Here is a 70,906-nt window from a genome sequence, read left to right as displayed (position 1 = left end):
CACACACCTTGGCCCTCAGCACACAGTAGGGACTCAGTGAATCTGGTTGAATTCATATCTCCCTGCAAATGATGTAGAAAGAGAAAAAACGTTATCCTTCCCATATTAGTGAAGGAAAACATAAGCACAGATAGAGTGATGGACATGTCAGAAAAGGCACTAAAAGGTGGAGGTAGGCCTGCAGAAGGATGGGAGAGGATTCTAAATCTTACTGTCCCTGCCTCCAGCACTAAGAATAAGGTTGGTGGGGAGGAGGAGTTGCCTCTGTGCAGATTAAGAACGGTATAGTTAGTGTATCAGCTGCTTAGTATATCAGCCTTGTTCCAATGACTGACCCTGATGTTCATAATTAACCTTCTTGACTAGCTTGTAATTTATTTGTTCGAGTGTGGTGGTTAGAGCACATGCCTCAGAGCCACACCGCCCGGACTCAGATTCTTAGCTGTGCAATCTTAAGCAAGTTATTAAACCTCTCTGTGCTTCTCCTTCTCCTCCCCCTCCTCCTTTAATATCTTTATAATATGAGGCTAACAGTAGCTCTTACTTCATAGAGTTGTTGCATTAAATGAATTTACAGGTACTTAGATTAGTGCCTGGCACATACTTGTCAGCACATGTTAACTATTATTACTTATAATTTATATTTTGCTTCCTTCCAGGAAGAATTTGAGACAGCTTCAAATATTGAACCACATATAAAAGAGGATAATTATGTATATATTTTTATTATGTTAAGGATCAGAAACTAATTGGTAGCATGAGGGAGAGAGATAACGTTAAGTATTTGCTAATGTTTTTGAATTAGTTCCTTTATTGACCCCTTAATTGTCTTTGAGATGCCAGGAAGCCAAGGCAAAAAAAAGGAATACATGCATTATATAGTTTTCATTGTGAAATGTAAGAAAGTATTCAAGTTAGCCTGTTAAAATAACATCCCCCCAACACACACACACACACACACACGCACGCATGCATACACGCAAGCACACTGAACTCAAGGAGAAATTTATGGTGTGAATCCCTATCCTGGAATATTGGAGCCAAGGGATCTGAAGTTATTCTCAGCTGGCATTTAGTACCATCCTCAACTTGGCTTTAATGAGAGCCCATGATGACAGTGGGAGTAATCAGTCAGGGATAAATGGCTGGGAAAATAGCATCAACATCCTCTACATGTTTCCTTCTATGCTCAGCTCACGGTCTCCTTCTCTCCCTCCCTCTTGGCTCAAGAAACTCCCTTGGGGTCAGGGGTTGAGTCCTCTGAGTCACACAAACGGCTTCAGGTGTTTTTCACTGCCTCCCTCCAGCACTGGAGTTGTGTGGAAGGGAGAAGGGTCCCCTGATACAAGAGAGCTCCTGAGGTGAGTGGAGAGAGGAATGCTATGAAATAGGGCTAAGAGGGTTTTGAGAAGCCAAATTTGAGCAGGATGATCTCAGTGGGAATGGGTAAGCTCCTAACAAGATAACAACTCCCTGCCCCACATGTTCTAAATTCAGAGAAGAATCTATGGTAAGTAAGCACCCTTATATAAAAATACATAGAAGTCCAGGACGGCCACCAGCCCTGTCCAGCCTGGCCTAGCTAAGGAAGAAGGACTCTGCTTAAGAACCAAAACACACAAAGGCTTTGAACCTATTTCAGTGAATTCATAAGGAGGCTCAGAAGTGTGGGGGGAGGGGGTAGAAAAGGCTGAATTACTCTGCAAAAGAAACAAGAGGAATCTCATGGAAAAGGGCTGAAATCTGTGGCTCAAAATAGCGAGAACACCCAAGGATCAGCAAGAAGACTCCTAATCCGAACCAGCTGGAGGAAACAAGGAGCTCAAAGCCAGAGGCCATGATGAGAAGGAAAGTCTTCCCTGCTCTCCATCCCCACTCCTGGAGGAATCTGGAAAATTTGGAGAAAGAGCACTGGATCTACCATACATCTTGGAATGCATCTTTTTTTTTTTAATGTTTTGTTTATTTCTGAGAGAGAGAGAGAGACAGTGCGAGCAGGGGAGGGTCAGAGAGAGAAGGGGACACAGAATCCGAAGCAGGCTCCAGGCTCTGAGCTAGCTGTCAGCATAGAGCCCGACGCGGGGCTCGAACCCACGAACCGTGAGATCATGACCTGAGCTGAAGTCAGACACTCAACCGACTGAGCCACCCAGGTGCCCCTTGGAATGTGTCTTTGAACAACTCTCAGCCAGGACCTGAAGAACCATTGATCTCGGCTGGCACAGTTCACCCACTGGGACCACAGCTGTGGGTGTTGCCCCTCCCGTGCCTTGACTTTAATGAGGACAGCCACCTCCAAAAGAGGGCTCCTCCATACGCACCGTGCAATCTACTTCTCAGCAGCCCAACCGGGTCCTCCTTGGCAGCGAGGGTATTCCATGGGGATCGCTGAAGTGAGGGGCTGGGGAGGAAGAGTGGGAGAGTAAGCACTATAGAGGTTCATTCTCCCTGTCTGGTTCTCACCATGACTCACTGCCATTTACATATGGGTCATAAATCAACCACTTGAGCCAGGATCGGAATACCTTTTGTCCTTTTTGTCTTAGAGCCAGTGATCAAAGGAAGGAGACTTGGTGCCCACTCTCAGGGTGGGAGAGTGGGAGCTCTTCTGTCTGGCTTGAGGAGAAATGGTCCCTGCCCTCAGGGAACTTCAGATTGCCAAGGAGGAGGAAGTGTACACACGGAGGGCACTGCACACCAAGCAGCCAGTGGGCAGGGAAATGTGGGCAGATGAGCATTGCGCAAACACAGTCTGAAATTAACAGAAGGGGCTGGAGTGGAATCGCTAGCAGTTGACTGGTGTCCAGCAGGCAACAGCTTGTTGGGGCTGGGAATTCTGCGCCTGAGCTGGATCTGGTCAGACAGGCCAGTCCTATACACGGTCCAGTACAGCGCCAGGCATTCATTCACACAACGACAGCTGGCCTCTGGCTTTTGGCAATTCTGGTTTCTCTCCCCGGTTTAACTGCAAGGGTCACCTCCAGCGTGCTCACCACTCGCTTACTAACCAGAGACCCAAAACAGCCATTCACAGCCTTGGGAGGCAGGAGGCAAACACCAGATGACTATTTACAAAGCTGAAGCTTTTCAGCAAGGTCAAAGGGCATTCCCAGAGCGGCTGGGTGAGGCCCCAGAGAAGCGGCTTCTGGAGGCTGAGTCAGCAGTGGGCCTCCCTCTGCTCCTGCCTTCTTCAGAAGGGGCACCTGACCAGGTTCTCCAGGACACAAGATGACCTCCCGTCATTTTGCACAAGGCTTCAGTTTCCGAAGCTGTTTTGCACCACCAAGTGGAAGGCTCATCTGATACGTAACGAAAGTATCCTTTATATTTTATGAACAAGGAAACTGAGGCCTGAAGGCATTAGAAGGCCAGCCAGCAGAGGCTAGGAGGTCCTTCTCACTACCGCACATTGGCCTCCACATCTCAGCCTTGGACTTCAGGGACGCGGGGAATTAAGGGACTGAGTGAATCCATTAAAGGCCAATCCCTCGTCTGTATTTCAGTCTCCGCTGTGCACCTTTCCTCTGGAGAAGCCCAAAGAGAGAGGGTGCAGGGAGATAAGGTCCGGGGGGCAAAGCTGCCCCCCTGGGCGCTCGGGCTCCGGCTCTGGCTCTAGTGCTCCAAGGAAATGGAAATGTCGCGTCCTCTCTCCAAACTGGCTCACCTTTGCCCCAGCCTGGAAGCTGCTTGGAGGCCGAGCGCCCGACTGGGGACCCAGACAGCTGGCGCCCCGCCCCTCCGGAGTCTGCACCCGTATAAGGGCAGAGCTTCCGGTCGGCCGGGGCCGTGACGCGCCGGCGGCCACGTCAGCTGGCGGCTGGGAGGAGCGGGCGGCTCTGCACGAAAACAAGTGACGCTGCGCGGGACACGCGCGGGGCGGGGAGGGGACGGGGAAGGGGGAGAGTTGGGGGGGCGGGGCAGGTTAACCCCTGCGGGGCGGCCAACCCCGAGGGTCGTTCTTGGGTCATCCATGTAAATGTGGGTGCTACCCTGCTGTCGCGGGAGTGGGTACTTTCTGTCCGCGGGTGGCGCAGGTCCTGGGCCCCGGTTTGGGTCTGCCAAGTGCTTCCGCTGTCCTTTTAGTCTCCAGGTGCCAGGGATGTGTATTTCACTTGCGAAGATGGGGCCTATTCTTAACTCTGGAGACAGACGAGGAGCTTTGCCGTGGAAAGTCGGGAGACCGTCACATCTCTTCTTTCTCATCAACAAACAAAATGACTCACGCCCCCTGTGCCCCCGGGGACCCCCAGAATGCCTCGCTAGGGGCGCCGCTGTAAGGGACTGGTTTCCCTTTTACCAAGCCGCCTCCCATCCACCCCTGCCCGAGCCAAGTCAAATAAAAAGAGGTCTGGCCTGCGGGGCCGACAGAGCCTTAAAAAAGGAAGTTTTCCGGATACCTAGTGCCAGGCAGAGGCCTGGAGGCCACAAGGAGAGAAACCCAGGGCTCACATTTCCACCAGGTCTCTTGGGAAGGGGAGGGGGCAGAGGGGCTCCTGTCTGAGTCCAGCTGTGCTCAGGTAAAGCCTGCTGAAGTGTGGCTCTTACAGACCTGCCCCTGTCACCCGAAGTTGTGAGGGAGAATGGGGGGCAGTGAGGAGTAAGGGTTCCAAGTAGGAGGGACGGGGCGGGAGGCGGACAGGGTGTAAGAGAAGTAGGACTCGGGAGAGCCAGAAGCTCAGGCGGAGGCTGCGCTGCGGTTGGGTAACCTGGCTGGCCCTTCTGGGAGGAGGAGCTCGGGCCCAGGGGAAAGTCCCCAGGGCCTTCCAAACTGTCCCTTCCCACCCACAGTGCTCACCCCCCCTCCGTCCCACCCCTGTCTAAGGCCCACTTCCTCTCTTTACTTCCCCTGTGGAGGATTGCGGCGGAGGCTCCCGGCAGCCCACGCTCCAGGCACAGAGAGAGACCAGGGGCCAGGGGCAGTCAGCGGCCCTCCTTTGCGGCGAATCTGCCCAGGATTCGGCCTTGACTATGGACACCATCCTTGACGCCCAGGCTCAGGGTGATTAGTCAAATACGGCGTTAAGGCTGGGAATTGAAGAGACTGCAGATCAGAGAAGAGACCTTGAAGCCTTCAAGGGCCGCCAGCCTCCTGGGGCCGGATGGGACCAAAGCGTCCTGCCCAGGGGTGATGAGGGTAGACTTTCACATCTTAGCCTGCCACTAGCTGTGAGGTCTTAGGCGACTTTCTAACCTCTCTGAACCTCAATCTCCTTGTCTGAATAATAAGAGTAGGTGTACCTACCTTACTGGTTCTTTTGAGGATGCAGAGTGATCGTGCCTATAAAGCAGGCCACACGTATTTGTCTCTTGCACAATATGTGTGCCTCTGACACGTAGAAGCAGTAAGTAGTCGCTGTCATTACCATGAGTTTCAGTAGCGATAACTGAACAAGGCCTCTCTTGGATGCCACTGGGAAAGTTGGCCAGAATTGCCAGGGGCTCAGGGATCCCCTGTCCCTCAGCTCTTTTCTTCCTCTAGTACCTCATCACCTTGGCCACCCCTGCCTCCACTGGGGCCCAGCCTGGCCTTGAAGAGAGAGCAGTGAGCGTGGAAACACCATAGTTGTTCATGTGCCAGCTGTGCCTCAGTTTCCTTATCCCTGAAATAAGGAGTATGCTTTCTGGCTGGCTTCTCTTCTTGGGACAGTCAGGGGAATAAAAGTGTGTGAAACTGGGGCGCCTGGGTGGCTCAGTTGGTTAAGCATCCAACTTCGGCTCAGGTCATGATCTCACGGTTCATGGGTTCGAGCCCCACATCGGGCTCTGTGCTGGCAGCTCAGAATCTGGAGCCTGTCTTCAGATTCTGTGTCTCCCTCTTTCTCTGACCGCCCCCCCCCCACTCTGTCTCTCCCTCTCTCTCAAAAATAAATAAAACATTAAAAAAAATTTTTTTTAAGTGGTGAAAGGGTGCCCGGGTGGCTCAGTCAGTTAAGCATCCGACTTCGGCCCAAGGTGTGACTTCACGGTGTGAGTTCAAGCCCCACATTGGGCTCTGCACTGATAGTGCAGAGCCTGCTTGGGATTCTCTCTCTCCCTCTCTCTCTCTCTCTCTCTCTCCCTCTGCCTCTCCCCCATTCATGTGCTACACTCACTCTCTCTGAAAATAAATAAATAAACTCAAAGCCCCCAGCTACCAATTCTCTGGTTGGTGACTTCTCCCTCCTGTTCCTCCTCCCACCACCCCCCCCCCCCCCCCCCCCCCCCCCCCCCCCCCCCCCCCCCCCCGCCGACCTTAGTCTCTCTCTTTTCACAGCTGTGGACACTTTGTGTACGGCTTGATCGATGGCTTTCCCTTCATCCCTCAGGATTCACAGCTGTTTAATTCAGGCTTCTGTGATAGACAACTGTGTAGGGCAGGAAATCTGTCTGCTTCCTTTCTCGACACAGTGTCCGGGGCAGGGTGCCTAGTAGGGGCTCAGTAAAAGCTAGTTTCCTTTTGTCTGTCAGCAAATCCTAGGGATGGAGCCCAAGGCAGGTGGCCCCAGTGGAATTTGGGGAGGTGGACTTCTGTCCCTTGGCAGGGAGGGAGTGGGGAAGAGAGGAGGGCAAAGGAGGAAAGGCACCATTTGGCCTCAGGGACAAAGCGCAGCATCACCACCAGCGGTGGTGCTGAGTGGTTTCACTCTAGGTTCCCAAGGCTGGGAGAAACCTCTGAAAGCCTCGAGCCCCTGCGCTCCCCTCCTCTCGGAGGTGGGGGCGGGGAGAGCAAATGTCAGGCTAAAAGGGAAGTGCTGGGGCCACAAGTTCTGCTTCCTCACAGCTGCAGCGCTAACCCAAGCCCCTCGGCCCTCCCAGACCCACACCAGGCCCAGGTTCAAGAGGAACGAGAGGTGCTGGCTCGGGGAAACTGAGAACAGCTGTCCTCCCGCTGATTGGCTTCAAATGAGGTTGGCTTGATCGCACCCTCCCCTCTGGTGACCAAAGCCCTGCGCACAGCCGGGCTTCCGTCTGGCCAGCCCCTGCCCCTGGGCCAGCTGGGGCCCCACCCATGTCCCTGGGGTGTTCTGCCGCCACTGAGGCAGACCCGCCCTCATTGTCGCTGGGCGACCGGCTCCCAGCTCAGCCCCTGGGTGCTCGGGGCTGCTCCTCTGCTGTCTGGACGCCAGCCCCCCCCCCCCCCCAGTGCGGCTCTCTGCGCGCTCACTTCCTACCACCCGGGCTTCTGCAGCGGGCCTTGCCCACGGTGGGAGGAAGCAGCTTCTATAAGAAGCTGGGCGGTCATGCTCCGGGAGGGCTGGCTTTCCACGTAGGGGAAAGGATGTGAGTCAGAAGCCCTGCGTTCACTGCCACTCAGCAACCTCTCTGAGCCTCAGTTTCCTCCTCTGAGGGCAGTGAAGCCCGCTTACAGAGTGGCCGTGGGGATCGAGAAGAGATGTGGCTGTGAAGGCTCATGATAAACAGTGCCAGCACAAGCGTTATTTCCGCCTGTCACCCCCACCAAGCCCAGGGCACCACGACCTGCCGACTCTGCGAGGGGCCGTCCTTTCCCCAAACCCAAATAGTCTCCCCTCCTTGGGCAGCCGAGTGCCTCTCACGGTGTCTCCTCAGGTGCCCATGTACTCACGCTGTGGCGCAGACCGGTACACCTGTTGCTTGTGGGGCACGGCAAATATCCTCGAGTTTTTTCCATGGTCTGTGTGCCTGTCTTATCTGCTCCTGCCCGTTCCTGGCATCATGAGACTAAAAGCTTGCTCCTTGTTGATCCACGGCTCGCAGGTACCTCTCTGTTCCCCCACAGCACAGGGCGAAGTAAGTGTAGGGAATCAAAGTGTGTAGTTTGGAGAGGGCACACAGCCAGACGGCTCCCTGGGGCAAGGCTTTATTTCTACCACTTGGGACTTGATAGACAAATCAGTCTCTGGCTATAGAAGGGTTTTGTGTATTTTCCTCATGAATTGAGCTAATTTGGGATTCACTGGGCATTCAGGAAGGCAGCTGCCTGCCCAGGGAGCCCAGGCAGAACTGGGCCCTCAGAAGAGAGACTGGGGAAATCTCTCCTTTTAGAGAAGGACAAAAGTCTTAGGTTTTCCGCTCTCCGTGGCTGTTCTCCCCAGCTGGTCTAGCCTCAGAGGTGGGGCAGAGGGCAAGCGCCTCGGCCCCCAGTGGCTCCCTGTCTGAAAGCTGTCATGCCTGTGTTGCTGGAGCAGATGAGCCTTTGAGGTGGGAAGCCCCGTTCCAATAAATACCCTACTGCCCCAGGGAGCAGAAGGTTCTAGAAGACACAGCATATCTCTGTGCCCAGCTTATCAAGCCAACCTAGAACTGGGTGGGACAGAGAGGTGTTTTGAATCTCCCTCCAAAGGTCCAGAGAAATTTCCTTGGGGCTGATCATTGTAACAAGAGCCTTCCCCCCTCCCGCCCCACCATGCAGCAGTCTGCGCAGAGTGGTCAGATGGAGTCAGAATTATGTAATGAGGAGTCAAGGGTTTGGGCTGCTGTGTCAGACTGCCTGAGTTCAAATCTTAGCTTGAACAAGTTCCCTACTAGCTCCCGTGCCTCAGTTTCCTCATCTGTAAGGTGGGAGTTACAAGAGCATCACATACGATTGTTTGCAACTATTGAGGCAACGGGGCTCACTAACACTTAGGGCTCAATAAATACTGTCAATATAGGACCTTACTCGACAGGCCTTCTAATCCATTTCTCTGCTATTATAAAATGAAGCTCTCTCCCTGATTCTGATGCCACTGAGTCAGACCAGCATATATACAGATATTTCTCCTGGCCTCTGAACTCCATGTTTAGCAAGAGGAGAAGGCTCAGCCCCCGTGGACTGTGAAAACCTCAGGAGGGTCCACCACCAATGGGGTGATATCAGCTACTCTGGGGGCCTGGAAGGTGGAAGGTCTGAGAGTTTTTTCAGTGCAAGAAACCTTCCTGGACAAGTGTCTCTGACCTGATTCATTCAGTCCCTTACCAGCCAACTGTGTTTTATACTGATAGTGTTTATCTCCCAGAACTTTCACGTTTATTGCGCTATTTAATCCTCACGATGATCCCACAGGGTAGGCTGAACTTCTCAGAGGGGCCGGCTGGGACCGGTTCTCCACTCCCAACCCCTGTTCTAGCAGGCCACTGGGGGCTGAGGAGGGGCCCACCGGGCATGACCCCTGGGCCGCCCCACTGCTGCGAGGTGGCTCCAAGGGGGTAGAGTTCAGGGCCCCACAGTGACAGGGCGACTTAATAACAGATTGGTTCAGTGGGTGATTTGGGGCAATGTGTAGGGAAAGGGCTCATCCTCTACCCTCTCTTCAAAGACTCCCTCCCGGGGCGCCTGGGTGGCTCAGTCAGTTAAGCAGCTGACTTTAGCTCAGGTCATGATCTCGCAGTTTGTGAGTTCAAGCCCTGCATTGGGCTCTATGCCCACAGCTCAGAGCCTGGAGACTCCTTCGGATTCTGTGTGTGTGTGTCTCTCTCTCTGCTGCATCCCGACTTGCATGCTCCCTCTCTCTCTCAAAAATAAATAAACATTAAAAGAAAAAAATTAACAAAGACTCCCTCCTAATGCCTGACCTCCCAGAGTATAGAAGTACTGGGTGCAATTGTTAGAACCAAGATTGAAGAAGAGGTGAGTACTTTTTATCCTTCAAACAAGAAACTCTGGGTGCCCTGGGGGGGTGGGGGGGGCGTGGGGGGCACAGTGCTGGCCTGGACATCCAGAGAGCTCCCTGACCCCAGGTTCATCCTGAGCTGACTCTAACTGTGGGACTCTGGGAGGTCAGTCCTAGGCACCTGGGCAGGGAACAGAGTCCTGCCTTCTTCGCAGGCCAGGAGGGCCGAGCTCCTGGTCCCAGACCCAGCTCTCCAGCAAGGAGTGAGGAGCCAGGAGCCCATGACATGTTGGGCTCTGTCACCAACTCGCTGGGCCTCCGTCCCTCCATTATAAAGTGAGGGTGTCAGACCAGCCGTGTGCTTAGGCAGCCTGTGATGGCCTTCTCTGTGCAATAGGCCCCCGGTTCCTTCCATCTTCTGTCACTTTGTCAACAAACCTTCAGTTTGTTGGCCTCCTTTGAGTCCTTTTAAAGGCTTTTTTTTCCAATTTCATTCAATTTAACATTCTTTGAGCAACTAGTTATAGGCCAGACATTGAGCTGGCGACTGGGAAATCAACAGTGGTCAAGCTGGCCATTGTCAAGGTTCTTGCTGTTCAGGGGGAGACAGCCAAGCACACCCGTAATGAGACCAGAGCCTCTGGAAGCTCCCACCCACTCAGAGAGTGTCTCCCTGAAGACACTTCCGCCTGGGGAGAAAGTCACCCCCTTCCAGGAGGAAGAAGAGAGGGGGTTAATCATCTCTGTCAGCCAAACACTGTGCTATGTCTATGCGACTGCTTTCCATCCTTATAAACACTTCTAGATAAGGATTAAGCCCATTTCACAGATGAACAAACTAAGATTCAGGGTGCTGAAAACCATGCTATGGGGTCGAGCTAAGACTCAAACAAGGATGCCTGATGCTGGAGCCAAAGCTCTTTCCACCCAGCTAACAGAACGGGAAGGGCAGGAACAGCGAGTCTTGGACAACGGCTGAGGATCTGGGGCCCTGTTGGCCTCTCTGGATCCTCCTGGTCCTTCCTTCTCTGGCCAGCTGGAGACCTGCCACTTTAAGAGACCCAGACCCTTTGAAAGGGGCTGGTTTCCATCCATTTTTAATGGCCCAGCTGCTGTGGCCTCTCTGCCTCCCTGTGGGCTGACCCGAGAGTCTCTCTGCAACCGAGCACCACGCTCCGGCCTGTCAATGTTTAATTGCTGCAAGACGCTTATCTCGGTTACCCAAGTCGTGTAGATTACCCCGGCAGGGACCTGGGCATCGGGGGAGGCGGCAGATGGCAGATTGTACCCTGAGGAGGGAGGAGGAGGGGTTCTGGAGCGAGAAGGGCAAGGAGGCAAGAGATGGGGAGGATGGTGGGGGAGATACTGTAATGGGGACAGAAACCCAGCTGCACTTGTATGTGGCTCTGGCCATGTCCTCCTCCACCCGCCTCTTCTCAGCCACCCCCAGCAGCGAGCACTCAGGGTCTGCCCCCTGAACACTGTCAGAGCCTTCCTGGGAGACCCAGAGCACAGGGGGCAGGAATGGGTGCATATCTGTAGAGCTTACACGGGGACTTCCGTTGAGCCCACTCTAATGGTCTCTGAGCACCTGAATCTGCTTATTTTCAGGGGGAAGACACACCAGTATTTGTCACTCTTAGGAACTGTTCAAAATAGGACTTTGAGTGCTCCAGGGACATGGAATCTTGCAGAGGTCACTCTTGCCATACCATCGGCAGAACCCCGCCATAAACCCATGAGTGGAGGGTCCCCATGCCCTGGGGCCAGGCTCTAGGGTACCCTGAAGGGGAAGGAACAGGTCCCAGTGCCTCCCCCCAGGGTCCACGGAATGCCTAGAGCACATAGTCAAGGTCTATTTGGGGAGCAGAACATCATGGTTCAGACATCGGACCACAGGCCACTCAGATGTTATTTACAGACCCTGTCTAATGACCCAGCCTCCAAGCTGGGAGGGAGGGCATGGCCTTGCTGCTGTCTCCAATTTCTCCTGCGCTCTGATTTTCTCACACCCTGTCACAGTCCCTCACCTTCCTCCCGTCTTTTCTAGCCAGGAGCACCTGGTGCCCCTGTATCTGATATGTCGCTCTCAGCCGGGAGCCCGGAGAGAGTGCTCTCAGGACAGAAGCAGAGGCCTGGGAGCAGGACAGAGGCCCAACCCCCAAGAGAGGAGAGGTCTCCCAGAATGAAATTGACCTGGCCCTGCCCTCCAGGGGAGACCTCTGTGGGAGGCTGTGGGGAACAGGGACAGGGAAAGGAGATTTCATAATTATTTTGCTTCTAATTCAAGCAAGAAGTTAAGTGGCTGAATGGATTGAGATTGGCCCACTGTATCATGTGAATATCCAGACGCCGAGATCCTTGCTTCCCGGGTTAAGTTTCTGAAGGTTGAGCTTGTAGAGACTGGGAAATCTCAAAGGACACTCCAAAGACCCTGTGGTATCAGGATCGAAGGCATGACAGAGATGGAGCTAGGTCTCTCTGTGCTCTGAAAAACTCATGGGACTTCATGTGCTCTGGGGGTTTCCATGCTGGCAGAATGCCCTCCGTGCCATCTCTTCCTTTGCCCCCTCACCATACATGCTGGGCCTGCCACCAACCCCACCTACCACTTCACACCCTTTACCCCACCACGGCCCAAGCCATGTGATGTATATAATAATAATCCCTGCCTCAAAATGGTGTGAGAATTAAATGAGATAATCCTTATGGAATGCTTAGAGCAGCACTGAGCACACAGTCAACACTCAATACATGTTAGCTGTTATTACGAGAGGTCGTGGTCAGAGGAAATAGGTGGATGCCTTAGCTCCAAGATCAAGGCTGTGTACTCCCTTGCTCCACAGTGAATCCCCATATGATAGAGCTTCTGTCAATGGAGGGAACCTCTCTGTTGAGCGCTCGTTGGGCCCTAGCAGACACTAAGCCCCAAACATAACTGTGTTCCATGTGCTTTTCTTCCCCAAAGCCACAGACTCATGAATTACTGAGAACCTTCTGTGTTCTAGGTTCTGGCCGACGAAGGTGAGTAAGACAGGGTCTTTGCCGTCAGCAAACTCGAAGTCTATTCAGGGAGGCAAGAATGATCCTGGAGGGGGCCCAGTGAAGATGCTTCAGCCCCCGTGGCCGTCGAGTGCTCACATCACAGGCCTGGCCGCTGGTGCTCCTTAGAGCCAAGGGAAGGGGGAGAGGGGGCCAGGAGTGGCCCAGGGAGCTCTGCTGGCTAGAAAAGGGCCTACAGGAGGGGTGGAAGTGATAGAGGCAAAAGGGAGGGAGTATTGGGAGGGGAAAGTGTGCAGCATGTCCTGGGCCCCATGATCCCTGCTCTGTGCAAAGAGGCTCAATATTCAGGTAGCAGGTGGAAAACGACTCAACCCTCAACCCGAGCTCACGAGCTCACATGGGATTGTGGGATTGTCAGGGCTTGCTCTGCCTGGGGCCTCTGAGAGTCCCCGGAGGGCAGGGGACAATCTTCCTGATCTCCGGAGGATTGCTGTTCTCCCTCCCTGCACTCCCCTCCCTGACCACGAGATCTTATCACGGAGGGCTTTGGCCACTCAACAACTATTTGCTGAAGCACTTACTATGCATTAGGCATTGTTGTCGGTGCTGGTGATACAACAGTGACTAAATCAGACACCATATCCATTCCTAGTGGAAGGGGTGGGGGTGGGGTGGGGGAAGGTCAGATACTAACAGGATAAGTGAGTGGCTTATACACATAATGTATCAGATTGCATTGTGAGAAGGGCTGAGGAGGAAAGTGAAGAAGGGGAGGAGGTGAGATTCCAGATAGGGTGGCTGGAATGGGAGAAGGTCATGGTCTCTGCCCCAGGGGGTCACCTTCGTGGCTTGTTTGAACCTCCAGGGGGAGCTATAGAAGGCAGATGTGGGGTGGGGGTGGGGGGTGGGGAGGCTCACCTCCAGGACTCTGATTTAGCAGGCCTGGGGTTGGGCCCAGACATGGGAAGCCATGAAAGCGTTGCTTTCTTAGGAAACCAAGTCTAACTAAGAAGGATGACATTGGCTTTTCCCCCTAGGAAAGCCCTGCGGGAATCCCAGGAAAACTGGACAGGGGTGGCTACCGCAGTGCCGCCCAGGTTTTAAGCTGTGGGGGGATCCTCACACGCCACTCCTTCTTCCTGGGGCCCAGGCCAATGCCCAGCCTCTCCAGAAAAAAGGATGAGTTTGGAGTTCCCGGCCAAACCCTCGACCGAGATGCAGCTGGGTTGGGCTGGAAGAAGGGGAAAATCCAGTTTGAGGACAGAAGCCTGTTTTGGGGTTTTGTCTCCTGAGTCAGTTCTGCCGCCCAGGGGCAATGAGGAGCAGCCCAGCCTGGCCCGAATGCCGCTGCCCCAGTATTTTACAGCAATACCAGCCCACTCCTGGGCAGTCTGAGGGGCCCCAAGCTCTAGTAACAGAGGGGAGACCTTCCCCTCTAGCAAAACTTCCCAGGATGATCTATTCCACAAGGTACTTTGTGAATACTGACTTTGTGCCAGATCCCATTCTGGGGGCTGAGGATACAGCAGAGAGAAAAATAGGCAGACCCTCTGCTCTCTTAGAGCTTATAGTCCAGTGGGGGAGACAGACACTGAACATGATGATAAATAAAATCTAGATTTCTAGTCATGATAAAGGCTGATAAAGAGAGAAAGGAGTTAGAAAGTGTTGGTAGCAAGTATATTATTGAAAGTTTTGAGGGAATGGGGTGACAATGCCCCCCAAAAAGGGCTCCATAGAAAAGGTGATTTGAGTGAAGACTTCAAGTAAGCAAAGGAGTCATAAGTTTCTGCAAGAGTAGAATTCCAGGCTGAAGAAATGGCAAGTTCAAAGGCACTGGAGCAGAGACGTGTGTGGCAGGGTTGAGGTACAGCACGTTAGTCGTATGACTGGAGCGAGGAGGAAAAGGAGGAAAGCAAAGAGATGGAATCAGACGTGGCGTCGACTAAACACAGAGGGCCCTACAGGCCCTAACAAGGACTTGGGCTTTTACTCCCAGTGAGGTAGGAAAACCAAAGGAGAATTTTGGCAGAGGAGTGACCGGATTTGACTCACATTTTTAAGGGATCACCTCTGGCGGTTGTGTTGAAAGCAGATGATGTGGAACAAGAGTGGCAGCAAGACCAAGTAGGAGGCCATCAAAACATGTCCGTGAGAAATGACGGTAGTCTGGAGTGGACCGTTAGCAGTTGGAAGAGAAGTAGTTGGATATTTTAAAGGAAGACCCTACTGGATTTGCTGATGGACAAAACAAATGTTGTAAGAAAAATTCTCTGCACGTATATGCCAGGCGCAACATGAAATTCTTTATGTGCAAATCATTCCAATTTTGCAATAATCATATAAGTGAGGGTCCATTTTACATGCATTTTACAGGTCAGGAAACTGACAGAGAGGCTCAGTAACTTGAAAACCCTCTCAGCTAGCAAGTGCCAGAGCAGGTATGTAAACCCAGTCTTCCATAGAAAGCAAACCCTGAGCACTCAGCAGCTCACTGTGACAGTCCCATCCATCTGTCCATGTGCAACTCTCTGCTGCACCTCTACCCTGCATCAGGCAGTGGACTCGATGTTGGGGATGCAAAGATGAGTAAGAGACAGTTCTTGACCTTGGAGAATGCATGGTTTGAAGAAGGAGATGGATAGGAGTGGAAATAAGGACAGTTATAAGGATACGTGTGCAGAGTTCTGAGCCCTCAGAGGACTGGGTAACTGTGCAGGGAATAAGGCACTTCAGACGAGAAGGTGTGGGGCTGGCGCTGGAGTAGGGGAAGAAAAGGGGTTGGAAAAGCATTTCTGGCTCAGGGCTCTGTGCGTGCCAAGGCACAGAGGTGGAAAGGAGTCTGGCGCACCCAGAGAACTGCACGGGCAGTGGGGAGGCTGGGCACGTAATAGGGCCTCAGGCCTGCCCGGGAAAGAGCTCCTTTGAAAGCCAGCAGAAATCATGGCAGGGTCCCCAGGGGCAGAGATTCAATCAGATCTGCTTTCCAAAGATGGTGCTTTGTGCGGCGGGCGGGTGCCTGGGAGACGAGGACGTAGTTCTCCCTGCCTCAGGATGACGCTGCTCGCCATATCTGGTAAGGCCATGAGAGCCAGTGCGCGTTTCCAGGAAACCTTTCCATGCGTGTGTGTGTGTGTGTGTGTGTGTCTGTGTGTGGTTTCTATAAATACACTCTTACACGGCACTTGGCTAGAGTGTCACGCAGGGCCGTGGCAGCATCTTGCCACACTCCCCGAGCTGCCTATACCCACCCCCCTGGCGAGGCTCAGCCCCATTAAGCACCACCTTTCATCACCCAGAGGGCAGGGTTAGGATCTGACCCGTCTCCCCATGTTTCCCCTAGGCGGCCAAGGCCAATGTCTGAACTGCAGAATGAAGGATGTGAGTTTGGCCAAAGAGGGAAACGTGGAGGCTGTTTGACTCCCCGGTGACAAGGGTGGAAAGGGGAAGTGGGTTTGAAAACCTAACCCCCCTCTAGTGGTTCAGGGACCATCCTGGTCGGAGGTAGTGAGTGGATGAGATGACCTTCGTCCCATCCATGAGAAGCTCCATGACCTTTAAGTTAGATTAATGAGACACAAAACAGAGAAAGACAATCTATATGTATATGTACGTGCGTGTGTATATCTAGAGATACAAACGTGTACATGTAGATACAGTATACACAAGTATATGTGTATAAATACACACATGTATACCCACATATGTGTACATATGGAGAGAAAGGCAAAGAAGGCACAGGAAACAGGGACAGAGACAGACAGACAGAGACAAAGAGATGGGGCAACCAAACGTGGGTTTTAAGCATGGCGATCTTCAAAGTCCTGGCTAGGGCGGACCTGCTAAAATAGGGTAGAATGGACACTGACGTGCCCGGAGTCCAACCTGGTTCCCCTTCCATATCCCCAGCTCAGAAAGGTGTATCAGCTTTTCCCTCTCTTGTCAGCTCTGGAAAAAAAGCCAAATGGAAGGGGACAGCCAGACAGAGAAAACCCAGACTCAGGGATTCCCAGAATGAAGCTCCCTCCCCAAGGGTTTACTCACCCTTCTGTGCCAGGCTGGGGGGGGGGGGGGCGGGAATCTCACGTTCCTGATAGCTCGTTTTGAGGCTGAGCCCCGTCCCAGCGGTCAGGGCCTGGATCTGGGAGGGCACCGGGCACCCGCCTCTCCTCCACAGCACCAGGACCTAGCATGTCTCACCAGGCAGCCAGGGGGAGCCCGGTGTCAGCCAGGAGCCACAGGGACCTTGGGAGACTCGCATACCTTGGGAGACTGCGGAGTCCTGTTTGCGTGACTTCAGAGTGAGGGATATGGTCCTCTCCCTCTTGGGTCCCAGTCTCCTCATCTGGAAAATGGGAATAAAACATCTGCTACCGTGTGATCTCCCTTATACATGGAACAAGAGCAACCAAACACCAAGTTCCTAAATACAGAAAACAGACTGGTGGTCACTAGAGGGGCAGGGGGCTGGGCAGCGGGCAAGGCGGGTGAAGGGAGTTGAAAGGTACTTCCAGTTACGAAAGAGAGAAGTTATGGGGATGTGATGTACAGCAGGGGGCTGCAGCTAATGCTACTGCATCGTTTGAAAGCTGCTAAGGAGAGCGGATCTTAAGAGCCCTCATTCTGAGAAAAATAGGTTTTTTGCAACTGCGTATGGTGACAATGTTAACTGTCCCTATTTGGGATATAGACAAATATCAATATCGCTATGTTGTACACCTGAAACTAATACTTTATATGTCAATTACACCTCAATAAAATTAATTTTTATCTATTTTTGAGAGAGAGGTCGAGCAGGAGAGGGGCAGAGAGGGAGACAGAGGATCAGAAGTGAGCTTCGTACTGACAGTGGTAAGCCAGATGCGGAGCTCGGACTCACAAACCATGGGATCATGACCTGAGCCGAAGTTGGATGCTCAACCGACTGAGCCACCATGGCGTCCCGATAAAACATTTTTAATTAAAAAAAAATCTGCTCTCCCATTTTACAGATGATGGAGCTGAGACACAAAGAGGTTGGGTAACGGGCCCACGGCACTGTCTTCCCCGGGATTTGGGCCAGGCAGTCTGGCTCTGGATCCTGTGCCTTTCATCACAATTTCTCTTGCCTGTCTGGGTCGCCAGCCTCACAGAAGGCCCCCTACAGTGCAGCGAAAGATTTTTGTTCAAGAGTGTAAGGCTACAATATCTGCATAAGATCATCCACTTGGACTCTAAGCTTGAATCCCAATTCATTCATCTTCACTGACTTTGGGTTGAAAGACAGTGGCCTCTGTGTCGAGGCTGAGGTGGGGCAAATCTTGAGGTTGCCCAAAACTTCACGTGCAGGGTCTATACCACGGTATGAATTCCCCTTCCCTGCACCTGAGAAAACAAAGGCAGTAAAAACTCACAGCCTTAGCAAATTGAGATGGTTGAAGACAATCTAGAACTTGGCAGAATTTTAATTAAATGCTCAAGATCTAAATCATTACGCATTGAGCACTTTTTAAAAAGCCCGTCTGATTCTTGCGGTTTAGGGACTCTTAATAAAAGTTTCTGAAATGCACAAACAAGACAAAACAAGGCAAAACCCCCAAACCGAACATCTGCTCCGCTTACCTCTCAGGCCTGCTATGAGCAGGGATCAAGGTGACAGCACCGAGGGGATTCTGTAAACTGCGCGTGACTGGCCCGTGTGCCCCAAACTGGCGCTTGCTCTCATGGCCCCCCTGGGATCCTAACCGCGGCAGGACGGAGAGCGGGCCTGAGTGTGCTTTCTTAGAGGTGTGCCTGAGTCATGTGTCCCCAGTGCCCAATTGGGGACTGCCTGTCTCCCTCAGGGGTTTGTGTACAGAATGTGGGGTTGGGATAACCATTGGGAGGGGCCATCAGAGGACAAGAAGGGGTCTTCAGGAAGCCCTGCATCTCCCGGCCCAACCCAACTACCCACATCCCCAGACTCCTCCGGGGCCCTCGGGTCTCCAGGCAGAAGCACTCTGGGGAGCGTTGGGGAGCAGGCCACTCGGCGTTCCCCAGCTCCCATACCCGGAGTGCCCAGAGTGGAACCTTGGCAGAGGGGACCGGCAGGATGTGAGGGGGGCCGCAGAGGGCAGACCTGGTCCCGACGCCTGCAGGAAGCCTCCCGCATGGGCCTGTTTGCGAAGTTGGCCTTCCCCGCCATGGGCTATAAAACCCACAACACTATGATAACGAAACAGTTACTGCGCACTGAGTCCCATCTACATGCCAGGCACGGTATCAGACACCGAACACAGCTCAAGTCTAAGCCTCCCAACAGTCCTGTGAGTGGCTGCGCCCTAGCTTAGAGGTCAGAAAGCTAGGGTCCCACAAGGGGAAGTCCCATGGCCAAGGTCACACACAGTAGTGTCATCCAGGTGCCAGCCTCGGAAGCCTGTGTTCTTGGATAATGACCTCTCCAGGGAGGGTCTATGGTCAATGGAAGTGAAGTACAGCGTCTTCAGATCTCCCCGAAAACAGAGATTGCCTCCATCATGTTGAGTGGAGAGCACCCTCAGGTGCAGAGCATCACCAAGTTGTGGCCAAGTTGTGGCCCAAGGAATTATCCAGGCCCCTGACTGTCTGGAGAGACACCATGGAAGAGAAGGGGGGGGTAGCAAGAATTTGGGGGAGGGGGTCCAGTAGCGGTGACAGTCATACATACATGTTCCGTAGGGCCAGGGAAGTCGCCCAGGCACCTGAAACAGAAGAGTGACTGTTTATCATGCATTGTTGTACATGCATCACCTCTTTCGCTCCTCCTAGCGATTCCAGATTGTTCTGTGATTATCTCCACCTAGCAGATGAAGCTGGGGCTTAAGTGACCCGCCAGGGACACATGGCGAGGCACTGATAGAGCTAAGATTCCAACCCAGGGCAGCTCCAGAGCCACCTTTCCCGGACGTTTGTTGGCATCTCCCACCGCCCACCTCTCCGCCCAGTCTGACAGACAGAGAAGTCCTTCAAGCTGGGCTCTAGCTCTCTTTGTCCTGGTGCTGCATTCGTGGGCACCACTAGGAGGGGAGGGGTGACTCCGGCAAGTTCCCAACACCAGCCTTAATGACAGCCTCGTGCTGAACATATTGGCGTTCTTTCGGCCCCTCCACTGCCAGTGTGTTTGGGGGTGTGAGTCGGGACCCCAGAAGTTAACCGACTCTGGTACCTGAAAAATCAAACAAAAAACAAGTTCGAGACCTGTCAAGCTAAGTCAGGCCCTGTTGTTTTCACCAAGGTTCTGCCTCGGGCAGTGGGGTAGTGGCAGGGGCAGAAGCATCTAAAGAACCTGTTAAGGCTTGGGACGTACAGTCAGAGCTCTTTGCTGTGTGTCCCGAGGTAAGTTGCTTAACTTATCTGAGCTTCATTTTCTGATCTACCTCACAGAATAAAGGTAGGTTTGCCCTAGTCATCACTGCCACTAGATGTGCCCGCCTGGCCCACTGGTCCCAAGTCCCTCCAGGACAGGAATCGCAGTGGGGCCTTGTTCCTGTCACTTGCCTAGACTCTTTCTCTGCCTCCTTCAGGTGTCCACGTAGCTGGCCCTCCCTGCTCCCTTTCCCATCCAGAGACTGCTGCAGGGCTTGTCACTCTGTGGTGATTGTCCAGTGCCAGCCCTGTTCTGTAAGCTCTTTGTGTCCCCAACCTGTGAAGGACTGTCATATAGCTTAACAGTAAGCATTTAACAGGGGACATTCTGAGGAGTCAGGAAGCAAGAAGAGAGCCAGCCGCTGACTGGGCGGTGGAAAGGCCCTTACACTTTGTCTACTTGGCAGAGTGAATTCCCCTTCTCTGTCCCCATGGGGGCCTAAGACCTTTCTCAAAACAGTCTGGCTTGCCTTTGGTAGAATTTCATTCTGCAAGCTGTTCTCTCCTGCATTTCCTCAGGGGCGGACAGCACTGCGCCCCGGGGCAGAGGCCATGCTTCGAACTTGTCCCGTCAGACCGGCCCACCCAGGCAGGGTCCACTCCCCGGGCTCAGCGCTGGCGGAGCCCAGGCCCAGGCGGGCTGATCTGACTTGAGCAATTTCTTGCCTCCGGGCAAGACCGGGATCTCGCTGAGCTTTTTGTTCTGTGTTTTGCGTTGTTTTGGTTTGCCTTCTTGTCCAAGAGCCTAGGAGCTGTTTTACTACCATTAACCCCTTTCCTCTGGCCGGAGAAGCAAGGGACACTTCTTCCATCCTGGGCCCAGTTAACTGACTGGAGAGTAGAAGCAAGGGTGAGGGGAGGGGGGATGCCGCAGGGGTCACTGGCTGGCCTGCCCCTAGGGGCTTTCTCCGGAAACCTCCCGAGTGGGTCCTTCCCATCCTAGGACCTAGAGAGTGACTCCTTTCCAAGCTGAACCCAGAGGCAAGTGGTTCCAGATCCTTGCCCAGCACTGGGGAACCCCCTCTCCAAGCGCAGGAAGCATGCTGCCTGGCCACTGCCTGGAACCCAGGACATGGACTGACAGGAGAAGCCCCACCCCTCCACTCGGGACAGACCCAGGGGCACACAGAGCCGTCGCCCCCACATCCAGCCTGTGGTAGGCTCTGTGCGCTCAAGTCCTTCCATCCACACACACACCCAGGGGGAGTCAGCCGGTGAGAAATGGTGACTGGCTTTAAATAAACACAATCAGCTATTTTAGGCCTCTGGAACCCGGTGCCTTTTCCTGGGCTGCCAGACACACCTTGCTGGGAGCGACACCTGTTGCGACTTGCCAGGCTCCCAGTCTCGCAGCTCAAACCAAAACAGAGGCCGGGCTCCCCCTGCTGGTGGATCTGCGCACCCACACCAGGTGGCGGGAATGCAAATGCGCCAGGGAAAACACCTCTGTACTGCGCTCTGCGGAGATAACAGAGACAAAAATGAACAGTTCCCGTCTCCTCTCTCCTGGTCTTCCAGGGAACCAGACTGACTTGCTTCCATTCATTCTCCCAAAGGCAGGATTCACCTCCCTGCGGTGTGGAAGGAAAGATGAGGCTCAGAGAGTTCCAACGACTCTCCCAGGATCACACAGCAAGTTGGGGCCTCCCGCGTCAGAACCAGCGAGGAGGCAGATGTGCCCACGGAGTCCTCACAGCATCTTCTAATCTCCGTTGGCCAAGGCCTCCTCCTTACTATGGTCTCCCTGGCGGTACAGTGGCCAGCGCCACACCACTGACACCATCAGGGCTCCATGTGACATGTCTGAAGAGCAGCCCCTCACACTCAGTGGCATGAGCAACCCTGAGGTGGCTGTGCAACACAGAAAGCCTCTTTGAAGGAGCATGAGGAGCCATTTCTACATCCGAGGTCCAGTCGGTGAGCATCTAGGCCAAAGTTAGGGGGTCCTGTGGGAGGAACCAGGGGTCTGGGAGAAGGGGCCTGCCATGGCCCTCCTGAGGGGAGCTCTCAATCATGGGAAAGACGGGCCAGCCGGACCTACGAAGAAATCACATCCTCAGGCAGGGAGCCACACTGAATTTACACATGAAGGTGAAGTGGCCCCAAGGCTAAAGGTTGGGGAACTCCTGAGGCCAAGGCCAAGATGGCGTCTTTGGCAGAGAGCCAGGCCTGGATCATTCCCGCCATGTCCAGAGTCTCCTATATCATCTTTCCCTCCACACCCGGCCTCTCCGGGATTACAGGGGGCACTTGCTTGTCGCTTTAGCAAGGGCCCCCTCTTCTAGAGAACATGCATGTTGAGACGGTGTCCATGTCCTGCTTTTCTTGGGCCTGGCCTGGTCTCACTTCTCCTGGACATCCCTGGGTTCCAGGCGGAAATAAGTCCTAATGGCTGACGGCAGCTCACAAAGGAGCTTTCTCTTTTCAGAGCTGCTGCCTAGGGATCCAGGGGTCTCCCTTCCTACCTGGTCCTGGCCCTCTGCCCCTGAGGCCAGGGCGATATGAGGCATGTGCGGGTGAGCCCCAAGCTGACCCTGTGTTATTAGTCATCACACCCCTCCAGCCTCTGGACCTCTTGCTACGTTGATTTGGTGGTAACCACTGGGGTCACTGACGCCACAGTCCCCCAAGCTCAGTCTCCTCCCCTGGGAGAGGACTTCCTTCATGGCACGCCCTCCTCAACCATTCTACTGTGTGGACAAGATCCCTGAGCAACAAGTTCCATTACGGACCGTGGGTAAATCCTGTTTACTGCAGCATGATAATTACAGGACAAGGATTCAGAACCAGATAGACTGGGATCTGAATCCCAGTCTAACCTGTTACTCTGTGTTACCTTGGGCAATCTGCATCACCTCTCAGAACCTCAGTTTACAAATCTGTCAGCAAGGGTAATACGGTTGACCCTTGAACAGCTTCGGGGGGGAGGGGTTAGGGGCCAACCCCCCACACAGTCAAAATTTTGAGTATAATGTTTGGCTCCCTAAAACTTAACTATTAAGAGCCTACTGTTGGCCAGAAGTCTTACAGATAACACAAACAGTCGATTAACCATTATTCTGTATGTTCTATGTGTTCTTACAATAAAGCAAGCTAGAGAAAAGAGAGTGTTATTACACAAGTCACAAGGAAGAGAAACTACATTTACAGTACTGGAGTGTATTTATGAAAAGAAATCTGTATATAGGCAGACTGGTGCGATTCAAAACCTATGTTGTTCAAAGACCAACATCCCATGGTTGTACAGCACAGGGCAGTGCAGCAACGGAAGGGGGTAATGCAGTGACTCCAAGGAGTATGTCTCCTGGGTCACGGACAGATGAATCTGAAGGACAAACATGGTATATCTTGCTGGAGAGTTAATTTAACTAGAAAATCCTAGGGAAGCATATTGTGAAGGAAACCAGCAAAGTGTAAACTTTGAGTGCATTTCAAAGAAGAGGAGACTGGAAGAAATCCTTTTACTTTATGGTTACTTGCTTTGGGTTACACTCTAAACTTGGGAGTCGGGGGTCATCTGGTTATGGGTTGCTCTCTCAGCCTTTGGGAGTCTTTTGATAGAAGAGTCTGATGCATATGAGGAACTGGTCGCTGCTTGTGCCCAACGAGACCTCGTCCATGGAGCCACCCCAGGCTTTGCACAGGCTTTTGCATATCTGAGATCTTTCCTTGAATAATCCCATCTCTCCCATGCTTCAGCCACCAGCACCAGGACACAAATCTGAGGCTTCTGGGAAGGGGCAATAGCAGGTGTTCTCTTGTGCAAAATTACTCGCTGATTAAGACAGGTGGGTGGTGAGAATCTCTTTTCACTGGCTCCAGGGTGGTGGGCATGAGGATAAGGCAAGTCACTATGGCCCAACACAGAAGCCCTGGGAAATTTTCAGGCTGACGCTGGGAATTAGGTTGGGGATAGCACTCAGAAACTGGCCACAGGATCTCTGGCCACATTTGAGAGGATGGGAGCTATCACCGCACATTCCAGAATGCTGGAATCAGAGAGGAGGAGAAAGGGAGGTTGTGCATAGTCGGCTCCAGGCTCTGGGCTGGATGATTTGCACGTGAGGTTTTGGTTAATAACAACAATTTGTAGATGGTATGATAGCATTATCTCCACACCCAGAAAGGTCATGAGACTTATCCAAGGTCACACACCTATTAGTAGTTCCCCAATAATTGTTTACTACTTTAGCTCAGTTATAGAAACAGAGCTGTCTAGAAAGAAGACTACATTTCCCAGCCTCCTGTGTGGCTAGGTGTGGTCATGTGACTGAGTTCTGACCAATGAGAAGTAAATGGAGTGTCTGGAGGCAGTTTCTAGGAACCTTCTTTAAGGCACAGCTTGTGTTTATGCTCTCTGCCCCTTCCTTTGTTCCTACTTCTATTTTGCTGTTTGGTAGATAGGTGCCACCTTGAACCATGAGGACAAGGGCCACACACTAGGAACAGCAGAGCAGTGAGCTGGAAAAAGATTACCTCCAAGTTGGTGCAGGCTTTCTGTTACCTTCATTTGTACCCCATCCTAACTGAGATACCTAGTAAGAGATGGAGTGGGAGTTTGAACCCGAGTCAGTGAGATCTTAAACCCACATTCTCCTATGACAATGTGATGTTTCTGGAGCCTCCATAGGTGTTCCATAGGTTGTCATAAGGTCTTGGGTGTGAAGCATGACTTGGAACTATGATGGTGTGGGAGTAGGAGGAGGGGGAAGCTTATCTAATGAACTTCATACTCATTTATTCAAGGACAGATCAGGGACCTTTGATGGATCCAGAGGCACCTTGGGGCCAAAGCCCAGGCCCCTGAGAAGGTGGTGGAGGTAACATTTCCCCTAAGATCCAGGAAACTCCATCTTTCTGTCATTGGGCTTGCTACATGACCACCTCTTGTGGTAGATGCATTCAGGAAGCTGCCCACCCCCACCCCCGTCTCCTCTGACAGACTCTGGTCACTTGGGACACCTCTAAGGAAATTTTTCTCAGGAAGCCTGCTAAAACAGGTGAGCAATGTCCCAGGAAAATCCTCTTTCCACTGGGGAATTTCCTAGGAGCTTTGTCAGCCCAGAACAATTTCACGTAGGCAAGGCCTGGCCCCCTTTTGGTAAGGAAATACATATTCTCTTAGCCAGTCTCAAAAAGGGTGGTTGGCAGCTTCAAGGTATTAGGACTTAGTCTGAGTTAAAAGGGCTTTAAGTGGGGCGCCTGGGTGGCTTAGTCGGTTAAGCGTCCGACTTTCGCTTAGGTCATGATCTCGTGGTTCGTGGGTTCGAGCCCCGCCCCGCGTCGGGCTCTGTGCTGACTGCCAGCTCAGAGCCTGGAGCCTGTTTCAGTCTGTGACTCCCTCTCTCTCTGACCCTCCCCTGCTCACGCTGTCTCTCTCTCTCTCCTAGAAATAAATTAAAATATTAAAAAATAATAATAATAAAACAAAATAAAAGGGCTTTAAGATCCTACTGTAAACCACTGGAACCTCTCCACATGGCCGAGGAGAGTCTGAAGTAGGAGCCACACCAGCTGGCTATATATCTGAGAAGATGCTATTCACAAATAGAGAAGACATTTGTCTGGCTGGGTGATCCGGAGGAACTCTCCTACCTTGTCACTTTCCTGGTTCCTATAATGGGTATTGTAATCACTGCTTCTCAAGGTTACTGCAACATTGAATGGTATACTGATGAAAATGCTCCAAACTCTGCAAAGCATTTACAGATGTGGACGATTATGATTCCACATTTGTACAGTGGAAATAAAAAACTGTTTTGATGTTTTGTGCCCAACCAGATCCTCTTTCCTGGGCTGATAGGCTCACCCTCCAGCTGCGTGAGGACTGGTGCTAACAGTTTACAGCTCTTCCTTCCTAGAGAGTTCCCTTGGCTGAATGGAAGCTGCCTTGCTTGGGAGCCTGCAGCCACTGACCGGCTGACACAGGGGTAGGAAAGGCCAGCCCCCTTACCTTAAGATAGGATTATCTCTGGTACAATCCATGCTCTAGAGCTTCCCTGTGGGATCAGGCTGATGCTGGTCCACGGTAAGACCACAGCCTCACTTAGCTCCATCGCCCGCCCTATCCTGCTTCCTTTTCTTTCTCCTGAAAGTTCTTCCTCTGTAGATCACGTGTGCTGAAATCTGCTTTAGGGAACCTGACCCAAGTGTCTACCTCATAAAATTGCTGTGAAGATAAAATGATATAATATAGATAAAGAAGTTAGTCCTATGCCTGATATACAGCAAGTGTTCAAAAAATGGTAGACATTGTTATCCAGGAGACCTGCGCGTCGGAAACCTCCTGGTGTGATAGTATGGAATGGAAATCTGGTGGGCTGGTTAGTGGATTCAATTTCACCTGCTAAGGCAATGGGATGAGCAGAGACGGGCTGCTGAGTTTTTCTTGACTATTGCTGGTTCTCTCTGCTGTGGGGCAGTCAGAAAAAATTCTGCAGCTGATGAAAACAATTTCAGTCACTATATACATTAACCAACAGAGGGCGCCATTTCCACACAAATAAGTGCGTTTCCTGGGCTAATCCGAACCAGGTTTCATCAAGGCAGCTGAGGTTGGTAGGGATGTTCAGTGACATGGCAGAGCAGATTTAGGAAAATGTCTGAAGACTGGCATAGATAATTGGAGAGGACAGAACAGGGAGAAACACTGGGTGACGCTGGTGCGGAAGCTTCCCAGGAAGTGAAGCTTAAACTAGCCCTTCAGGAACGAATGGGGTGATGGGAGATACCATCCCCAGGGGAAGCCATCAGCCTAGGCGAGCTGATCAGGGCCTGGGCAGGGCAAGGCAGCAAGGATGGCTACAGGCGGGTGTGAAGGACCTCAAAGAGGGAAACAGGACTATGATTCCAACCAATGGGTTATAGAACAATAGGCCCACTGACCCAGGAGCAGAAGTCAAGAAGGACAGTTTTTATGGAACACTGACAGCACCTTTCTCCAGCTGGTTTGACTGCCTTGTTATGGTGTCCACAGTGACCTCACCCTACATAGCATCTTTCTAGCAAGCCATAATTCTGCAAGATTCCTGCTCTGTGAAGATTCTAGAAACCAGTGCAATATTCAGAGATGTTAATAGCACTTAAGATTCCATTGGTTCTTTCTATTCAGAGTAGAGAAAGCAAAAAAAAAAAAATGACCCACAGTTTTCCCTAGCCTCTGCTCTAGGAGAGAGGAATCACACAGTAATTTGAATAGGGGAGATTTGCTAGAAGAAATATCAACTATTTTCAGGGAATTAACTACACAGTGGGAATAGAAGGCAGATTAAAGAATCTCTTAGGTCTGATAGAGACTATACAAAGAAGAAACACATTTGGGAGGGGAGAGAGCACCCAAGGCTGGGGTTCAGCCCTTGTTGGAAAAAGCATGGCTGCAGCTCCCTGGGTTGTTTCTGGACAAAGCTGGTCCATTCTCAGAGAGCCAGGGCTGACGGGCAGAGGATGCCAGGCTGAGGCTGCTGGCTGGAGGCCTCCTGGTGGGTGCCCACATAATTCCCCAGGAAGTTGCTCTTGGGGGATGAACTCATGGCAAAGCCACCTAGCGCTCACTCAGAAGCCTTTGGGAAGCTGCTCCTGGGAGAGCACTGTGTGCTGCACTTTACCGGGAACTGGCCGAGTCACCTCTGCTCTTCTTTGGGAATCACCCGTGAAGGTGCAGCAGAATCTGGGAAAACAGGTGGGACACCCCCAGAACTAGCCACGAAGATGCCAGCAGGAGTGATGCCGAAACTTGCCGGGTGTGGACTCCCCCCACGGTCCCCCAGGGAACCCCAAACAGAAGTTTCCTCTCCCCAACACCCTGTTCCTCTAGCGCCCTCTACCGACAAAGTTTAACATGTACCAGCTGGCAAGGGAGAGCTGTCCCAGGCATCCATGAAGGGTGGATTTAGAGTTGAATTGATCATTGCTACAGACGTTAGTGGGTTCATTGGAGGCGAGGGCGTAGTGGGAGGGCTCTTCCGTGAAACATTTTTGAAAAATATTACTTTAGGAAATATCCCTGCCAGCTAAGAAACGAATCAAAATGAAGAACTCAAAAAATGAAGTTCTAAAAAAGGCAAAGAACGATTAAATCAGTAGAACCAAATAAAACTACACAAACTGAATAGTTGTGATTCACATGATTCAAAGTTCTAGAAGAAATGAGATAAAGATAATTCTTATATACTGTATAATAAAGACTTCATCATTACGAACTAGGGTTTTATGTAACAATTTACTTTGACAAAAACTGGGAAGTAGCAAAGTTAAATTTTTCATCTGGCAAAGGAGACATCAATAGGTATGGGAGCATGTGAATTTAAAGGCAGGTCAAAAGAAATCATCTAGTGGAACAGAACAGAATTCTGAAATAGACTCACACACATTTGGTCAAATGATGTCCTACACGGGATTTAAAAAGAAAACCCACTAACCATAAAAGAAACACTTCTTTTATGAAGTCTTAGAATATGATTTACTCAAAATTAAAGACCACTGTTCATCAAAACACTCAACTAAGAAAAGAAATAGACAAAACCACAGAATGGAAGAAAACAGTCACAATACATGTATCTGAACATGGACTTCTATCCAGAATATATTTTTAAAAACTACCATAACTCAGTAACAAAACCAAACAACTCAAGAAAAATATGGATGACAGACCCAATCAGATACTTTACATAAGAATACGTACAAATGGACAGTAAACACAGGAAAGAGTGCTCAACATAATTAGTCAGCAGGAAAAAGTAAAAACCACAGTGAGCTATCACTACACGCCCACCAGAATATTTAAGATTTTTAAAACTGGCAACAACACATGTTGGCAAGTACTTGGCATAACTGGAACTCTGACACATTGCTCTTGGATGTATAAAATGTACAACTACTTTGAAAAGCTGCTTGAAGGTTCTTATAAAGTTAAACACACATCTACTCAATGATCCTGTAATTCCACACCTATGTGTTTATCCAGATGTTATGGACTGAATGTGTGTGTTCCCTCTCCCCCAATTCATGAAAACCTAAACTCCAATATGATGGAGTCTCTGGGGAGTAATTAATGAAGCCTTTGGAAAGGAGGGTGGAACTCTCATGAATAGGATTAGTACCTTTATAAAAGGAGAGAAGAAAGAGATCACTCTCTCTGCCATGTTCAGGTACCATGAGAAGATGGTCAGATGTAAACCAGAAAGAGGGCCTTCACCAAAAATCCAACCATGCTGGCATCCTGAGCATGGACTTCCAGACTCCAGAACTATGAGAAGTAAATGCTAATTGTCTTAGCCAGCCAGTCTATAGTATTCTGTTATAGCAGCCCAAACTGATGAAGGCACCAAGGAAAATAAAAACATATTTCCACAAAGAGACTTTTACATGAATATTCATAGAAGATTTACATTCATAACAGCCCCCAAATAGAAGCAATCCAATGTCAATTAACAGGAGAATGTATAAACAAACTGTAGTATAATTATACAATGAAATACTTCTCAGCAATTGAAAGAAACAAATGTTGATAAACACAATACTATGGATGAGTCTCAAAACATTATGCTGACTGAAATATGCCAGATGCTAAAGGGCATATGCTTTGTGATTGTATTTATATGACATTCTAACATAGACAAAAATAAATCTATGACTGTAGAATAAAGTCAGTGGTTTTGTTGTGAGGGATTACAGATTGACTGGGAAAGGCACAAGAGAACTTTCTGGAGTGGTAAAGTTTTTCTCTACCATAATAGAAATATAGGTTATACAGGTGTGCACATTATTATAATTCATTTAACTGCACATGTAAGATGTATACATTGTAGTGTATGTAAGTTATACTTCAACACAAAGGAAAAGTAAATAAGATAAATAAACATAAAATTTAACTGGGCTAAGGAGAAGGCAAAACTACATGAATGAGAACCAGCAGAAACAACTAAGAAATAGTTAAGACAACTATCTCTCTTAGTTAACAGCTAAGACACATACCCAAAGGGGGTGTTGGAGTTCTCAGACACATACTTTAAAATAACTGTGCTTACCATCTTCAAGAAGATAGAAAATAGATGAATTTTTGCAAAGAACTGGAAACTAAATAATGTGACATAACTGACTTGAAAAAGATTCAAACATAGACTATAAAACTGAAAAAAAATAAAAACTGAGGATAAGAACTCAAAAAAAAAAAAAGAATTTTACAGTAGAATAGATGCAGTTAAAGAGAGAATTAGTAAACTGTACAACAGAACCAAAGGAAATATCCAGAATAAAGCATCACACAAATCTTGGTGTTTTATTTTCATTTTCATCTGGCTCAAAATATTTTTTTTATTTCTCCTGAGACTTCTTTGACACAGGTATTATTTAGAAGTGTGTTGTTTAACCTTCAAATATTTTATGATTTTCCATATTCTGCTACTGATTTCTGGTTTAGAGATATTGTTACCTAAGAGCATACTGTGCATGACTATTATTCTTTTAAATAGGTTAAGATATGTTTTATGGCCCAGAATGTGTTCTATCTTGGTGACTGTTCCATGTAAGCTTGTGGAGAATGTGGATTATGCTGTCATTGGGTGAAGTATTCTATAAATGTCCATTAGATCTAGTGATTAATAGTGTTGCTCAGTTCAATTATATTCTAACTGATCTTACACCTACTGGGTCCATTAGTTACTGATGGTGTGTTGAAGTCTCCAAGTATAATAGTAGATCTGTCTGTTTCTCCTTGAAGTTCTCAGTTTTTTCCTCAATATTTTGATGCCCTGTTGTTAAGTATACACACATTAAGGACTACCATGTATTCTTTTTTTTTTTTTTTTCATTTTTACTACATTTATTGGCTGTTCATCTTCTATAAAGGGCTTTCCATAATAAAGTTGGTAAGGTAGCTGTATACGCGGAACTATTATAATATTGTATGTCAATTGTACTCAAATAAAAATAAATAAAAAATTTAAAAAGTGGGCATAGGCAACAGCTTCTCTCCAAAACTCAGAAAATTCTTAATTATTATCCTTTAATTATCAACTTTTAAGGTAAAAAGTCAGTGTGTTAGTTACCTCTGACAGTGACAAGTGGATTCAAAATTCAAACTTTGTGAGAAGAAAGATCTACTTAATAAATTCTTGATTCTGGGGCACCTGGATGGCTCAGTTGGTTAAGCATCCGACTTTGGCTCAGGTCATGATCTCATGGTTCATGGGTTCGATCCCTGCGTTGGGATCTGTGCTGACAGCCAGCTCAGAGCCTGGAGCCTGCTTCAGATTCTGTATCCCCCTCTCCCTCTGACCCTCCCCTGCTCATACTGTCTCTCTCAGAAATAAAAAAAAATAATAAACAAACAAACAAACAAATAAATAAATTCTTGATTCCTTCCATCTACCCCCTACTTCATTCTTCTCATTCTTCTGCTGGAGATTACCTTTTGTTTTTGTTTTTTTTTAATTGCTCTTCTATCTATTAAAAACTCCTTTTAAATATCAAATTTTATCTTGTTTCTCCCTCACTCAACAATACCAGGGACACATTAATCTCGGTCAAATGGTTTAGTTCTTTTTTATTTATTTATTTATTTATCCATTCATTTTTTTTTTTACAAATAGTTTATTGTCAAATTGGTTTCCATATAACACCCAGTGCTCATCCCCACAAGTGCCCTCCTCCATGCCCATCCCCCCCCCCCCCCACATCCATCAGTCCTCAGTTTTTGTCAGCATTCAAGAGTCTCTCATGGTTTGCTTCTCTCCCTTTCCCCCATCATTTCCCCCCTTCTTCTTCCCCATGTTCCTCAGTTAAGTTCCTCCTAATCCTCCTATACGTGCAAACATATGATATTTGTCCTTCTCTGCCTGACTTATTTCGCTCAGCATAACACCCTCAAGGTCCCTACATGTTGCTACACGTGGCCAGGTTTCATTGTTTCTCATTGCCATGTAGTGTTCCATGGTATAGATAAACCACATCTTCTTGATCCATTCATCTGTTGATGGACACTTAGGCTCTTTCCATGTTTTAGCTATTGTGGAGAGTGCTGCTATGAACATTGGGGTACATGTGCTCCTATGCCTCAGCATTTCTGTATCCCTTGGGTAAATTCCTAGTAGTGCTATTGCTGGGTCATAGGGGAGTTCTATTGTTAGTTTCCTGAGGAACCTCCACACTGTTTTCCAGAAGGGCTGTACCAGTTTACATTCCCACCAACAGTGTAGGAGGGTGCCCGTTTCTCCACATCCTCGCCAGCATCTAGAGTTCTCTGATTTGCTCATTTTAGCCACTCTGACTGGCGTGAGGTGGTAGCTCAGTGTGGTTTGGATTTGTATTTCCCTGATGAGTAGGGATGCTGAGCATCGTTTCATGTGTCTGTTTGCCATCTGGATGTCCTCTTTGGAGAAGTGTCTGTTCATATCTTCTGCCCATTTCTTCACTGGGTTGTTTGTTTTTTGGGTGTGGAGTTTGGTGAGTTCCTTACAGATTTTGGATATTAACCCTTTATCTGATATGTCATTTGCAACTATCTTTTCCCATTCCGTTGGTTGCCTATTTGTTTTGTGGGTTGTTTCCTTTGCTGTGCAGAAGCTTTTAATCTTGATGAGGTCCCAACAGTTTATTTTTGCTCTTGATTCCCTTGCTTTTGGGGATGTGTCAAGTAAGAAGTTGCTGCGGTGGAGGTCAAGGAGGTTGTTTCCTGCTTTCTCCTCTAGGGTGTTGATAGTTTCCTGTCTCACGTTCAAATCCTTTAGCCATTTTGAGTTTATTTTGTGCAAGCACTACCATGTATTCTTGGAAAATTAACACTTTTATCTTTATGTAATGTCCTTCTTTATCTTTGATCATTTTTCATGTTCTTGTTTTCTCGTCCTGAAGTCTGCTTTGTCTGAAATTAACATATGCTTCAGATTCATTTTTATTAGTACCAGCATAGGATATCTTTCTCCATCTTTTTACTTTTTCTCTTTTAAAGTTTATTTATTTTGAGAGAGAGAGAGAGAGAATGAATTTTTTTTTTTTTAGCATTTATTCAGTTTTGAGAGACAGAGAATGAGTGGGGAAGGGGCAGAGAGGGAGGGAGACACAGAATCTGAAACAGGCTCTGAGCCATCAGCACAGAGCCTGATGTGGGGCTCGAACCCACAAACTGTGAGATCATGACCTGAGCTGAAGTCGGACGCTCAACCGACTGAGCCACCCAGGCGCCCCTGAATCTTTTTTCCCCACAGGCTTAATGGGTTTAATAAGTTTACTCCTTCAGGGGCTCCTGGGTGGCTAAGTCAGTTAAGCATCTGACTTTGGCTCAGGTCATGATCTCGTGGTTTCTGGGTTCAAGCCCTGTGTTGAGTTCTGTGCTGACAGCTCAGAACCTGGAGCTTGCTTCAGATTCTGTCTCCTTCCCTCTCTGAGCCTCCCCTGCTCATTCTCTCTATCTCTCTTAAAAATAAACATTAAAGAACAAGTTTACCTTTTCAATTCCTATTTGCAGCACCAATTATTTCTTTGAAATGCCAGACAGACCCAGCAGTGGCCAAAAGCACACTTCAGACCTCCAGAGTTAAAAGTGGAGGTTCTCTAGCACTGGGTGTTATATGGAAACCAACTTGACAATAAACTATTTGTAAAAAAAAAAAAAAAAAAAAGTGGCGGTTCTCTGAGCATTTGACGGTGCAGTGACACTTGTCCAAAACTAGTACCTCCCTACAGCTGCGGAACTTGAAATGTATCAGTGAAAAAAAGCTTTTTCCCCTTCAAGGGGAAGAAAAAAACTCACTCCTCAAGACCCAGCAGATCTGGCTGTAAGGCCTCCCTCCTGTCCCATCTCTTTGGGCTTGTTTTTTGCAGTGGAGCAAGAGAGACTAAAACCAAACCCGAGTTACAAGAAACAAGACAGTGATGGCTATAAAGGGAAAGACCAGGAGCAAATGAGATGCTCCTTCGCCTCCCACATCCAATATATGTGCTTCACACGGAAACAACAAAAAATAACAGATCCACAAAATACAACAGCTAAAATGACAAAATCCATTCATCCAAGGGTGGCAGAAGGTAGGAACGGGAGGTACGAGGGTAAAGGGCAGAGGGAGAGAAAAAAGTCTTCAAATCAGTCCAGGCCCTGGGGCTGGCAAGTGATAGAAAAGAGCTGCAGAAAATCCTGCATTCCGTTCACTCTCATCGGTGTTAAAAATCCACACACTCGTGTCAGGAAGATTCTGCCTTACGCGCACCAGTGCCAAGAATCCCAGTTCCTCATAGAGAAGGGAATATGCAGCGGGCCCTTGGCAGAGTGGGTCTTGCCTTCCCTGGTGGAGGAAATGACAAGAATAAGAGATGCTACAGCCTCCTTCCAATCCCACCCGTCCCCTCTGGATGGCAGGCGACTCTGTGGCCTGCTGTAGCCTTCACTTTGGCAGGGGACAGATGCGGTGAAGAGAATTTCTCTGCAGAGGTTGAGCTACTCAGGGCAGATTATATGTAGACCGTCTTGCGGAAAAGTCTGTTGCTTAAGAAAACCACCAAGGAGAAGAGGCACAACTGGAAAAGCTATGCTGTGCCAGGGGTCTTTGCTTCATTGCTGCTGATAATGAGTAGAGAAAAGAGGTTGGAGAAGAGGCAGCCACTGAGAATGTACGAGGACAGCATTGCCGTGAGGAAAGCCAAAGGCAAACCAAACCCAAAGTAGTAAGGCCAATTCCTTTCTATGGTTGACAACTGCTGGTGCATTTCCATTCCTTTATGGAACCAACGATATTCAGAGCAGTCCAGTGAGCAGAGAAGGGACATATGCAGAAGACTAACCAGCAGACCAACATGGTGGATGGGAAAGGGACTCACAAACGTGCCCTGCATGAGGAAAAGAGCCTGCAGCAAAAGGTTGAAGAGCAGAACAGCAATTATTTGGCTGAGACTTGGGAATGGGGAAGACTTCCTCCCTGATACCTCAAATGCTAGATCAGCTATGTGTTGAAAACAAATGCCATTGACAACTTTGTACAGACAGAGGAAGCATCCAAAGAGCTTCCTGAAAATGGGCAAAAGGAAGAATTCCAGCCATGACCAAACATCTCCATGTAGTGATGGATCACCAATAATTTGGGCTGTTACTGACTGTAGTACAGAAATAAACACGTGGTGAAACAAGAAGAGACTTAACTAGAATGCTCCATGACTCCAAATCCTGCACTGGAAAGTTCTACTAATGATTTGTGGCTCCTTCTCTTGCTTCATTTCTATACTTTGGTCCGTCCTCTGTGTCAGGACACTGCTTGCCCTCCTTCGACGCTGCTCCTCTCTCTCTCTGAGCATCTAGCTTTGAGATGGCACAAATTCCCTAGAAGGAGTCTTTGATTTTCCTGACAAAGTCCTGGAAAAAGATTTTGACACCTGTTAGCCATCTCTTCACCACCCAAACTACCAACTACACAGAGGAGAGAGAAGCATCTCAAAATCTTTCATCATAAAGGACCTTCTCTTTAAGAAAAAGGATACTCCAAGTGGAAACTAACAAGATCAGAGAAGGGAATCAAGCATTCAGAATGGAAGCCCTGAGAGAGAAAGAGTCTTAAGCAGTCTTCATGCTCAGTGTGGAGTTAACAAGGGGCTCGATCACATTACCCTGGATCATGACCTTAGCTGAAATCAAGAGTTGGATGCTCAATCCGACTTCAGCTCAAGTCATGATCTCACGGTTCATGGGTTCGAGCCCCGCATAGGGCTCTGTGCTGACAGCTAGCTCAGAGCCTGGAGCCTGTTTCAGATTCTGTGTCTCCCTCTCTCTCTGACCCTTCCTTACTCACACTGTCTCTCTCTCTCTCTGTCTCTGAAATAAAAAATAAAAATAAAAAATAAAAAATAAAAAGAGTTGGATGCTCAAACAACTGAGCCACCCAGGTGCCCCTCCATCCTTTTACTGTTAATCTATCTGTCTGTGTCTTTATATTTATTTTTATTTTGTTTTTAAAGCTTATTTATTTTGAGAGAAAGAGAATGAGGAAGGGCAGAGAGAGAGGGAGAGAGAGAATCCCAGGCAGGATTTGCACTGTCAGTAGGGCTCAAACTCATAAACCATGAGATCATGATCTGAGCCAAAGTCAGCTGCTTAACTGATTGAGCCACCCAGAGTGCCCCTGTGTCTTTATATTTAAAGTGGATTTCTTATAAGCAACATAGTTGGGCCTTGTTCTTGAATCCATTCTGATAGTCTATAACTTTTGAAATGTATTAATTAGACCATTCACATTTAAAGTGACTATCGATATAATTGGATTACTATCTACCATGTTGGTAACTGTTTTCTATTAGTCACACTTTTTTTTTTTTTAAATCTTTCCCCCTTTTTTCTCCTTCTAGTTTTATGTTATTTTATTTTTGAAGTTTATCTATTGTTGAGAGAGAGTGTGTGTGTGTGAGTGGGGGAGGGACAGAGAGAGGGACAGAGGATCCAAAGCAGGCCGTGCGCTGACAACAGCCTCAAACTCACAAACCTTGAGATCACAACCTGAGCGGAACTCAGGCGCTCAGCCACCTGTTGCCTTCTCCAGTATTAATCAAACATTTCATAAGATTGCACTTTCTCTTTTCTTTCAGCACATCAGGACATCATGCACTTCTTTTAAACTTTTTTTAGTGGTTATCCTAGTATTTGCAATATACATTTATAACTAACATTTCTCCAGTTTCAACTAACTCTATACCACATTGTGAGTATGCAGCTACCTTACAACAGAATATTCCCAGTTCCTCCCTCGTAACATTGCTGTCATTCATTTCACTTATCCATATGCTATAAACCCTTAGTACACTGTTGCTGTTATTACTTTGAAGAGTTACCTATTAGACCCATGAAGAATAAAAAACATAAAAGATTTTATTGTACCTTTATTTATTCCTTCTCTGATGCTCTTCTTTTTATTATATAGATCTGAGTTTATGACCTGTGTCATGCTCCTTCCCTCTGAAGAATTTCTTTAACACTTTTTTTTAAGTTTCTTAATTTATTTTGAGAGAGAGAGAGCACAAGTACGGGGAGGGTCAGAGAGAGGGAATCCCAAACAGGCTCCCCACTGTCAGTGCAGAGCCCGATGCAGCGCTTGATCTCAGAAACCACAAGGTCATGACCTGAGCTGAAATCAAGAGTCAGACACTTAAACAACTGAGCCACCCCGGTACCCAGAATTTCTTCAACACTTCTTGCAAGCACCAAATTTCCTCAATATTTGTCTGACTACTTTGTTGCTCCTTAACTTTTGAGGGAAAATTGAACTAGATGCAGAATTCTAAGTTAATGGGTTTTTCTCTTTACACTTTTTATATTACACTCCATTTTCTTATTGCTTGATGGCTTCTGATAAGAAGTCTGATATCATTCTTTTTTAAAATTTTTTTTAACATTTATTCACTTTTGAGAGACAGAGAGAGACAGAGCGTGGTTGGGGAAGGGGCAGAGAGAGAGGGAGACACAGAATCCGAAGCAGACTCCAGGCTCTGAGCTGTCAGCACAGAGCCTGAAGGGAGGCTGAAACACGGGGCTCAAACTCACGGACCATGAGATCATGACCTGAGCAGAAGTCGGATGCTTAACCTACTGAGCCACCCAGGTGCCCCTGATATATTCTTATCCTTTTTCCTCTAAAAGTAAGGCGTATTTTCCTTCTGAATCCTTTCAAGATTTTCTCTTCGTCTTTGGTGCTTTGCGGTTTGAATATAATATGNCCCCCCCCCCCCCCCATTTATACTGTTTGGAGTACACTGAGCTTGGTGGATCTGTGGTTTGGAGTGTGTCATTAATTTTGGAGTTTATCAGCCACTCTTACTTGGAAATTTATCAGCCACTCTTACTTATATTTCTTCTGTTCCGTTCTTTCTTCTCTTTCTGACATTTCCCATTCCATGTATGTTATACCTTTTGTAATTGTTCCATATTTTTGGGCATTCTATTCCAATTTTTAGAATTCTTCTTTTCTTTAACTATGTCAGTTTGGGTAGTTTCTATTGACATGTCTTCAAGCTCACTGAAACTTTCCTTGGCTGTGTCCAGTCTACTGATGTGCCTGTCAAAGGCGTTCTTCATTTCTGTTACAGGGTTCTTCATTTCTAACTTTTCCTTTTGCTTCTTTCTTAGAGTTTCCACCTCTTGTTTGCATACACACCTGTTCTTGCATGTTGTCTACTTTTTCATTAGAGGGTTTAACCTATTAATCATAACTTCCATATCTGATCATTTCAAAATCTGTGTCCTGAGGTTGGTTCTTTTCAAACTCTGGTTTTTTTCTTGCCTTCAGGATGTCTTGTCATTTTTTCACTGCAAGTTAGAGATGATACATCAGGTAATAGAAACTGAAATAATAAGACTTTTAACATAATGTCCAGCAAGGAGCTGGCCTCCGTTTTGTATTTGATGTGGGTCTAAGTACCAGAGGCTTCAGTTTCCTTTAGTTTCCTTGTTGTTGTTTTTCTGCCTCCCCTATTGTCTCTGGGTTTCCCTTAGAACTCCTACTTTTTTTTAATGTTCATTTTTATTTATTTTGAGAGAGAGAGGCAGAGACAGAGAATCCCAAGCAAGCTACACACTGTCAGCTGCAGAACCCAATGTGGGGCTCCAACTCACAAACCGTGAGATCATGACCTGAGCTGAAATCAAGAGTCAAGTCAGATGCTTAACAGACCGAGCCACCCAGGCACCCCTCCTTTAGAACTGCTTCTTAAATAAAGTCTGTGGCACGCAGCTCTCTCAGTTGTAATCCATTGTTATCATACTGGAGCTTTGTTGATGTGGGGGTAAATTGTTGGGGATGTGACACATTCTATAATCTTACGGTGAAATCTCAGTTTTTTAGTGGACCTGAGTGTCTGGGCTGTGCTCTTCAGAACAATTTCTTAGCTTTTGTGTTTTCTCCCCTTACAAGACAAAGCTTGAGGGGCTGGAGTGGACTAACTGACTCTCTCCAGCTCAGATAGGGCTCTGGCAAAAAAAGCTTCTCTTAGAGGACAAGCTTTTGGTATGGACAGTGCTCAAGGGGTACTACTTTCTGTTGCTTTCCCCCTCCCCTTGCAGGGAATGTGAAGAGATTCTTTCTCTCTCCCTCTCTCCCTTCCTTCCTCCCTCCGCTTCTTTTCTCCTCTCTTCTCTTCTTTCCTTCTTTCCTTCTTTCCTTCTTTCTTTCTTTCTTTCTTTCTTTCTTTCTCTCTCTCTTTCTTTCTTTCTTTCTTTCTTTCTTTCTTTCTTTCTTTCTTTCTTTCTTTCTTTCTTTCTCATTTATTTTGAGAGAGAGAGCACACACAAGAGCATGAGTGCATGCAAGTGAGGGAGGGGCAGAGAGAGAGGAAAAGAGAGAGAGAGAAAGAGAGAGAGAGAACTTGATCCCACGAACTGTGAGATCATGACCTAAGCCAAAGTCAAGATTTCGATGCTTAACCGACTGAACCACCCAGGCACACTGAAGAGATTTGTTTCTAAACTTTATTGTGAGGAACAAGTAGGGCTTCTAAAGGGAAGGAGGGGAGGTCTATAAATGTGACACCACTACTTACACTGGACCCCCAGCCGCTATTAATTCTCAAGCTAGCCCACCCTCATCCTTCAGCAATTCATCACAGTCACCATTTAAGTGTTCCTACCAGCTTATGAAATTTGTAGAGTCAATTAATAAACATATGAGAGTGTTTCCTTTAAAAGATGAATGAAATACACAAAACTTGGGCATGCTAGTTTTTGGGGTTTTTTTCTAAAGGAAAAACCCCAAGGCCCAGAATTGAGAGTGAGACTTATAAACACGTTTACAAAGGGCATGATATATGACGTGTCCCTGCCGGGTCCTGCCCAACACAGCCCAGGGCATGTGATAAAGCATCCCATGATGACCTTGAGAAGCCCACAGGACAGGAAGCATGTACTTGGAGTCACTCAGTCAGCAGGCAGGGGTGGGTGGAAGCTCCTGAAATAGAAGCCTGTGGGCAACCTCTGAGTGGGAGCTGAGGAAACCCTTCTAGGGCTGAGATGTTTCCACAAGGAGCGGGTTTTTTTTTTTTCTTTTTTTTCTTTTGGCTGATCCTGCCTGTCAGGCTCCCCAGAGGCTGAGTGGAACCCATCTCAGGGGGGATCAGCAAGTTCTGGTCCAAGGTCCCGAGTGCAAGGCCACCACCGCTGCACACACATGCTTAAAACCTTGAGTGATAAGAAGTCTCAACTTCAAGTTTGGGGGAAGCAAACAGGCACGTGAACACATTTTTTTAAATAATGAAAGTAATGTTTGTTCCTTGTTAATAGTCAGAACATAATTGTCTCAGGTTAAAAATCAGAAGCCCCTGCCTGCCACCTACTCTGATTTCTTTTTTTCTGTTTGTTTTGGTCCATCCTTCACATGGGGATGCTTTCATCCAGTGTCTGGTGATCCTGGCTTTTCCTCCATATGCAAGAGTGAGTCATCATGATCAGAAGCTCTGAGAGCTTGGGTGATTTCTTATCTGAGGCCCGATCTTGGGGTGAGGGGACCAGGACATGGGGATTCCTCTGGGGGCCCCCAGATGGCATTTGAGTTTTGGTGGTCTGAGCTTCCATAACTTTTCCTTATCAGTTTTCCCTGGGAGGAACTTTTCAATGCCAGGCTTGGGGCTCTAGTGAAGGGAAGGGCTGAGGTCTGAGCATCCCGCACGCAGACTTCAATGGAATTGTCCAGTCATCAGTCTGTGTCTTCAGTCGGGCATCCACATTCTCACTCCTCTCTGTGCTGAGCAAGGTGCTCCCAAGTCTACAGTCATTCTGGTCCTTGCCTGCATTTTATGGCCGGCTCCACAGAGGCTGGGCAGAGCCCATTTGGACAGGCGAGGTCACTAGAAGATCTGGGGGTCTAACAGTTCACCATACTTGTTATTGCCAGCCTCGCCCTACTCCATGACATTCTGCTAACTCCCGCGGCTTTCCGGGGGCCTTGGCAGGCGTCCCTTGCCTCCTGTGGGCTCATCACCCGCAGTCTGAGGTCTCGGCTTCTCCCGGTCTGCTGAGTTGGTTCCGTTTGTTCATTCTGTGTTCATCATCTAAGGTGAACATTTGAACACATGTTCAAACATTTGTTGACGTCTCATCTAGTTTGGTCCTTTCTCCCCTTTGCTTTGTCTTATATCATTTTATTCCTGTAATTGCTACTTTGGGCGGGGGGGGGCGGGGGGCGGCTTCAAGAGAGTGGAGATAAATACCTTAGTTCAATTTGCCATGTGCTGTGGGTACACCTTTCCTTTCCCCTTTAACAGCATATCGAGGAAGCTCTTCCTTTCTTTCTTCTTTCTTTCTCCCTTCCTTCCTTCCTTCCTTCCTTCCTTCCTTCCTTCCTTCCTTCCTTCCTTCCTTCCTTTCTTCCTTCCTTCCTTCTTTCCTTCCTTCTCTTCTCTTCTCTTCTCTTCTCTTCTCTTCTCTTCTCTTCTCTTCTTTCTTTCTTTTTAAAGTTTATTTATTTTGAGAGAGACAGAGAGCAGGGGAGGAGCAGAGTGAGGGAGAGAGAGAAAATCCCAAGTGGGCTCTGCAATGTCAGCTTGGAGTCTGATTTGGGGCTTGAATGCACAAACATGAAATCATGCCCTGAGCCAAAATCAAGAGTCAAACGCTTAACCAACTGAGCCACCCAGGGCCCCTCTTTCTTTCTTTCTTTCTTTTTTTTTTTTTTTTTAAGATTTTACTTTTAAGTAATCTCTACACCCAACATAGGGCTCAAGAGTCAAGAGTCATATACACCACCAGCTGAGCAAGCCAAACATTCCCTCTATTCTTTTTTTTAATGTTTATTCATTTATTTTAAGAGAGAGAAAGAGAGAGATCGCAACGAGTGGGATAGGAGCAGAGAGAGGGAGAGAAACCTCTGCACTGTCAGCACAGAGCCCGAAGGGGGGGCCTGAACTCACAAACTGTGAGATCATGACCTGAGCTGAAATCAAGAGTTGGATGCCCAATTGACTGAGCCACCTAGGTGCCTCCCACCATTCCTTTTTAATAGGATATAGAATTCCAGGCTCAAGAGGCAACACCTAAGCCTGTTTTAGGTTTATGTTATGTTATCGAATGTTGCAAGGAATGTAATGGACATTATTGTACATCAATAATTATGTGTAGAAATACACAAAGGAGGGAAGAAAAGAGGGAGAGAGAAGAAGTAGAGAAAGGGAAAGAGGAGGAAAGGAGTCTGTGCAGAATGTCAGGTATCTCAATCAGACAGGTGGGGGGGAAACTTGGGGGGGTTAACAGACTGTATTTCCCATCCTGACCCACTCTACCTGGACCTGATCCTTCGCTCTCGGTTCTGGCTCCCGCTGCTGCCAGCCGCCTCAGGCTCAAACTTGTTGTTGGTAAGAGAAGCAGGAAATAGGGCACATATGTGCATTGCCGGGGTACCTGTCTGAAGGCAAATCTTTCCCCCACAGGGGTGCCCATGAGAGTTGATGTTGAGGAGGTGTTGATCTTAGTGTCTAGAAGACAAGGGTCAGGGCTCCTGAGCCTCACCAGATTTTTAGCAGAGCAACTTAAAGGATCTTATTTCATGTGTTAGGTTTCTACTTATTTTCCTTTGGAGAAATGGTCTGGGACAAAAATTAAAAGAAAAAACTATAATAATAATCAAAAGGAGAAGGGGAAAGAGAAGAAGGAGGAGGAGAAGGAGGAGGGAAGAGGAGGTAGAGAAGAGAAGAGGGGGGAGGAGGGGGAAGAGGAGGAAGGGGGAAGAGATCAGCTGCATTAGTCAAGGTAGTGATGTTAATGGTGGGCTACTGGGTACACTAGAGACTTCAGATGAATCAGGGCAGGTCAGTATTTGGAGCAACTCAGAACCCTGGGCCCCTGCAGTGCAGGGTCCTCTTGGGGACAGGAAGCTGAGTCAGAAAAGCTCAAGCTGACATGTGTATGTATATGGGGGTGGCAGGCAAGTGAAGGAGGCCACCAGCCTCTCTGGTGAAGCAACCTTTACTGGCCACACTCACCCTCCCCTTCTCGCTCACAGCCCAGGAGCTGAGGCACCTCTGTAGATCTCAGGTGACACTGAGCAGACTCCTTTGCAGGACCCCCATATAAAAGGGAACAGAAATGACCAAAACAAGAGGGTGCCACAGGAAAGAGAGGACACAGGGCCTGTGGGCACTGGATACGAGGGTCCCACCCTCTTTAGGACATCGCAGAGGTTACCAGGGCCCCAATCTCTGACACATACACACAGACTGGGCCAAACCAGGAATAACAAATACCAGCGTGTCGTGCCTTTACAACAGTTCTCTGGGCATTTCATCTTACAGATGAAGACACTGGAGCTCAGAGAAGTTAAGGAACCTGCTCAAAGTTGCACAGATACTAAATGGCAGACCTGGGGTTCATATCCAGGCAACCTGACCCCAGAGCCTGCTGCCCCCAAACACTCCCACTCAGCCATCCAGGCCACTCGTGCTAAGGTCAAGGACCAAAGATCGGATCATCTAAAAGCTGCCAAGTTTTGCCTGGGACCCTGGAGTCCATGCACGCACCACACTTTGTCTGTAGACAGAACAAGCAACATGAACACGATTAGGTCCCAGAGTGGGTTGTATGGTCCTCTTCCCCACTACACCCGCCCCAAAGATACCTCCATTTAGAACCTCAGAATGTGACCTTATTTGTCATAAGGGTCTTTGCAGATGTAACTCAGGTAAGAATCTCAAGATGAGGTCACCCTGGATTAAGGTGGGCCCTAAATCCAATAACAATTATCTTATTAAGAGGCAACAGAAGAGACACAGGGGAAAGACCATGAGACAGAGATTGACATAATGTCACCACAAGCCAAAGAATACCAGGAGCCATCAGAGGCTGAAAGGCACAAGGAAAGATTCTTCCTTAGAAACTTCAGAGGAGAGATGGCCTTGCCAACGCCTTGATTTCAGACTTCTGGACTCCGGAACTGAGAGAGAATGAATTTCTGTTGTTTTAAGCCGCCCAATTTGTGGGAATATGTTACAGCGGCCATAGGAAACTAATACAGCTCTCTATGATTCATAAGATACCGGGCACTTAAGGGCGCCTGTCTGGCTTGGTTGGTGGAGCATATGATTCTTGATCCCGGGGTCGTGTGTTAAAGCCCCGTGTTGGGCGTGGAATTTACTTAAAAAAGAAAAAAAAAAGCAAACAATTGGAAGGCATTTAAAACTATTACTAAGTTCGTAGTTGCTGTTTGTCATTATGTACTTTTCTTAATCAATGGATAAACTACATCACTATCATGTGGATAGTAATGAAATATAACTTCTGTGAAATATTATATTTGCAACCCCATCATCTTACAGGGAGGGCACATAAATTCGAGAGGGGGCAGTGAAGAAACAAGCAAGGTGGCTGGTCTGGAGCCCAGCACCCCTGACTTGTGAGTCATTCCCCTTCCTCCAAAGCCCGGTAAGTGATAGATCACTCATGGTCTTCACCAACTCACACCAAAGAAATCAGAACCATCCTAGTCCTGCAGGAGGCTTAGAAGCACTTCCTGCTTCCCTCCCTTCGCCTCCCGGCTTGGTAATGTTAAGGGCCCCAGTTTACACTCCATGATTGTTCCAGAAAGCCAAGAATTGCTAAACACCATTGTGTCAGGTTTGCCCAACCCATGCCATGTGACATCCCGGCCCTCCATGCCACACCCTAACCTCTCTCTCCCGCCTCTGCCACCCCGATTTCAACACTCCAGGCTATGGTGGAGCAAGGCAGCCCGATAAAAGGAGAGCAGGGCCCAGAGAGCCGGTTGCACAGGCCGGAGTCTGGTGCTGAGCCAGCACCATGGCCTGGTCCGTGGCCTGGGCAGGTGAGTAGGCACTGGCACGGACAGTGAGGGCTGTAAGGCAGGGAGGAGGTGTATGTGAGGTGGCTTCTTGGTGCTGTTTGCAAAAATACAGGATTCAGGAGAGCTTCAGAGAGTTATTCCATTCCTTCCTCTGCTTCTATCCAGTGGGCCCCCTTTGGGGCCTTTGTGTTGGAAAGAAAGGCTTTTCTCAATGAGATGAAATGAACTTTTCTTTACTCCCCCCCCCCCCACCCCTGTGGGTCCTGGAAGCCCAGGGTCCATGAACACTGCCACAGTGGGTGGTTTTGCCTTTCCCATGTTCTTAGACTTCTGCTTTTGGCCCTTATCCAAGAGATGCCCACTGCCAGCAAATTCTTCCCCAACGCCATGCTGGTTGTCCTGCAAGAAAGTGGGCAGCCTGGGGGCCAGGACCTTGGGTGTCCTTATGAGGTTTCACCCAGGGTTTATTAGGTGAATGGGAAAATCTAAGGTCACCAGAAAGGTGAAATAAATCTTTTTAAAGGAGTCCTGCTGAACTCTAGGTCTCCAAGGACGTTGGGAACTCAGCTAACCTCCTGTGAGGTGTGGTGGGAAAGCAGCAGACAGTGGTAAATAGTGGCTGGGAGCAGGGGCACAGAGGCGTCCCTGAGAGATGGGAGGCCTTGCCCAGCCCTTCCAAATGGACTCTTTCCAGCGCCGGGACAGGGTTTCTGCCTGTTCCAAAAGGGAACCTTGCTCTCTGAAAGTCTCACAAGTCAGTGGTTTTCTTAGAATCTTTCTAAATACGCACTGCCCTCCACAGATGCTCAAGGGAGGGGCAACCTCAGCTCACAGAAACTTTACTCAGCTCTAGGACCAGTCTAGGCCAGGGAGGCTCCCCTGGCATCTGGTCTGGGTGAAGGGATGGACAGAGTGCCCTCCTGGGTCCCTTTTGGATGCAAAGGAAGGATTGGCAGGAAATTTCCTGCCAGGATTTCCCAGACAGGGCCTGGGAAAGTGCAAATAACCTCTTAACCTCCGCCTTCTCTCTTGTGCTGTTACAGGTTTGATAGTTCTGCTGATGATCCAGTGGGGTAAGTGGAGCCTTTCTTTCATTGTTTAAATGTTTATTTTGGTTTTGACAGAGAGAGAGAGAGAGGCAGAGAGAGAGGGAGACAGAGAATCCCAAGCAGGTTCTTTGCTGTCAGCACAGAGCCCGATGCAGGGCTTGAACCCACAAACTGTGAGATCATGACCTGAGCCAAAATCAAGAGCTGGACCCCGATAAGGGGTACCTTTCTGGAGGCTAGCCCTGGGTTCCCCCAGCCCCTTCCCTGGGCTCTACTACTCTTCCCACTCAGTCCCCCAGCCCTGCCCCCATCCCCACACCAAGACTTCTTGCCGTATTTCAGTGAGTCCTTTCCCCCAAAGCTCAGCCCCCTGGCAAGTGTCCTCATGCCCCACACCTTCTTCCTGGGAAGTTCTTGCCTCCTTACCCACTAGCTGAACTGCATGTCCACAAGGCCAGGTTAAATGTCTACCTCACGCAGGTCTTTCCTGAGGTCAGTTGCTCCAACCTCTGTGCTCTCATATCTCTGAACACATCTTCCAGTATGTCTGTCAGTGTTGCTAATTATTGGCATAGATGCCTCCCGACCAGGCAGTGAGCTGCTGGAGGCGAGGAACCCAAGTCTTGCCCAGCTCTGTGCCCCAGTCTCATAACTCAGCACGGACGACACACCCCCATTTTTGTTGGACTGATTGCATGTAGGGCTTGCGGACCCAGGAGGGTTTCTTCCTGTATCAGATGGGAGAGAGATCAGCTGGGGGATGTTCAGCAACTGGATTCCAGCGTTCTCTTCCCACCCCACCCCACTCCCTGTGTGTCAGTGGTCCCAGGAATGCTGGCTTCTCAGACCCTCATCCTGAGGCTGGGCTGTGACATTAGACAAATATTTCTCCTCCTGTTCTCACAGGAGACAACAGCAAGGGGCCACGGAAATAGCAAATATAGGGAAGAAAGGTTGAAGATTTCCCAAAAAATTTAAGTCCAAGCTACTTCTGGGCATGTGGTATAATATGTTCAACAGAGTTTTATGTGAATGAAGGCTTAACATATGTAAAGCACTTAGAACAGAATTTACTATCTGCTAGCACTGTTCTGGGTATTTAATACAGTAACTCGCTATCCATACAACAGTCCTTGGAAGTAGGAACAAGGATTGTTCTCATGGTGTGGAGGAGGAAGCTAAGTTACCTGGTTAGAGAGCTGCAGAGTTGAGATTTCAAGCCAGGCATTACAATTCCAGAGACCCTGTTCTTAACCACCATACTTTATTGCCTCTATAGTATGAAAATCCATGCATAATGTTTTTTTAATGTTTTGTTTTTTTAATTTATTTGAGAGAGAGAAAGAGCACACTGGCAGGGGAGGGGCAGAGAAAGAAGGAGAGAAAGAATCCCAAGTAAGCTCTGTGCTGGCAGCACAGAGTCCAATGTGGGGCTTGACCTCACGAACCATGAGATCATAACCTGAGCCAAAATCAAGTCAGTCACCCAACCAACTGAGCCACCCAGGCACCACGTGATATTTAATATGATATGACAGGGTATGATGTAAGAAGAGTCTCCGGGCTTCTTCCTAGATGGTCTAAGATGTGGTCCCTGGATTAACCCTCTGCTTTGGGGAGTTTACCAACTCTCCTCCTGTATTACTACAGGCTATACTCTCAGCCCCCACTGGCAAGTCCTGGCAAGATCTACTCCTACGTGGCCTCTGGCTAGAGCCAGTGATGACCCACGACTCCACCTTCTCCTTTGGGAGCCATCAGTCTTCACAGGGGAGTCCCAGACACTCCTTCATGCACTGGGTTCCCCTGTGGCCCCTTTGCACACTCTCCCCCTTCTCCCGATCTCTCAATGGCCAAATGGAGGCCGGAGGCTACTGCAGAGAGACTCTGTTGGGACAAAAAGAAGTCTTAGGGTCTAGACACTGGCCATAGGTGTGCTCCAGTACAAACTCACCATTCTGCCAAGTCCTTGGCGTAAAATGTTGCCTTGTGCAAATCATACCCTCATAGACAACAAGTCTTAGAAGAGCCCTCAGAGACCACAGTTATTTTCAGGTGGGGACCCTGGGCCAGGCCCAAAGTGCACTTCTGGCAAATGCAGAAATAAAAACCAGCGTTCTTGCTTTCTGGTTATCTGGTCAACTGAGCATAGCACCGACCTCAGTGGGGGCCCTCGCTGCTAGATCAACTCCCTGGAAACAGAGCCCCCACCCACCCACCTAATAAAAGTCCCCAAACTTTCTGAGGACTCCAAAAACAAGCTGCCTTTTCCTAGATAAAACAAGCTCTTTATTAGAACCTTATCTGCAATATTCATGAACAGATTCTCTGCAAGAGATAAGAAGTAAATGTAAAATATTTAAAGCAAGACTAAACCACAGACTCAGGCCTGTAACTGGGGCCTCTTTTCTGCTACTTTATGTCTTTGCATTTTAATTAACATTCTGAAGTCTTCCAAGCTAGATCTTGAAAGTCCTGCCTCCCTGGTCAGCAGATCAACCATCATGTTTAACACCCTCCGGCGCTAGGTAGAGGGTGCCAGTCCTCAGCAGACCCTTCTGACCACCGTTTCCTTTCTTTGCCCCGAATGACCAGGCTCGGCTGCGAAGCTGGTCTGCTACTTCACCAACTGGGCCCAGTACAGACAGGGAGCTGCTCGCTTCTTGCCCAAGGATGTGAACCCCAATCTGTGCACCCACCTCATCTATGCCTTTGCGGGCATGACCAACCACCAGCTCAGCTCTATAGAGTGGAATGATGAGGGGTTCTACCAGGAGTTCAATGGCCTGAAGAAGATGTGAGCTGCCCTGGAGGGGGATGGGGGATGTGGAGGCAGATGCCCCTTCCCAGAGCCAAAAACCTTCCCCAGCACTGCAATCCCGCGACCGGCCTGCTGTGTGGTTTTGGGCAAGTCACATCACCTCTCTGGGCTTTCCTGTGCTTATATGGGAGGTGTAGGGGTAGACAGGGACTCCTTAAGGGCCCTTCCAATTTATGTCTAAGTGGGATCTGAGTTGGGGAACTGTTTGCTCTGCTGGGAATGTATGCTCTTCTTCCTCCTAAAATCTATGCGTTTTTCAGCTCACGTGTTATCACCAGCTTGACAAAGCCACTCTGCAGATATACCCTGATCTCTCTCTTTCTGAGTTCTTCATGTGTATGTCTCCCCACCCAGATAGGAGGCCCTTGAAGACAAGAGCATGCCGTTTCTTTCCTGGTCTAGAGCTCCCCTCATTCAAGATCTATGCATAGGGACTTACATATTCCCCTCACCCCATCAGTGCCCATCAGGGCACCCACACCCCTTGCTTTCTCAGTCAGTGAGGTGAGCCCAGGGAGCTGGCTGGGCATTAAAACCTGCAAATTCTGGCATTTGTCTTATCTTTCCCAGGAATCCCAAGATGAAGACACTGCTTTCCATCGGGGGCTGGAACTTCGGCACTCAGAAGTGAGTTGGCCACGGGCCCCTGTACGGCAGAGCTCCTCGGTGGTGACCTGACTCACTGGCAAGAGAGAGCCCTGGTCAGGGAATCGGGCCAAGTAGAAGTATAGTCAGGGGAAGGGGATCCGGAGGGGGCCTGGACTCTGGGGGCTGACCTTCCTCCTGGGCTTATGGTGCCTCATTGGGAGGGCTCTGGAGGGGGCTTCGCTCTGACTGTTACACATCCAGTCTTGCCAGGAGCTCAGGATAAATTCTGGCCTCTTTCCAGGCCTCAGTCTCTTCCTCCATGAAATGGGTAGAAGGAGAGTCCCAACTAATCTCAGACAACATACAGTGTCACTATTTCCTGGGCTCTGAAACAGGTTATCTTGTTTGAAAATTTTTGTTCTACTTCTGGGCATCAAAGACAGTCTGTGAGAGTGAGCCCGGATGCCAAAATATTGCCATTTCTAGGACATTTTTGAGGAATTGTGGAGACAATGGAATGGGATATTTGAAACTAGACTTTTCCAAGAAAGTCCAGAATATATGGTTCCCAAAGTTCTAAACTACTCTTTCTAAAACTCTTTGGATCATGAGCCCTTTTGAAAACCTGATAACATTTATGACAAACCTTCCCCCAAATACTATTTATATGCAGATCTTTCATTGAAATGAGGGGGTTTTTAGCCTGGGGTTCCCAGCCACAGGGACCCCAGTTAAGAAGTACTGCTATTAATTAAATTAGTAAATGAATTAGAAAACCAATTAAAGTAACATCAGTCTACAAAAACCTTGAGACACTTATAGGGACCCTGGGAATCAGGAGGATGTGGGGTGGGGGTTCTTGGGACAACCTGGAATTTTAAGGAGCTCCAGACTAGTAATAGTAACAGCACAAAGTAACAAAGCACTTTACAGGTCTGAGTTTAAAGAAAATGACCATGTTAACCCACCACAGAACGAAAGCAGCAGACTCCCACGTTACTTGGCTCCTCATACTTCTTTCTGCTCATATTAGAAACTGATTCCGGGGCCCCTGGGTGGCTCAGTCGGTTAAGCATCTGACTTCAACTCAGGTCATGATCTCACAGTTCGTGGGTTCAAGCCCCGCATTGGGCTCTGTGCTGACTGCTAGCTCAGAGAGTGGAGCCTGTTTCAGATTCTGTATCTCCCTCTCTGACCCTCCCCTGCTCACACTCTCTCTCTCTCAGAAATAAAATAAAACATTAAAAAAAAAAAAAAGAAACTGATTCCACTTTTCTAAATCTCCACGCTGGGTGACAGCCACCTCTGATTCAGGGGAGGACAATTCCCTGAGCAGGGCTTGCAGAGCGAATTTGGGGAGGCAGAGCTCCAGGCAAGTCAGTGCGCCCTGGGGGCCGGACACTCTTCTAGACTGTCCCTTTACTTAGGCCTGGTTGGTAAGTCAATAGCAAATTTCCCAGCAGCATCTGAAGCAGCCCTCCCAGCATCCTCCTGGTCTAACCATCCAGCCACACAAATACGCTGCGTAGTTTCTCGCTTGCCTGTGAGGGAGAGAGTGGAATCCTGTTGGCAAGGCAGGCCCATACCGCCCTTCATCACCTCATAGATTCACAGATATGGTGGCTACGGCCAACAACCGTCAGACCTTCGTTAACTCGGCCATTAAGTTTCTGCGCAAATATGATTTCGATGGCCTTGACCTTGACTGGGAGTACCCGGGGAGCCGGGGGAGCCCTCCTTCAGACAAGCAGCGCTTCACAGCCCTGGTGCAGGTATGGCTGGGAGCCACCCACTTAGCCTGGGGTGGGGGCACGCGGATGCTGCTCTGTCCCCAGGGTCCATTGCTTCGGGTACTTGCATAACACAGACCAGCCCTGTGGTCAGTTCTGAGACTCCTGAGAGTGAGCATCTGCTTGGGGCCCCCAGGGGCCTCCATGTTCACTGTGAACTATCTCTGCAGGACCTGGCCAGTGCCTTCCAGCGGGAAGCCCAGACTTCAGGGAAGGAACGCCTCCTTCTGAGCGCAGCCGTCCCGGCCGGGAGAAAGAACATAGAGGCTGGATACGAGGTGGACAAAATTGCCCAGTGAGTCTCAGGCAGATGGCGTGGGACGTGTGTTCTCTGAGGTGGGAGAGACCAAGGTCGGGCTGAGCTGCGTCAGGAGTAGAGCAGATGTTCACCTGCAAGGTATTGTTTGGGGAAAGCCCTACCCCTCCGCCAGCAGATCCAGGAAGGATTTGCTCACTGGGTCCGCCTACTCCAGTGTTCCGGATTCTCTCTTTTGGAACCCTTTCTCTTTTCCTTGGGAACTCCGTCTTAACATCAAGCGCCCTGGGAGCCCAAGAGTGAAGCCAAGAGAACCAGTTGTCTGGCTCTCTGCTCCCCAAGGTGTTGCGCGTTAGAAATGCGGAATCTCGGGCCTCACCCCAGGCCTCCCAAATTGGATACCGTGCTTTAATGAGATTCCCAGGTGATTCACGTGCACACAGAACTTTTAGCAACACTGAGCTAGATTTTCCTCAGAAACAGTAAGAGTACGAGGTGTCCTGGGGCACCTGGGTGGCTCAGTGGTTAAGCGTCTGACTTCGGCTCAGGTCATGATCTCACTGCTTGTGGGTTTGAGCCCCTGTGCTGACAGCTCAGTGCCTGGAGCCTGGTTTGGATTCTGTGTCTCCCTCTCTCTCTGCCCCCCCCCGCCCAACTCACACTCTATCTCTCTCTCAAAAAGGAATAAACGTTAAAAAAAAAATTTTTTTTTAAAAACAAAACACAAGAGAGTACGAGGTATCCTGAGGGTGCTGTGGAGAGGATGCCAAAGACAGGAGCTGCCAACTTCACAGTCTGAAGGACAATGGCTTCCATCTTGAGAAGTTTGGTGGACCTAGGGAGCGCTGTCTAATCCCCTCTCCCAGAGCCAGGCAGGAGCCTGTAGGCTGCCTCTTACCATCAGGGTCCCACCCAGGCCATACACTGAGGGCAGGAAGGAGCAGGGCAGGGAGGAGCTGGGAGGGACTGCTCACTAGCACCCCACCCCCCCATCTCTCCATGCCTCCTGCAGGAGCCTGGATTTCATCAGCCTTATGGCCTACGACTTCCACGGCTCTTATGAGAAGACCACAGGACATAACAGCCCCCTCTACAAGAGGCAGGGAGAGAGCGGGGAAGCGGCTGAACTCAACGTGGTGAGTGGCTGCAGAGGTGAGGCAGGACCCCCCATCCACAGGCCCTGTCAGGTGGCCCCTTTTGAGCCTCGAGGCCCTAATGGAAAAGAAAGGCAGGATAACCAAGCAGGGCACAGAGCCAAGACTTTTCGTTTCTTTGCTTATTTTCCCATCCTGTGCCAGTGCTGAGGGGAAGCCTTACTCCCCTGTAGCATCCTGGCTGATGTTTGACACAGCCAACCACTTTAACGACATCAAATAATGCAATGACTGTTCAGGAAGCTGTCTTTGAGCTTGAATGCCCGGCGAAAATGCCTTCTCGCTTCCTTCACCTCCTCTGCCCCATTTTCTTCAAGACAGCAGGTAACTGTTCGCTCCTGGTCACTGACTGACCTTCTGGAAGGTGCTTCCAGAGGTGGGAGCTTTCCCAAGTTGGTAACAGGTCCGTGGATGCAGCTCAAGGCAGAGCCGTCTCCACCCCCTCCACCGCCTGGAAAAGGCAGGTTACGTTTCAGGCCAGGGTGAGTGGCGGTTTCCTGCCACGCAGCCTAGAGGGTTTTATAAGCCCTCTCTACATTTTCAAAGTTAAGAACAACCATATTATTTCTTCTTTTAAAACAGAGGAAAAAAGCTCTAAGTTAAAATGCTTTTTAATTTTGGGGAGCCCACATCCTGGCATACGAGCTGGGGTAGAACAGTCTAGACTTCTGTGGGTCTTTCACAAATAAGGGAGCCATCTTTGGGTGCTTGAGTCAGGCATCCATAATTCACACTGAGCCCAGCCCCCTCCACCCCCATCGGGAAAACTGTATGGGTCCTGGGGGAAGCCATCCCAGCTTACCCGGGAGATACCCAAAGGCATTCAGCTGACAGGTGACAGCTGAAGTCCCACCAGCACTCTGGATCTACGCTGGGGAGAGGGGGTGGGGGTAGGGAGGCCTTTGTCTTCTTACAAGGGGATCTTCTTCTCTCTACACCCAGTGCCTGGAAGTGCCTCTGGCCAGAGGGGGACTTTTCCAAACTTACACAAAGTGCCATAATGCTGGTCAGGGAGGCTTGACCTGTGTCTTTGGAAAAGATCCCGTCTGATCAAAGATAAATCATGTAGACCAGCAAAAAGAAATAAACATGTGAAAAATGTTCCTTACTTAAGTGCTAAGAGGGTGCAGAGGAACAGGGAGACTCAAACTTGAACAGAGTGGCTTCCCAGGGGAAGTGAGCCTGTAATCCTGGCTGGAGGGAAGAATCGTCATTATTCATTTATTTCACTTACTTATATTGGGTACCTCCTCATGTCACAGGCTGGGGGTGTTACGTGAAGTACTGCATGATGGGGACAGTCCTGTTCAGAATAAAATGAGGAAGCCATGTATTTATTTCTTCTTCTTATTTGAGCCTCTAAGTGTCAAGCATTGTTCGAGGCACAAGGGGTACAGAGATAAATAAAACGGAGTCCGTCCCCTGCTCTTGTACTCTGGGTGAGACTTAGAACAACAATAATGAGATGATGAGCGTGACCCCAGCTTTACTGTGCTATTCCTGGACCTTATACATGCATGATGTCTTTTAATTCTTGCAGTTTTTATTGTTCCCATTTTACAGACAGGAAGCCCAAGGCTCAGCAAGGTTAAGTAAGTTGTTGAGTAAGGAAGGGATCTTGGTCGCTTTGCTCACTGAGGTATCCCAAGCATCTAGCCTGGCAACAATGGGCCATCAATAAATATTTGCTCATTGAGTAGTTGTCTGACCCCAGTGTTTGTCTGGGGTCAAGGGTCTAAGACAGGACCCAAAAAAGACAGGACAGTGTTGGGACACTAATAAGGGTTCCCATGAAGCCCCCGTCTGAAGCCCCCAGCCTTAGATGACCAGAACCAGGCTGGAGGCAAAGTTCATGAACTCTGCCCCTTCTTCTCCATCACCAGGACTCTGCCGTGCAACTGTGGCTGCAGAAGGGGACCCCTGCCAACAAACTGATCCTTGGCATGGCTGCCTATGGACGGTCCTTCACCCTGGCCTCCCCATCAAACACTGGAGTGGGGGCCCCAGCCATGGGACCTGGATCCCCTGGCTCCTTCACCAAAGAGGGAGGGCTGCTGGCTTTCTATGAGGTTGGAAAACCCCACAGGGCCCCGAGTATGGGCTGGGGTGGGGAGTACTTCTCCCATAGTTTCTGAGTGAATTCTGGCCAGGTGAAGTCCATCCCATTTACGCCATCTTGGATTATCCCTAAACCCCGGTGCCTCATTGAAGCCAGGGTTCTAGGTCACCCAATCTAGAACCTCCTAGGTTCTCCAGACTTCCTCAGATAGGAATTTTCCAATCTCTAGTCTCCTCTGGGCTCCTGTGGTGCCCCCTGCCTTCTCCCCAGCTCTGCCCTCTGCTCCTAACAGGTCTGCTCCTGGAAGGGGGCCACTAAGAGCAGAATCGTGGACCAGAAGGTGCCCTATGCCTTCGAGGGCAACCAGTGGGTGGGTTTTGATGATGTGGAGAGCTTCAAAACCAAGGTGAGGCCCAGCCCTGCTGGGAGGGGGGTGGTCTTGGATGGGCCCAGGCCTGTCAATGACAGTGAATGATAGCATCCAGAGCCTCTCCAAAGAGGAATCTCCTTTAAAACATTTCACAACTCTTTGTGTCATAGCATTTTGTGTTTTTGCCAACTATTGATGAAGAAAAGGTATGATCACAAAAAATTGCTCTACGTCAAGTACCACTTTTGACAGAATTTGTATTCTATTACATATATATTTGCAGTTAATAAATTTGTATTTTATTACATATATATTTGCATTTAATAAAATACAAATTCCACAGACATATGAAGGGAGAAATACATACAGTGAGGTGTATATATCATTTTATTCAGCTCAGTGCAATATTCGGTGCATGCTCAGATTACAGGCCTTTTGATTTACTTATATGACTCCACACTCCTGCCCAATATTGGTGGCTCAAAACTCGTGCATTTGTGTGTTTCCATGCTCTCTCCCCCTGAGATCATGAACTCCTGCAGAGGCATCTGCACGGGTTTGTCTGTGCGGACATCTCACGTCAGCTCTGATGCAGGGCAGACAGTAGTGGGTCCTCTGGATGAATTGAGAAAGGAGCGTGATCCTGGCGGTGGGGAAATGGGAGAAGGGGTCATGGCCCGGCTGGACTCCGAAAGCACCCTGTCGGCCCTCACCGCTGGAAGGGAAGTCGCCAGATTGGGAGACTGGTGCCAGCAAGGACTCCAGACCAGATCTACCCTCCAGGACCCCCTGCCATGTTAGGCTTAGGAGATAGGGCAGCCCACTTGCGGGAGGAAAATACAGCCATTCACTGGGAAAGCCTCAGGGATCCGGTAGAGGAGAGAAGGCCCTCAGGGAAGGCAAAGACGTCAAGACAGGAAATTGTTCAGATCTCTGGGGAAGCTTCGCCATCCCTATGGTAACCGGACTCCTCACAACCAGCAGGCAGGGCCCCCAAACACAGCAGCTCAGCCCAGAAAAGACAGAGATGTCAAAGCTTCCAACCTAAGGAAGTGCACACACCCACCTGCTCCTCACACCTCCACCCTCACCCCCACCCCAGGCCATGCCTCTGTTGAGAGAGGAGGATTCCAGAGTGACTCATGCCCAGCAGGGATCAGGACTCAGTCGTCCAGGCTTCCTACCCAGGGCTGGGTCCAGAAGCCTCGACCGCTCATGGCCTGGGGGTGCTGGAAGAAGAGCCCTCTCTAGACAAGGAAGTGGGCTCTGGGGTGGGCCTGGCTGGGCTCCCTCTGGGCTCCTCCACCTGCATCTCACTCCTTACGCAGGCCAGCTACCTGAAGCAGAAGGGACTGGGCGGTGCCATGGTCTGGGCACTGGACATGGACGACTTCGCTGGCTTCTTCTGTAACCAGGGTCCATACCCCCTCATCCGGGCACTGCAGCTGGAGCTGAGTGAGTCAGGGGCCAGGGACCAGAGGTGGAATTCGAGGGTAGGGTATGAACACTCCCCTCCCTGAACTGTAGGTCCTGGCTCCTTCTGGGGAAATAACGTTGTTCCTGTATTGTGATTTCCCAAATTTCATGTGCCTCCCCCAAAACGTACCCTGGGAGTGAAGGAAACTGTTGAAACCATTCTCTTTTCAGGCTCTTCCTCCCCTTTTGACTGTAGCAATGCTGGTCCACGGTGTTGGTAACCAGGGCTTCCATCTGGGGGCCTCAGCCAGGGAGCCACCACTTGCCCCTCTGTCTTCAAAGAGAAAGCCTGCACTTACCCGTAACGCAAGACCCCAGTGACCCTCGCCAGTATATGGCTGGTCTTTGCAGATGGTTGATGGCCACTGTTGAGCTGTGGTGTAGATGTGGCTGTTGTCTGGCTGTTCTCTGCCCTTGGTGGGTGGGGTGGGAGTGGGGTGAGGTATTGAGCCACTGTCTGCCTTCTTGCCTGTGTGTTTGGCCTGCGGGTTTGGGATCTCTTGGGGGAGATTCGGCTGAATGTTCGCTGTTTCCCCAGGTCTTGCTTTAGGCCTGCCGGAACCTGAAGTCCCCACACAAGGCCAGCCTTCTGAACCTGAGCATGGCCCCAGCCTTGAACAAGACACCTTCTGCCAGGGCAAAGCTGACGGGCTCTACCCCAACCCTGGGGACCAGTCCAGCTACTATAGCTGTGCAGGGGGACGGCTGTTCCAGCAAAGCTGCCCAGGGAGCCTGGTGTTCAGCTCCTCCTGCAAATGCTGCACCTGGAGTTGAGCGCCCAAGGCCCCTGAGGCCCCAGCCACCAAGCCAGGCACTGGGGTCCCTCCAAAGTCTGCCGTGGCAGCTCTCCCTGGGGGCTACAGTCCTACAGACCTCTTGGCGGTCTTTCTGTATCCAAGCTTTCTGCTCTCAGCCTCGAGTTCTTTTTCTTTTGGTCCTCCTGGGCTGCCCCTTTTACTTGCAAAATAAATCTACAGTTTGCATCCCCCAGCCCCGGGGTGTGGTGACTTAAAGAGCCTCTCTAAGCACACTGTTGGTTCAAAACTGGGATGACGGGGAAGCCAAGAGGAGAGGGTGGCACAAGGCATGTGTAGGTCTGAGCCAGGTGAGAAGGCAGGCCATTCAGGGTGTGATAGGCCTCGGGTGGGGTCTCCCCACATTCCACTGGGCAGCCCTCCAGGCCCCGATGACCTCACTGGAGAGCTTTTCCTGCTGGGCCCCCACTCAGGTGTTATTCCCAAGATTCACACTTGATGGCAGCAGAGAAGAGCTTTTCCTTGCCTTAGGGCTCTGCAGTGGCCACCCCGCATTAAAATAAGAATCCAGACCCCAGGTAGGTATTAAGGGCTCGCTTTGAGATAAATTCTGCTTTAGGTCTTTCTATCACCTACTGCTTCTATTTGCCAGAGAAGGTAGGGACAATATTGTCCTTGTTTTACAAGTATTTAAACCGAAGACTGACTAACCCAGTTCCGAGCCCACAACTGAGGCCTACATGGGCCAAGTTGAGCTGGAAAGAGGAGGCACACGCGGTATCCTGGATAACGGAGCAATCCAAATGGTCCTTGCAGCTTTGGATTGAAGCTTGGTCATTCCATTGGAAGAAAATCTGCAAAAAGATGGACCTAATGGTCCATCTTGCCGTGCACTCACCCAAGCGGGGTTTTGGGGCAGGACTCAGGCAGGCAGCTGGAGATGGGGACAGGTGGGAAGGAGGAAGTGACCTGGCCCTTCACACTAGTACAGCCATAAAAATGACTTCCCCACTTCTACACCTTGCCTGTCCTTGGGCCTTTACAGATCTGTTCTTCTTCAGCCCCGAGCACAGGTCTGCTCTTGCACACATTCCCTTTCTTTGAGGTCTCAACTCCAAGGGGACATGCCACATCCAGTCCTGACAAGAGCCACTTAACTGCTCAGAATGGGGTCTGGGGTGGCGGTTTCCTTCTGGGGGTGCAGAGTTGGCTTCTAGCTCCACCACCTGCTAAACAGAACCTCATCAACTCATCTGTTGGGTGGGGTTAACCCTCTTCTTCATGACCAGCACTCACTCTTTCCCTCCCTCTTCCCATCTCTGTCCTTTCTGTACCTTCCATGAGCCAAATAAGTCAAGAATTTAGCAGCATCTCCTTTTGGCAGAATGTATGTGTCCCCAAACAGCCCAAGTCTCCCTACATCCTCACTGTGGCATTGGTGCTAGCTTCATCTTGGGGACAGTTTTAAGCAGGACTCTCTCTGATCTTTTCCAAACCCATGGTCCCTGGGTCAGCCCAGGCCAGTGCCACTTGTCACTGTGCTGCCCATCCCTCCCTTGTCCAGGCCAACCTCCATATAGCCACCAGCTCAATCTTTCTAAATTCTGGATCAAATCCTAACACTTCCCTTGCTTAATAGCTACCAACAGCTTCCCCTGGACAGAGAATTGAGTCTCCATCATCAGCATAGAGTCAAACCCTTTATTAGGCCCTGCCTCATCTCCTGGTCTCATTTCCTTTCATTCCACCCCAGTCTGGTGGTCAGGTCCCCAGACCACCATGGTCAGCCATGCCAGCTGCTCGTGAGAAACCCCCTGTTGTCTGTCATCACCCCTGTGAGGTTTGAGCCCCACCCCCAAAGCAAATACTACTTTTCAACTAAACTTTCTCCCTTGACCTATCAGACTGCCCCATCAGCCCCAAACACTCCACTTGTAGATGAGGGGATGCACCCCTGTAACAGAGCAGGCCTTTTGAGTCAGGTGCAAATGCTGCTTGGGTTATTGGTGGATTCAGCTTTGAGCAATAGCGTTTGAAAAGAATTTTTGTATCACTCATGTCTTGGTGGCTTAACCCATGAATGTCTGGCCACTGTCCCTAACAGCAATGACTGCTCTCAGCCCCATGAAGGACGGGTCCCTCAAGCCTTCTCTCTGAGGATGTTCCTAGCATTCACCACCATGTCTAATACACCTTCTGGAACCCAGGCAAATAGTTAACCCCCAGCCCTTCTCCCAATCCGGACTCAGGTCTCCTGGAGGGGCCCACAAGCCCCCACCCCCACATGTACCCACTTCCAAATGTGACACACCCTATGTGCACAGTGACACTCTAATGTTTCTACTGTGGTTTAATTTTGAAATCTATCCTATAGACTGAAGAGTGTTTAAAATATATATGTTCAGTATCTCCCGTGAATCTGTCACCCAGGTAAGGAAACAAAATATTACCAGTACCTTTAAAACTACTGATAGACTTCTCCTTAATTCTATACCCTTCTATCTAGATTTTGGGTATTCATTCCCTCAATTTCTTATAGTTTTACCAACTGTGTATATATTCCTAAACAAGAAATTGTTAGGATCTTAAACCTTATGTAAACGGAAATGTACTGTGTGTTGATTTCTGTGACTCACTTCTTACCTTCACTTAGCTGGAGCCCACCCTTTTCACCACTGTGTAGTATTCCACTACACCTGTGCCACTACTTCTACCTTCTGCTGTAACACACATGGGTGTTGTTTCCAGTTTAGGGCTAATGTGGACAACATTGCTACAAGCACTTTTGAGCCTGTCTATTGGCATAGTGTGTAGAATTTGGGGCACATGCAAGTCCAATGTTCCTAGGTGTGGGCAGAGTTTCTCCCAGAGTGGAGGTACAACTACTCCCTACCATTGCCGTGTTCCTAGTGAACCCCATCCTCACCGTTCCTACCCCTTACTTTATGCCGATCCAAGAGGTGTAAAATGGCATCTCACTTGAGTTTAAACTCGCATTGCCTCAATTACTTGTATTTCAGCATCTTCCTATATGTGCAAGCTGTGTTTGTTCTTTTGTGAATAATCTGTTGCGTTGCCTGCCCATGTTTCTATTGCGTTGTCTCTTTCTTGTTGAAACGTAGCAGTTCTTTACATATTCTGAACACAGAGTGCTCGCTTCGGCAGCACATATACATATTCTGAACACAGATCTTTGATGTAGGTTTGACTATATCTTTTCCCAGTGCGAGGTTTGGCTTTTTGTTTTTTGAGTCTTTAATGTAATTACCTTTGCCGATCCTATCCTTTATGGTTTGTGCTTCCTGCATCTTGTTTAAGAAATCTTTTTCTAGGGGCATCTGGCTGGCTCAGTCATAAACTGTATGACTCTTGATCACAGGGTTGTGAGTTTGAGTCCCACATTGGTTGCAGAGATTACTTAAATTAAAAAAAAAAAAAAAAAAAAAAAAGACAACCGGGGCACCTGGGAGGTTTAGTTGGTTAAGTGTTCAACTCTTGATTTCAGCTCAGGTCATGATCCTCTGATTCATGGGATCAAGCCCCACATCAGGCTCTGCGCTGACAACACAAAGCCTCCTTGGGATTCTCTCTCCATCTGTCTCTACCCCTCGACCCCTCCCCCAAAAATAATCTCTCTCTCTCTCTCTCTCTCTGCCCCTCCCCCACTTGCACTGTCTGTTTCTCTCACAAAATAAATAAGCCTTAAAAAATAAAAAATAAATTAAATTTTGTAGCTAATTGTGACTAACCAATAATAACATCATTGACATTTGGAAACTGATGCTGTGTCCAGGGAACTTTCCAAACCCTCTTATTAACTTTAATGATCATTCTGCAGAGTGTTCTATACAGATAATCACACCATCTGCACAAATAACTTTTGTGTCTCCATTCCAAACCTTATGCCTTTGTTTATTTTTCTAGAGGAATGTGCTAGCTGAAACCTCCAATACAGTGGTGAATAAAAGCAGCAGATAATAAAAACAAGATAACTTATCTTGTTCCTGGCCTGACAGGGGATGTTTGCAACATCTCAATGTTAAGTATGCCATTTATTGTAGATTTTTCACGAATGTCTTTTATAGGACTAAGGACTTTTGCTTCTATTCTTGGTTTCCTGAGAGTTTCCATAAGAAGGACTGTGAACTGTGTCAGGCAGCTTTTATTTGCCATAGAGTTTTGCTTTTATTCTGTTCATAAAGTAAAATATATTCATCAGTTTCCTCCTGTTAAATCCATCTTGCATTTCTAGGAGTAATCCCACTCAGTCATGATAGGTTATCTTTCCTGTATGTCACTGGATCTGGCTAACATTGTGTTTCACATTTTTGTGTTTCTATATTAATAGTAAGACGGGCCTGCATGTTTTTTTTCTTACACTCTAGCCTGCCCTTACCATCACCGCTGCTGGCCAGGCTAATAATAAACTGATTTAGGGTATCAATGTTTTGCTAGCCTCATTAAACCAGTTGGGGAGGTTCCCTCTTTCTACTCTCTGGAAGAGTTGTGCCACAGGACTTATCTGTTCCTTGAATGTTGGGTAGCTGTCACCAGGAAAGCCAACTCAGCTCCGTGCTTTCTTGAGGCTGATTTGTAAGTGCTGATTTAATGTCCTATAGTGGTTGCAGAGCTGCTGCATTTCTGAACAGGCTGAGAGTTGAACTCAATAAGGGTCTAGGAGCCTAAGGGTGAGAGTTGGTGGCATTAAACTTGCTTTCATTTTAATCAGAAGTCGACATCCCTGTGTTCCCCTGGATAAAAGCCCTAATTTGAGATAAAGTCAGCGAGGTCGCTGGTTGTCTCCCCCTTCCATCTGTCCCTCCCAAGAGGCCCTGGACGGGGCTGGGTCAGGCTGTAGACCTGCAACTTTCCCAGAGGTCTCGGGGTGGGGGGAGGGGGAACCTATGTTGTTGAAGGTCAGTGGACAGTTATGAGCCTCCTGGAAATGTTGTTCATCAAGAGACACTATCTTCGCCTTCTCCCAAGGAAGGTGTCCCCAGATTTTCCCCACAGGAACCAGCTTCCTCCTTCCTCTCAGCTTCCGTCCTCCATGTTGACCACCACACACCTCACCCCCACCCCCAAGATGAAAGCCTAGGAAGGTCGCTCTTCCTACATTGTAAGACTCACACCTGGGAGGGACCTGCATCTCCCTTCACTTCAGGGCCTGCTGTCGCTAAGTTTGGGGGACACTGCAGGGACCCTGGCTAAGGAAGCAGCACCCTCAGAGACAGAGAATGGAAAAGGACGGTGAAGCGTTTTAGAAGGAGCTGCCTAGGGGTCCCTGTGTGTCTCAATCCGTTGGGCATCTGACTTCAGCTCAGGTTATGACCTCATAGTTCATGAGCTCGAGCCCCTCTTAGGGCTCTGTGCGGACTGCTTGGAGCCTGCTTAGATTGTCTCCCTCTCTCTCTGCCCCTCCCCTGCTCACACTCTGTCTGTCTATCTCTCTCAAAAATATACATTAAAATTAAAAAAAAAAAAAGAAAGGAGCTGCCTCTGAGAGGGTGTCAGAGGGTATTTTATCAGAAGGCGGGAGCAGCTAGAGGCCCTCCAAGGGACCACCTTGCCAGGTCACACACCTGCTCCGAGGCCAGGCCCTGGTCCAGTGCAGACTTACCACTGTGGAGCACTCCTTATGCTCACTTCACTGTCTGTTGTCATGTTCAGAGCTTAATGCAAAGAGAAAATAGCCAGATTCCTCTTCATTAATTCAGCGATTTGGGCAAAAAAAAAATGTGCTTTTTAAACTTGTTTCAAGGAGAGAAAGATGGCTTCCAAAGGCCCACTGTTAAATTCCTTTTGGGTGTTGCCATTCCATTTGGCATGGGAGTGGGGAGGAGGGAACAGACATTCCTGCCAGTCCCCTGCCCCTGGGCCCCCACCATATGGCATGTAAGATCTTAGGAGCTTAGGATGGCCCCAGCACCGCCCGCTCCCTCTTCAGTGTGCCCTTGCCATTCCCAGCTGTCGCCCCGGCCAGTAATATACTGATGAGGCCAGGCAGCCAGGAGCCCAGGCTTAGCTGAGGACACCTTCCGGGTGCGCCCACCCCCTTGACTCCTTCATTCCAAGAGGGAACACTGAAGGGGTCACCTGAGAATGGGAGGCATCAAAGGAAAATGGCAGGAGGGCCCAGTGCTCATAACTTCTGTCATCACTACAACTTGCCCTTGATCTTCTGAAGAAGACTAGCTAAGGCACTAAAGAGCCAGACCCCTCCAAATCAGATCAACCCCACCGGGCTGGTGGTCTTGTTTTCCCTAAGCTGCTTCCTGGCATCTAATTTGAGATCCTTGATCACTTCTCTGCCTTTTGGCCAAGATCAAGTGTCATTTGAGATCCTTGAGGTGTAGCAATAGTTCATGTGACCTTCTTTTGGCCTCTGTGGGGATAAAAATCTCTACCTTATTCATTTTTAAGGTTAGCCCTCAGTTTGCCACATGTGACTTATCTGTGTCCACGGGTAAGTCTTGGACGGCCTTCCAGTGCACAACCCAGGGCTCCCCTAAGCCCTGCCCCACTGAAAGGCAGATTTTGAGTATAAGAGGCTCAGATTCTAGAACATGAGCCAGGGAAGGACTTGAAGCTAGACATCTGGGATCCCTAAAGTCAGAGTACAGAAAGATAGTCACTGTATCACATTCCTACCACCATCACCCCAACTCAAAGATAACTTGGTGTGGAGGACAGAACAGTAGGCTTTTACCTCTGCCTCTCTGTGTAAGAGAGGACTTGAGCAGGTTATTTCTCATCTTGGGTCCTCAGTGTCCCACCGAAGAGGGGGCAGTTGGTCTCGATGACCTACCAGCCACAGCCAGCCACCACCAGCTACTGGATTTTCCCTTCCCACAAAGTAGGAAAGCAAAGGAGAGCTAGAGCCTCCATGTGGCTTAAGTATTGGACCCCTCCCCCTGCTCTCCCAACCACAAGTCTCCTATCAACATAACTTTGAACAGAATGTGGGGGTCTTGCTCTGTGGCTCTCCCTCTTCCACCACAAACACACACACACACACACACACACACACGCACTCACACCCACGAAACCTGTCCTTTCTTGACCTTTGTTTACAGGCAGCTGCAAGAATGGGAAAAGGGCATCTCACATTACCCTTTATCCAGAGCCTGTCTTTACACATCTCCGCCTGCTGACCCCAGCCAGGCTGCCCTTGCCCTCCTGTCTGCCCTGTTCCACATCTGCAGGGGAAGCCACAGATCTGAAGCCAGCCAGCGGCTGAACATGACGTCCAGGCTACATTCCAGAGCATCCCTGGAGTGACTCAAGGGTTACTGACCTGTGGAGGGCATCTAGGTCTCCACTTTCCAGCCAATGGAGAGACCTCCTCCTGGCACACCAGTCCCCGAATGCCTTGAGACAATCTCTTTCTAATCCTTTAATCCAGTGGTAGGAGCCATCTTCTATTAAGAGACAGTGATCTCAGTGGAAAAAAAAATCATCCGAGAGCCATAGGATCATATAAAATTACTTAATTTAGGTGTGGATGCTGCTGCTATTTTTTCATTAACAGAGATGTAAATGCATTCAACCCGCCTGATTTTTAGAGGAAGACAAAGCCATACTCAACAATCAATATTTAAAATTATGTCTTGATTTAAAATTATGTCTTGATTCTAAAGTTGGGGCAGTTGAGCTGATGCGATCTGAAAGAAAGTGAAGAAGAGCTGAGAGTAAGAAATTGTGGTGACAATAAAAAGAAATGTAAATAGGTAAGAAAAAGATGGAAGGAGAGAGGCTGAGGGGTGGAGAGGAAGAGAAGGAGGACAGAGCCAGGAAACCTCCTCAGGACAAGGGCTAACTTGTCCCTGCTCAGCCCTGGGCTCCCAGTCATCCCCAATCCTGTAATGCTGGTGTTATGTTACTACTTGGATTTCAGGTTACCATTCATAGTCAACAGGGTTGGGTGCTTATTTCCATTATACCATCTGCTTCACAAAAACCCCACAAATTAGATATTTTATAAAGGAAGTAGCTAAGACTCAGAAAAGTTGCCCAAGTTGACACATCAGTAATAATTAGAGTGAGGACTAAATCTATACGTTGGCCAGAAGCTCATGCTGTATGCACTCTGCCACCACATATGACTATGACACCACTGTCTCCCTACTGAACTGTAGATCATCTGTGTCCATCACCTTCTGTTCCCCAGGATCCAATCACTCTTGCCTTTCTTCTGTTCCTTGTATCCATTAAACTCATCCCATCCCAGTCTTCACCTTCCCTGACCTCAAAGCTTTGTCCTATCTGTTCCCCTTCTGGGACAACTCATGCCCACACCTCCCCCAGCCACCTCAACCCCACTTCAGGTCTCTCCTTAGCGTCTCTCCTTCAGAGAGCCCTCCCAACCGTTTCACAGTCACACAAGCACATCACTGTGACTTATTTCTATCGTGACGCTTACCATTACGTGATGTTTTCTTTATTTATTGTCTATGTCCCCGGGCTACGACAGAATCTCCACGTGAGCAAGACCTGATCCGGCCTTAGGACTCGATCTCCAGGATCTAACATTATTTCTGGCATAGATGCTTAATAGGTATTTGTTGGATGGATGGATGGATGGATGGATGGATGGATGAGTGGATGAGTAGATGGATGGGTGGATGGATGGACAAACTACTCTCTATCCCTTCATAGACTCTCTTAGCAGAGGTGTATTTTCCCAGGGAACCAATTACATCAAGCCCTAGACTGTATTTCCCACATCAGCACACTTCCCCTCTGCGACTTTAACCAAACCTCATCCACTCCACAGGCATGTCCAAGCTCTTTTCTGAGGCTGTGGATGGAGACAAATTAGATTTGACCCCAGACACAAGACTTGATCTTCTGTAGTTTACCGAGTCCACGAGGGGAGATAAAGCATGCCCACAAAGCATTATAATTCAAGATTAAATGAGCCATAAGCAATGAAATAGGAACACACTAAACATGTTCAAAGGAAGGAGAAATCCTCTCTGAATCAGTGAGCAGTGAGAGCTTTAACAAATAGAGGCACCAACACTGAGGCTGAGCCTGAAGGCAGGTTCAGAGCTTCCTTGGCCTCCAAGGCAGAGCATTAACCGAGACAAGTGCTGGGAGCCAGGATCCCCAGGGCTTGTCCAGACTGGACCAGGCACGGGGTGCAGGAAGGAGGCAGCACGAGGTAAGGATGGAGGGAGAGGTTGGAGCCAGACTGTGCAGGTTTGTGGACTCAACATAGCCACAGGAGAGTGAGCCACATGGGCCCCATGACCCAGGCAGCAAACTGACAGAGACGAGGCCAGTCTGTTGCACTTAGCAGCTGCCAGGAGCAGGGGTTTGTTGGTGGAGGGCTCTGGCCTGCAGTCAAGGAGGGGGTAGGGGAGGGTTACTGACCTTGTTTTTCTCTGAAAAGCTCAGTGAGACAGATTTCTCTTCTCCTCAAGCAGTGTGAAATACAAGCTGGGCAACATGCATGATTTCTCAACAGCAGGAAATGAAGCAACAGTTTTTGAGACAATATCTTGCCTTAATGGGGGTGGGGGAGGCAAGGCTCCAGCTATGGCCATTCTGTTGTCTCATCAATCCTGTTTGAGAACACAGTTCTCTTCCTAAGGGAGCGAGCCTGTCAGGAAAGAGGAGAAGACCTAGGGGCCTGGAGGTGGGTGGAGAAACGAGCAGGGCTCCCTAGTGTTGCTCATGGCCTGCAGGGCTCTAGGAGAAGGAGGCTGGTGGGCAGGTAAAGCTGGGTCCCAGGAGATTGAGGGAGTCTCCAGGAAGGATGCTGGATCCCAAAGAATTCCCAGCCCCTGCATCCTTTCTCTCCATCTGCCTGAGGTCCATGGCCTCTTCCATAGACCCGGCCATACCTGTTTCTGGCACCAGAGACTACAAACGGATCTTCCAGTGCCTTCTTCTGGGCCCATCTCTATAAATACTACACCCCGTTGTATTGTAAGTATTGGCTCTTTCGGCTGCTCCTGCATAGACTGTGAGCCCCTTGAGAGCAAGGGCCTTGTCCTAATGCCCTGGCATCCCCAACCTCTGCTGCACATGCACCAGCCCACCTCCTATAAGCTTGCTAACTGGATGAATGAGAATGGTTGCCTCCTGCATCTTCTGGATCCCACCTCTGGGAGATGGCTACCCATCCGAATGCCTCAGGGCTTGCCCACGGCTGTCTGCCCTACTCTCCTTATATCATCTCCTCCATTTCCAAGGCTTTAAATAGCATGGTTATGCTAATGACTCCCACACTTATATATCTCCAGCCCAGACCTCCCCTCTGAGCTCCAGATGCATATATCCACTGGCCTACTTGCTCTCTCCACTCAGATGAGGTGTAAACAGCTCATCTTTGTCCAAAATAGAACCCCTTATTATTAAACCTGTCTGCACCTCAAGTGTGCCTCACTTTAGAAAATTACCGAAAGCCTCTCCACGTTGCTGAGGTGGAACCCCGAGGTGATTCCTGCTTCTTCCTTTTCCCTCTGCTCTGACATTCAACTTATCAGTAAGTTTGATTTTCCCTCCAGTAGTTGTCTGGAGTCGGCCCACTTCTCCCTATCTCTTCCATCACCAGCCTAGTCCGGGTGGCAACATGTCTTGCCTGGACCTCTTAGATGGCTGTTCATGCTTTCACTTCTTCCATTCCTGCCCCCCTCCAAATCTAGTCTCTGCAGACAACAAGTGTGGCTCTTCAAAACACAAATCCTATGGCATACCCCCTGCTTAAACGTTCAGTGGCATCTGACGACATTGAGGGCCAAACGTCTTCATGGTTTACAAGGGCCCCTGACCAGACCCTTCTCTCTCATCACCATGCCTTTGGCCTCTCTCCCTCTAGCCAGGCTGGCCTTCTCTCTCTCTCTCTCTCTCTCTCTCTCTCTCTTTAATATCCAAGGTTGTTTCTCACCCTTGGAACCTTGCGTATGGTGTCCTCTATCTAGATCATTCTCCCTTCTTCTTGACATGACTAACTCCCCTCTCATCCCTCAGATTCCAACTAAAGGCCACCTCATCCAAGAGGACTCTCCAACCATCCAAACTAAACCCCACTCCACACTCCGCTCAGCTTAGCTCTGGACCTGGCACCGCATAGGGGCTCACTAACTACTCCTGAAAGAAAAGGTAGGTATAGCCTCCATCCCAGGCCATCTCCTGTGAGCTCCTGTCTCCCTCCTCCTCTGCTACCCAGGATTCACCCACCCCTCACCGCTCCCTTTATTTTTACACCTTCTCAAAACTGCCCACACAAACACCATATTGTAGGATTTCTTTCTCCTCCAAAATTAGCTGCAGAACCAGACAAAGACTCCTTGGCTGCTAGCTTCCTCACTGTCTCTTTTGGTCTCATAGTTTAAAAGCTGGTCCTGCAGGGAAACATTGGGAGAATGGAAAATCACCAACAGGGAGAAGCGGTGGAGTCAGGAGCCCAGCTGAGTTCTGACAGTCATGGCCATGCTCTATAGTTAGCTCCTGACTTCCTTTCTTGGCAAGATCTTACCAGTTATCTAGGACAGTCCCCGCTTCAACTGTTCCGTTCCATTGTCTGACTATGTATCATGAGTTTTCTTACAATATGATCCCTCTACCTCTCTCCACCTGCTCTCCTCCCCACCAGGATGGCCTTTCTTAAACCACCCCATACTCAAGAGTTGAAAGGTTCAAGGTTCAAGCCCTTGGTCCACCAGATTAAAGTCTGTGTGACTTTGAGGAAATTACCCTCTCCAAGACTCAGTTTGCTCATCTAGAAAGTAGGGAGAACAGTCCCTTCCCTCAGGATTTAGCAGGGGATGACAGACATAGTATGTGTTGAGCATTTGGCACTCATAGAAAGTCCCCTTCTCCCTCTCAGGATGGATAAATGGCATTAAATGTTCAACCAAAAGACTCTTGGGTCCTGGTGAACATTTTGGCAAAAAGTGTAGGTGGGTAACTAATATGTTGTTGAGTGACGGGTGCTTTCTCTCAGTTCTCCTGGGGCCTCACTGGGAAGTCAGGTCACATCTGTAGGTGGGGAGCTCAGGCTTCCTGATGAGGAAAAGTACCCAGTTCCAGCCACCAGGAAAGAGCAAATATTTATTGGAAACCTGAGCTCAGAAAACTGGCTTTAGGCAGATGGGAAAGGGCGTCCCATCTCAGGCCTGGTTCTTATAAGCCCCAGCTTGCGCGCTACAGTGTGTCCCCAAACGGGATGAAAGATGGCCTCTCCATATGGAACGAGGAGAGAAGATGGAAATCTGTTTATCTGACACCGATCACTCAGTGTGCACTTCCCCCTTGGTACCCCGGAGCCTCCCTGAAGGCTATGTGAGTGCCCTGGCTCAGACTCAGCTCTGTAGACGGACAGTGTGCCACCTCCTAGGCCACAGTATGAAGGGATGACCGGTGTTGCTGAGGCCCCTTTCAAGGGGATGGTGCATCCAGGTGATTCCTGGGGACAGAGAAGGGATCATGTGGCCCTGCTGCCCCTGCCCACGTGGGAATTCTGTTTCTGGGGCCAACCCACAAGGTCCTGCCTGGAGTTAGTTTTTGTTAAGGGAGCTGGCATTTCCTTCCAACGTGTCAGGGGCACGAGCTGCAGACCACACATGCTTCACCTCCCGGAGGGTCCCACTTAGCAGGAAAAAGGGCATTTTCTGCTTCGGGCCACGTCTGCTGAAACAAAACCACAGGCCGGGCCCTTGGGCAGGTAGTTGGGAGACCGGAAAACAAAAGTCACCTACTCTTGGCTTCCTTGTTCAACAAGGAAGACCATCTCTATACTCTTCCTGTGGCTGGTGCAAAAAATACCACAAATCTTTGTGGCGGAACGCAGCACATATTTGTTATCTGACAGTAAAAATCCAAAAGAAGCTTACGAGGCTAAAGTCAAGGTGTCAACCAGGCTCATTCCCTCTGGCCCCAGGGCAGAATCCATTTTCCTTCCTTTTTCACCTTCTAGAAGCCTTCTGCATTCCTTGTCTTCCATCACCACATCCCTCTTACGTGTCTGAATGACTCTTGTGATTACCCTGGGCCCACCCAGGTAATCCAAAATAATCTTCCCTTTCTCAGCTCTCCTTAACTTAGACACATCCTCAAAGCCCCGTTTGTCATGTACAGTGATGCATTCCCAGGTGCTGGGGAATGGGACAGGGGTGTCTTTGGGGGAACAATTATTCTGTTGACCATAATCTTCTTACCATATAAAGCTGTTCTCTTCAAACCTCATGCATTTCTCAGGCTCCAGAGGGACCTTCTTATGTCATCCCAAGCCAAAGGACCCAGGCTTAAAATTCCTAAGACAGAGGGTCTATAGAAACCTCTAGTTGCCTCTTTTAGTGTTGAAGGCCCTTAAAGAAGTTCTCACTGTTCTCTGAAACATCCCCCAGCTATGGTGAAAGAGGTCCATGTAGCTCAGCCCAAGTGCTCCTCAACTTCAAGTGCAGAAGATGGAAATCCCATGGAAGAGCCAGAAGTTAAGGTGGGGAGTGGAGGAAGAAGGGAGGAAGGGACATTGCTGCATGTCTGCTGGTGTGCCAGAGCCTTACACACCATGTCTCCTTTAACCCTGACAACAATCCTGGGAAGAAACCGAGGCTCAGAGGGGTGGAATAATGTTCCCAAGGTCAGCAGGTGGCAGAGTTGAATGGGAATGAGAGGTTTCTTTCTGGATCTGCCACAGATCCAGATGACTAAAAACACCATCTGTATTCAAGACCTTCCTCAAAACAGTGGCTTGAAATCACCATCATCATCATCTAAAAACATTTACCAGAGACTTTGGTCCTTGGGCTGAAGAGACCTGTGGAGAGTCAGACCCCTGCACGAACATGGCGGTAGAGAAGTTCAGTAGGAAGAGGCACAAACACTGCTCTGAGGAGGCACCAGATCTCAAAACGAAAGGAGGAAGAGCTCCTAGCTTCAGGGAGATCCATGGGCGGCAGATGGAAAGAGACT

General features: G+C 49.1%; 1 protein-coding gene and 1 pseudogene across 1 annotated transcript; one reads left to right on the top strand and one right to left on the bottom strand.

Moving 5' to 3' along the window:
* Positions 1-34,374: 34,374 nt before the first annotated feature.
* Positions 34,375-38,050, bottom strand: LOC120228902 (annotated as a pseudogene).
* A 6,142-nt stretch (positions 38,051-44,192) lies between these two features.
* On the top strand, positions 44,193-57,215 carry CHIT1 (chitinase 1). Its single transcript, XM_039227642.1, has 12 exons — positions 44,193-44,283; positions 44,570-44,683; positions 45,706-45,735; positions 48,307-48,508; positions 49,103-49,159; positions 50,727-50,892; positions 51,081-51,205; positions 52,179-52,302; positions 54,204-54,389; positions 54,672-54,785; positions 56,078-56,204; positions 56,764-57,215. Exons 2-12 carry the CDS (start codon positions 44,659-44,661, stop codon positions 56,997-56,999), a joined length of 1,392 nt encoding a protein of 463 aa, XP_039083573.1. The 5' UTR covers positions 44,193-44,283; positions 44,570-44,658; the 3' UTR covers positions 57,000-57,215.
* The last annotated feature ends 13,691 nt before the right edge of the window (positions 57,216-70,906 follow it).

This window comes from Hyaena hyaena, unplaced genomic scaffold (assembly GCF_003009895.1).
Source record: "Hyaena hyaena isolate Hyena2069 unplaced genomic scaffold, ASM300989v1 scaffold_28, whole genome shotgun sequence".
Classification (NCBI taxonomy): domain Eukaryota; kingdom Metazoa; phylum Chordata; class Mammalia; order Carnivora; family Hyaenidae; genus Hyaena; species Hyaena hyaena.
Note: the sequence above shows the minus strand (reverse complement) of the source record. Positions and strands in the feature narration are given on the sequence as shown.

Bases quoted from the DNA above. Each gene is read 5' to 3' on its own strand.
- CHIT1 (XM_039227642.1), top strand. From the start codon at position 44,659: ATGGCCTGGTCCGTGGCCTGGGCAG. The intron at 49,160-50,726 runs GTGAGTTGGCCA...ATCACCTCATAG, and splicing joins TGGAACTTCGGCACTCAGAA to ATTCACAGATATGGTGGCTA. The intron at 50,893-51,080 runs GTATGGCTGGGA...CTATCTCTGCAG, and splicing joins GCTTCACAGCCCTGGTGCAG to GACCTGGCCAGTGCCTTCCA.